The 72089-nt window shown below is 46.0% G+C and overlaps 1 protein-coding gene across 1 annotated transcript; it reads right to left on the minus strand.

Annotated features, from left to right (window-relative positions):
* Positions 1-2745: 2745 nt before the first annotated feature.
* TNRC6B (trinucleotide repeat containing adaptor 6B) lies at positions 2746-54759 on the minus strand. Its single transcript, XM_024200399.2, has 18 exons — positions 54476-54759; positions 46063-48375; positions 44601-44759; positions 41348-41526; positions 40271-40345; positions 38919-38964; positions 32445-32593; positions 23324-23449; positions 12505-12624; positions 11822-11932; positions 11436-11607; positions 9885-10022; positions 9317-9493; positions 8108-8254; positions 7770-7865; positions 5200-5424; positions 4600-4670; positions 2746-2889 (listed from the first exon to the last, which is right to left on the minus strand). The coding sequence occupies exons 1-18, from the start codon at positions 54675-54677 to the stop codon at positions 2746-2748; spliced, it is 4650 nt and encodes a 1549-aa protein (XP_024056167.2). The 5' UTR covers positions 54678-54759.
* Positions 54760-72089: the final 17330 nt, after the last annotated feature.

Here is a 72089-nt window from a genome sequence, read left to right on the forward strand (position 1 = left end):
GTCGGAGGGTCTCTTGACACAAGGCTGAGGATCGAGCTCTCCCTTGCTTGTTGACGTAAAACATTGAGGCCGTGTTGTCCGTCAAGACCTGCATGACCTGGTCTGAGAGCTGGGGAACAAACACCTGGCAAGCCAAGAATATTGCCCTGAGTTCCTTGACATTTATATGTAGAGAGAGTTCTGCAGAGACCCTGGGTCCTGAGTCTGCAGAGGTGGGCTCCCCACCCCAGGTCTGACACATCCAAAACCAATGTTATTGTTGGATATGGGGCAGCGAAAGGCACCCCCTTCATCACAGAACGAGGGTCTCTCCACCAAGTCAGAGAAGCTAAGATGGGCGACAGAATCGTGAGAACCAAGTCCAAGTGGTGTCTGCCCGGGGACTAGACTAATGCCAGGCTCATCTGTAGGGATCTGAGGCATAGCTGCACGTATTGCACCATGTAGGTACATGCTGCCATGTGACCAACAGCTGGAGTCACACCCGGGCAGTTGAAAGCAGGTGAGCTGTGACCCGGGCGATTAGATCTGACATAGTTCGGAACCTAGCCTCTGATGGGTAGGCCTTGGCCTGGATGGAGTCAAGCACTACCCCAATAAACTCTATTCTCTGCACTGGAACCAATGTTGATTTCTGTTCATTTATTAACAGACCCAGTGCCCAAAATGTGCACTGGCTCTACTATGCCAATGCTGTGCTGAATCTGAGTCCACGAGTGGCCTTTGATCAGCCAATCATCGAAGTAGGGGTAGACTTGTACACTTTGACATCTGACATAGTCTGCAACCATGCCATACACTTTGTAAAAACTCATGGGGCTGCTGACAGACTGATGGGAAGCGCGATGAATTGGTAGCAGCATTGGCTCACCACAAACCTGAGGAATCTCGTGTCCACGGAAGATGGAGATGTAGAAATAAGTTTCCTGTAAATCGAGGGTGGAATACCAGTCTCCTGGATCCAGGGAGGGAATGATAGAGCCAGGGAGACTATGTGAAACCTCGCAGAGATGAAGGAGTCTGCCATAGTGCCCTGACTGGTCCCAACACAACCTCATTGACTGGCTCTGGCCACTCTGGAGGGAGCTGCTGCTCCTTGGCTTCCAGCCCCAAGTTTGTAGCGACCCATTTCAGGAGCTCTTGATGGGCCCTGAAGTCATCTGGTTGAAGAGGGTTACTAGAACTTGTGACCCCCTAAATCCATAGGAGGGTTTGGTCCTTCCTCCTCCATCTGTACCACCTCCACTGGGGCCACTTCAGTGACCTCGGGGTGGGTACCAGAGTTGGGGTCCAGTGTTGGTCGGGAAGAAAGAGTGGCTCGTTCCGCAGACACCAGAGTATGACCACTGGTACTTTTTCGGTGTGGCAAAGGATTTCCCCCCAGACTCTGAAGAGGACTCTTCCCCTAGAGACCATGGCAGAGCCGTACCCATTCTGCCTCTAGGCAGTGCTAGGGAATTGGTGACTGATGCTGGGTCGGGGACCGCTCCGGTGGGGCCATGGAGGGCTTTCCTCTTGGAGGTGACACGACGGTCAGTGCCGCGACGGAGCTCACTGCCCCTTGAACCGTTCCATCCCTGGTTGGTAAGGGACATTTGGGGGTGGGAAGTATCAGGAGGGACATGAAATCCTTTGTAACCTGGAAAACCTCCGGAGTCGAGAGGGCCCGACTCTGGGGAGGACAAGTGGCCCAGCATGGGTCTCATTTTATCAGCTGCTCCCTGCTTGTCCCTCTTTAGCACCGGAGAACGCCCTCTCTCGGCACGCTGTTTCTTATGCTTCTTCCTGGGCCCTGGAATGGAGAATGGTCTCCATGGGAAGTGCTCCACCACCACTGCTCTTCCTGGCTCCAAAGTGCTTGGCGTCGATTCGGAGCGGCTGAGGACAGTTTGAGGGCTGCCTCCATGAGCAAAGCCTTCAGATGAATGTCCTTGTCTTTCTGAGTGCATGGACTGAAGCCCCTGCAGATCTTGCATTTCTCCTTAACGTGAGCTTCCCCAAGGCACTTTAGCCAACTCAATTGCGGGCTGCTCACTGCCACGGGCTTGCCGCAGGAGGTACACGGCTTGAAGCCTAGGGACCGGGGCATGACCAGTCCCTGGAATGATGTCCCATGACAACTAGGACTGCTATTTATACTATATACACTAATATTAATGGATAACTAAGTACGTTAACTATAAAAACTATATACACCTCTACCCTGATATAACGCTGTCCGCGGGAGCCAAAAAATCTTAACGCGGTTTCACCTATAACGCGGTATATTGAACTTGCTTTGATCCGCTGGAGTGTGCAGCCCTGCCCCCCCGGAGCACTGCTTTACCGCGTTATATCCGAATTCATGTTATATCGGGTCGCGTTATATCGGGGTAGAGGTGTACGATAGACTACAGAGTCTAAACCACTTGGAAAGCCTTGCAAGAGCAAGGTGGTCATTCCAAGCAACGGTGACAGGCGGTAAGGAACTGAGAGGGCGTGGAGCCTTCAATGCCCCTTATACTGGCGCATGTGCACGGGGCTCCAGGGGGCACGAAGGCCAGGTCCTATGAATACCACTAAGGAAAAAAAAATGTGCAGCAACTGTGCACGTGGCGCACACACACCTAGCATGGAATGGACATGAGCAAGCACTCAAAGAACAAGTTTTACTGAATCACCTCCTGCATGCAGGACTTTTATCAATAGACAAAATCAGCTCTGTGTGACAGAGGAAACGGGGTATATGCATATTGCTGGGGTAACTCACATGTGCAGTGCAGTCTGGGCCTTGGCCGCCTCCTGTTTGGTGTTGTATCGGATTAGGGCGGTGCCCTGGGTCAGGTTCAGATGGAATGTCAGCAGTGGGCCATGCTGCATGCAGATCGTCCTCAAGGTTGACCCATCGATCTGAGGAAGATAGTCAGGAAAAATAACAGTTTACTGAAAGAAAGGGGCACTGAACTTTTTGTTTATGATGTGAATACATCTGAAGAACTTGAGGTATGTTTAATAAATAAAGTAATTAAAAATTACATTTTAAAAAATCAGTTAGTATTGTGCTGCATGTCACAGGGGAAAGAGTGGGACCTTGAGAAGGTCAGTGAGAGGGATGGGATGTTATTTTCAAATAGGTTCTTTTCATTAGGTTTTTGTGCATCTTACAGTGACTTCACTTTGTAGTACAGTGATTAGATACTAAGCTTAGCTTGTTTTAATTTTAGCTCATTCTAGGCCCCCGTCTAATTTTCTCTCCCTTCATCTTGTTGAGATGACTCAATTGTGAATATCTCTGTGTTTCCCAGATTTCCAGTGGAGTACAAACTGTATTTCTAACCCTATTAGGGCAAGAAATATTGCACCAAAAAAACATGTCATTTTGATCACCTGATTTGCTTCCCCCCATCCCCAATGATTCAATTTCAAAAGAATTTTAAAACCAGCCAGTAATTTGAAAATGCTAGAGATTACTACTTTATACCATCTGAAAAACTGGGGATCTCAGTTTTTGAATGGTGCAAAGGATCTGCTTTTAACTTTGATGGTTTATGAGATAAATAACAATTAATACTGTTGCTAGTCTGCCAGACTAACAGAGCTCAGTCTCTCATCTTGGACACTTTCAGCAGCAGCTGCCTCTGTTCTTTCTATATCAGCAAGCATCACTTTGCCATTTCCCCTTCCTGATCACAATCAGTTCCATTTATATCCTTTTTCAGTAATTTAAACTTCTCCCAAATCTCTTCTTCTGCCATTCAGTGACTGCTAGAACAGCATGAAACATTCCTTGCATTAAGAGAAACATAGAAATGTGCTTTTTCATTGCAACTAGACAAACCTTTTTCCTATTGCTGCTCTTGCCCTCTATATCAAGGGAAAGGTTCTTTATAATGTGAGTGATGCAGTTTGGCATTTTGGATGACCTGAGAAGATCCCAGCCCTCCTTTCCGTGGTCTTAGTTCTTACGCTGTGCTGTGATATAAATTATCCTACTGGATAATGGGTGGTTGTCTAGTTTCCAAAGTGCTGCTGATAATCATATAGGCATTTCGTAGACTCCAATGCAGGCTAATTGGACTTACTGAAACCAGGACCTCTGTAGAATTTATTTTGAATGGAAACAAGCTCTGAGAATGACGAGTGCTGGAGTGTCCTAACTAGGCTGTGCTGTTGGCAACAGTGTTGGAAACATTCTGAGGTTTTGCTATGGAAACCCCAGAGTAAAACCTGGCAGTTCTCCCTAGCTCTTTTATTGACAATGTCCCAAAGAAACTGGAGCCTTGAGCTATTACGCACAACACAATCTATCCACATTTCTGAATGAAACAAACTTGAGAGTAATTCCTCCACAAAATACCCTGGGTAATGGTCGGGACAGTTACAATGGTCTTATGGCAAATATCAAACATCCTACCAAAGCAACTGAGATCTCTACACATTTAGCTGATGTGATTACTGTAGTCAAGCAGGCTACTCTGACTACGGGTATTTCATCAGAATCACCAAGCCAATTCAGCATCGTTAAACTTCATTAAAATGGGACTAGAAAAGCAGCCCACCAATCCTGCTCTCTGTAGTTTAGCACTCCCGCCTCCCAAAAGAGGAGTAAAAGAGAAATACCTGTGGAGTGAGATTGTGAAGAACCAGCCAGTAGCTAGGACGAACTGAGCCACCATCACTCCAAGTAGAGGCTGAAAACATTTAAACAGAGGGAGAAATACAAAAGTCAGAAGATATTGAGAGTACATTTTGACAAACAAATGCCTCCTCTGCACTATGCTCAGGTCTTTCCGTCTCTCAGACAATTTCATCTATATCAGACATACTAACAGAGTGGATTCTATGCTTTACAGTACTGTACACAAAACAATTCTCACATTTAACATTAGGATTAATTTTTGCCAGTTTGTGTCTTCTAGGGATTTCCCCAACCACATAATTCACTTCTCCAACACCACCCATTACTCTTCAAAAGCCCTATGCTGCAGAAATCCTCTCCTGGTAGCTCCCAGCCCTCTCCTTACTCCTCCCCAGGCAGCTCCCGGGACCTTTCCCTCACATTGACAGTAAGTTTCCATTTTAAAAAGGGATATTTTTTTCCTTTACCGGGCAACCGCAACTTCCTCTCTTGTGAAGGCCGCATCATATCCACACCATTAGCGCTGTATAACACACACCCCTCACGGCCGAGCAATGATGCTATCAGGAGATCCTTCTCACCAGAGGCAAGCCTTGAGTCCTGTGCCCCCCACCCCCTGACCGATCGGGGTGCTGTGCTGCTCCAGGGAGATGATGGTTTGGGGTTGGTCAGGCCAGGTGGTGGGCGGGGCAGCCCTGTAGTGTTCCTTGAGGAAATATGGTTTTTCCACATCTTGTTGGAGAGATGAGTGGGATTGTGTCCTATGGGATCTGGGGACCATGTTGATTTGTAATCACTGAATTTTGCTGTAAATAGATAAATAAAAGGCATGGATTAATGGGATTTAAGCCCCACAACGCAGTCTATGTAACTATGCAGCTATTGTAGCAGGCTAAAACCACTTGTATCAGATGCAGGCACACAATGTTCAAATCCATGCAGCTGTTAGCATGTACCAAACTAAAACACAAGCAAAGTCAGACCTGGTTAATCCCTGCTTTCTAGATATATTCTGACAGAGTAACTCATTCATTCATATAGTGACCTCTTATACACATTAATATAATCGGAGATCTAATTGAGAGATATAATTCAGATCTGAGGATCTCAAAGCTCTTTACAATGGTGGGCAAGTATTATCCTTATTTAACAAATTGAAAATTGAGGCTCAGAAAATAAGACACTTGCAGAGTGGGAACTCAAACCCAAGTCTCATCACTCCTTGTTCCCTCCTCTACATATTAGGCTTATGTTGCTTCCTAAAGATGTGTTATTTTTGTAGGATGACTTCCATTTTATGAGACAAGAGTTTCATTATGAGGTGCAAAGCAAGAAACTGAGCTATTGTGTAATATGGATTTATGAGATCCCTGATGACAGGAATTCAGTTTATCTGAGGTTGATCCCAAACATGGCTTTCCCCTAGTGAAGTTCAAAGACCTCCAATAGGAAGCCCTGTATGCTAACAAAAATGGGAAACTTCATACTTGCAATTCTGGATATGGGGGAGGTTCCCTCTTCTCCCTTTCTTAAGAAAGAAGACAGTAATACATTCTTCAGTTTCTCTTGAAGTTACTGGACACACTGCTCACCCAGTATAAGATTGCTAGGCAGAGTGCAGATTACTCCAGTAACTGGCATTTTACTTATTCTGACTGGACATAGCAAATGAACAATAAAGCATAAGATCCAAAAATCCTGAAGCAGCACTTGCTCTTCAAGGCAGGGCTGTCTGGGAAAAATCCACTTGTCTAGTCAATCTGGCTCACATCTGGTATGTGCATTTAAGTCCTAGCTATTGTCAAGTTAGTGTAGATTTGAAATGGAGAAAAACAATCAATCAGGGTTCCCTGTTCCCCAAGGTAGCACAATAAGTGCAAATCTGAGAATTAAGAATGCAGATTTGTTAGCAAAAAGGTAATGATTTATAATGCAACATATTTGGATCGCTACCTTCCATAGTGCTTGGAGTCCAGGGGTCTGTAAGTACCAATGTCTTGCATTAATTTTACACATGTAAATCTGAAGTGTACAAAAAAATCTAAACACCAACAGAGCTGGAAATTTTATTTAGGGATCAGTGAATTCTAACCTGCCTATTTTAGAGGACCCACTTCAAGGAGTCATTTTCCTGCACTAGGGAAATGCTCTGAAGCTGAGGAACATGTGTTAATCCTATTTATTTCTACTTCTTTAAATCATTCCCATCTTTTCTATATGCTAGATATAGTTAAAAGGAGGTAAAGCTGGGTTTGGTGTCCCTCTTCCCAGACTCAGATTAACCAGCAGTTGACTTTGAAACAGAAACTTTACATGTCCTTGTAGAACAAAGCTACATATTCAGACACTACTTCAATCAAAGCCATCCTATAGAGTCACACCTATTCAATTATAAGAACTAGCCAAGAACAATGCCAGCTCAAGGGAAAACTTTGGGATTTATAAAAAATTGGAAATCTAACTGGATTTCCTGGGTTGGATATTCAAATGGTTACTCAGTGGTGAGTATAGAGCCCATTGATTAATAGGAATGCTTGGTGTCTTTATAACCAAGAAAAGATGTAGGGCAAAAGTCTAGGCTTTGGTCTACATGTTAAACTGCTAGAATCACTATAACTTCCCTCTCAAGTCCTGAAGGGGGATGAAGGGTGCAATAGAATATTTTCACTTCCACTGGTTAACAGTGCTTTTCCTTTTTAGAAAGTTGCAAGGTGATTGCATATAGTGTTTCCCTCCCTTAACATCTCAGAGTTCTTGGCTTAGTAGCAGGTACACATAAAAACAAATTAAAGAAATGAAACCCTCACTATTTATCCTAGTAGATTTTGTATGAGAAATGCTTGTACATTTTGTGGATGTTCCCTATATCCTCTCTTCTTTGCCTTCTACTCCATCCCCTGACCCATATGCTGGACCTTTGTATTTTGGATCTTAAAGGGAATTCATTAAAAATAGAGGGTTGTTTTAAAGCAATTGTAATGGAACATTTTATCAGGAGGAAAACTAGCATACCAGCCAATCAAATCTCTCAATTCCCTAGCTTTCAGGAAGCATTAAAAGACTACACCCAAAGTAGAGAGACAAGGTGAGTGGGTACAGACAGAATACTGATTGGCTGGTGACTGTTTTTCAAGATCTGGAACCCACTTACCTGAAGTGCTATGAACATTGGTGAAGGAATTGTCAGAGGCACTGTAGGGCCAGGCACCAGGTGAAGGCAGCGAGGTGTTGAGGGAAGAATTAGACCCTATCAAAGGGGGAAGAAAGGAAGAAAATATTGCAGATAAATAGAAGAGTTTCTGTAATACCAACACTCCCCATTGGTTCCATTTCCACTAAATGTCAGTGACTCACAACATGTCAATGCAGCCTTGGCTTTTTTGTGTTCTCACCCTTTTTGGGGGGGTGGGGAGGAGAATTAGATTTTTTTTTAATTACTTCTGTAAAAGGTTGAGATATTGGAATGAATGCAGGTGTCTGCTGTTTTACCTGTGGTGTTGTCCCGCAGAAGTTGGTGGTCAGTATCTACAATGGGAGAGGTGGCTGTACCCCCCAGCACACTTCCAGGGGTCACATAGGGGTCAGATTCAGGGTCAATGTTTTGAATACCTTTCCATGGCACTCCCGGCTGGAACTCTGGGATGGGAAGGAATAAAAATAAGAAATGGCATTTACAAGAAATTAACAATTTGAGGATGTTTTGAAAGGGCTCATGACTATCTTTTATAGGGCTCCTCAATGGATCATCAGGAGAAGACTTTCCTATATAGAATATGCCTTGTACTACTCCTCTCCTCTCACTATATTGCTCTCCACAGTTCATGTCCATGGGAGTTTACCCCAAAACTGGCTTGAATACATGGGGCGCCCTCTGGACTATCTTCCACCTTTCTCATTTCAGACTGTGCTAGACTTCAATGACTTCAGCCTTGCTGACTACACTATACCCTTTTTCAATTATATTTTTGGCACACAGGAGCCTTTCCCAAAGAAGTTCATGCTACATCATGGGTCACCAATGCAATAAGCACCAGGCAGAAAAATCCTGCCCTTCCTCATCCCAAAATCACCTGGAAAGCCAAACATCCACACCTTTCACTGACAGATGTGCTTTCAGTGGGATTTTTTTTTAGCCTCCATGCAAGCATAACACAGAATGAAACAGCAAGCAGTACAGAAGAGGGAAACTGATTTGTGTGCATTCTGTGGTTAGGTGTTTCTGAGCAGATTTAATCAACTACATTCAAATCACACCTGTATGCCCATCACAAACACAAAAGGTCAGAGTTCACTTGTCAGAAATCAAGGATCATTTAGGCACTCTATAGTTATTCTGTTCTTAATTCATTATTAAATTTATACTGTCAGTTTAACACAGGGGTCGGCAACCTTTGGCACGCAGCACGCCAGGATAAGCACCCTGGCGGGCCGGGCCGGTTTGTTTACCCTGCCGCGTCTGCGGGTTCGACCGATCGCGGCTCCCACTGACCACGGTTCGCCGTTCCAGGCCAATGGGGGCGGCGGGAAGCAGTGCAGGCTGAGGGATGTGCTATTTAATATTCAAAGACAACAGATCTAATTGACTGGGTAGAGAGGCCCAAAAAATAACTCTCTTGAGATAGTTAAAAAAGCAGACCGAAGAGAAATGCTCGTCAAGTTTACTGTAAAAGTTGAGTGACATCCTTCCCTGTGCAATACCTGGAGGCCAGCTGGCATTGCTGGATTTGCTTCCGATCTTGTTCGTTGGTGGAGATTTGGCAGGTAACCAACTATCGCCAGCAGGGCCTGCATGGCCACCCAGCGGGTCGCCTGGGATTATGTCAAATTGGTTGTAGGGCGATCCTCCACGGGCTTTTCCAGGGGGCACTATTGCGCCTGAGAAGTGGGAGAAAGATATATTTACATGGAGGAAATATAGGAGTTTGTGAAGGGGCAAGAAAACTGGAACCAAGAGAATTTAAAACCACCACAGAAGGAATAAGATATTAGTTAAGTTAAAGCACATCACACCAGTTTCACTGTAGTTTCAGAACTACTGATGTGTGGGGAGTAAATGTTACCTATCAGCAGCTGATAAAGTTGATGGGTTAAAAAAAAAAAAAAAAAAAAAAAAAAAACCACTAGCAGAGGAAAATGTGTTCAAAAACCTGTCAAAGAGAGTTCAACTGGAATGAAGATTTCTCTATTAATATCTTTCATCTGGGGTGAAAAGTGATGGTATAAAAATGTTCTTATTTCAGGCAGTATAACCTCAAATCTCTCTCACCATTTTTGTGCATATTGGCATCTTGTGAAGCTACGGAGGGCAGCCCTTCCATCATAGAAGTCCACTGTTTAAAGCGAGATTCTGATCCAGTTTCTTTCCCTCCCACCATGCCATAATCCATGCCACTTGAACCAAAGCCTGTGAAACAGAAAACAATACCATTTTCTCTCTTTTTGTTTGAAATCGCCTTCCAAATGGATACTTGTGATCATAAAGATAAATAAAATGCAATGGTAGTAACTGAAATCCCTTTGCACAGCTACACTTCAGGTGGTATGAAAGCAATTCATCTGACTCCCAACCCCACATCTGTGCAGGACACATCATTGTGTCATTCCCACTAAACTTACCAGCTGCCAAGCAGATTCTCCGGTGTTACCATGCTATCAGCTCTGATATTCAGAAAAGCCATGTTCTACACGGATGCAAGTATATTCACTGTATCTTAGCACAAGTCTGTGGCTAGACTGAATTAAACTAGAATGACTCAAGAAGGCTGCGAAGGTAGTGAAACATGGTGATGAATGAACTAACAGACTAATTACCTCTAGGTGCTGCTGATAAACTAAAACAGACTAGTTCAGCTATATTTTTAAGATGCAAAAAAAATAATAATAATAATGCTACATTGTTTTCAAAAAGGCAGATTGACCATTGTACCACATACAATGGTCCAATCTTTTGTCTGTCCTCCTTTTCCTATCACCACTTGCTAAAGATATTACTATATTCTGTTGCTACAAGCAGGGATTTGGAGCAATCAAATTTTTCAATTACTCCGCTCCATCTCCGGGCACAAACCTATTGCTCTGCGCTCCAGCTCCGGGCTCCACTCCAAAGCCTTGGCTACAAGTGTCCAGCTTTCAGCAACTTGAGTCCAATTCACTTTTCCAATAGGTCCCAACTTTTCCTGACTTTTTTTTTTTTTTAAATCAAGTGATAAATGTCTTTGCATCTTCACAGCTTCAGTCCCTATTTTAACACAGAATGTGTGTATGTAGAGAGTGGAGGTGGTGGGGAGGAGAAGGGGTAACATCTATGTGCACTGAAGGGGAAGTCTATAAAAAAAAGTAATTGAGAGGCAATGTGATCTAGTGGATAAGCTACTGTACTAAGAATCAATAAACTAGGGTTTTATTCCCAACTCTACCACCAATCTGCTCTGTGACCTTTCATAAATCACTGCACTTCTCTGTGCCTCTGTTTCCTCTCCCAATCTTTGTCTGCCTTATCTATTTAGACTAAGTTCTTTGGGGGGCAGTGCCTATCTTTTACGTAATGCTGCTCTACCAGCCAGCCTTAAAATAAGCTTGGTAAGTCAGGATGCCATTGGGCTGCACTCTGTATGGAAAAAAGCCAAACCTAGAAGACTTGCAAGACAATGCAGTTTTAGCAATGGAGCTGACATTGTGACACAAACCCTAAATCCAATGCCTATACAGAAATTATAGTACCAGAGAATTAGTGCACTCCTGGTGGATCACAGGTCAAACTAATAGAGTAATACTACTGGCAACACAACGAATAACCCCAGCTCATAGCAGTACTCACCAGAACCATATCCGGGTATTTGCCCTTTGGTCTGTATATCTGAGAGACCCACATTCAGAGCATTGGGTACCATGCTGTCTAAATGTGACTTAGGCCCAACTGGATGGGATGGAGAATGCTTCATGCCAGGCTGCCTTTGCTGCTGCTGGAGGGCACTCACCATACGAGCAAGCTGCAAACAAAGGAAACGAACGAGTGAATTTACTCTCAACTAAAACTGGCTCCTTGGGTAATCATGCAGTAGTGGTTAGTTCTGAGAGAGTGAAAGGAAGCTTAACCGATACCTAGTGATGAAAGGAGTATGGCATGGTCTTTGTTGTAGACAGACAAGTTTCCTCAAACACCCTGCACCCCACATGCCTTTGATAGAACTAAGAGTGCCATACCTGTTGCTCTTGCTGCTGTCGCACAGCTTGAGAAATCTTTCTCTGGTTCTGTAACAGCTGTTGTTGCTGCTGCTGTTGCTGCTGCTGCTGCTGAAGAAGAAGCTGACATGCCTACAACACAAGTGGAGAAGAAAAAGATATGGGCTCATTTGGGGAAAAATTCTTGGTGGAACTGATCACTGGAAAATGCTTTATTAATAGCTTTTGGTAAGGACAAACAGTTCCTCGCTTTTCACAAGAAAATAAAATCACCATGAAAGAATTAGAAGAATATGATCTGGCTTTCCTGTTACACCTAATGAAATTAGAAACAGTATTCCCAGTAGCTGCTTTATTCAAGTCATTAAAAATACAAGCCCGAATAACAAAATCACTGAAATATCAGCCCACAATTGCTTCCCACCACAAAGTTGTTGCTAAGATTAATTACCGACTGACTATAACAAAAAATAGAGATCCAATTTCTAACTACACAGATAAGTTTAGATTGTGTTGACCCCTAACAACCATGTGTTTTCCTGTACAAAAGAGCAGGGGTGCTTGTACACAAATAATGCAAAAATCAGCAGAACATGTCTTGTTTTCTCTTTAGGTTTGTTCCACTTCTGTCTTAGCAGAGTTTGTAGACAGGAACAGGATTGTAGGAAACCCAATCTATCAGTGCAAGAGGACCAGCTACTTACTAGTTGAAACTGAGGAATATTTGGAAGCTGACTCAGCATAGCAATCTGTTGAGGAGATATATTGAAAAGACCTGGGTTCAAGCCACCGTTGGGAAACTGCTTGAGCACGGAGGCAGAAACCTGTGCAGAAATCAATTCAAACAGCTAAGATTCAACATATACAAAATGACAACAAAAAACGCATTGTTATGATAAAGAAAGTTGGGGAGGAGGTATTTGTGAAAAGGGTCAAGTATGGCATATACTCAAGTTTGCATAATATTTTAGGAAAGCCACTAGATTTCATTTTAACTGGCACCTTACACATCCATAAATGAAGAGGTTACTGCAGTTCTTTGAGATGTGTGTCCAGATGGTTGCTCTACTTCAGGTACGCATGTGCCTCTCGAGCCCTTGATCAGAGATTTTCAGTTAACAGTGTCCTTTGGGCCTGCGCATGCGCCCTATGCCTGTGCATGCTGGATACCAAGGCTACATCGGCATTTGCAGGCAAACCGCCCTCAGTTCCTTCTTCAAGCAAATGTCTCCTAAAGAACAGTCTGAAGCAGGGGGAAGGCGGCCAGTAGTGGAGCACCCATAGAGACAAACATCTTGAAGAACCACAGTTACTGCACAAAGTGAGTAACCTCTTCTTTTAGTATATATGCACTGAAACCATAGATTCATAGATTCTAGGACTGGAAGGGACCTCGAGAGGTCATCGAGTCCAGTCCCCTGCCCGCATGGCAGGACCAAATACTGTCTAGCCATCCCTGATAGACATTTATCTAACCTACTCTTAAATATGTAGCAGCCCTGCATATTTCAGATACTGATACATTCTTCAGTAATGCCACAGATGTTGCCTCTAATCTGGTTGAATGTGCTATCTCCCTTTGGGGGGGGGGGGGGGAGAGAATGAACGCCCACAGCATCATAACGTGATAATACATCCAGATATCCATCTCAGTAGCTCTGAGTAGAGATCTAGGACCCCTTGGATCTATCTGTGAAGGAAATGAAGAGCCTAAGTAACTTCCTAAATTGCTGGGTCCTACCTAACATCCAGCATATATAAATAGGATTCCAGGAGAGAACTATGAGGCTTTGGGAAAAACACTGGTAGATGAATGGATTGATTAACATGGAACTCTGACAGATCCTTAGCTAAGAATTTAGGGTGTGGATGTAAAGAAACCTTGTCCTTAAAGAATATTGTAAAGGTGTGGAGGGGAGGGGGAGAGGAGAATTTGCCATCAAGGCTCCAATCTTTCCAACCCTATGGGTTGACGTGATGGCTACTAAAAAGGCTGTCTTCATAAATAAATGCAACAGAGAACAGGGTGCCATTGGTTTGAATGGAGGTCTCATAAGGTAACTGAGTAGCAGGTTGAGGTACCAGGTTGGGGTAGGGTTCCTAACTGGGAACAGATATTCCTCAAACCCTTAATAAACGTAGACAATACCAGATGAGCAAATATGGGGAATCCTACCAGAGGATGAAAGCCTGATAGTGCGGCCAAATGGATCTTAATTGAACTAACTGATAACCCCGATTTTTTTTAGATCCAACAGGGAATCCAGGATGATTGAAAGTGGCACCGAATCAGGCAAGAGACAGCAATGACAATACCAATGGAAGAATCTCTTCCATTTCTGCAGGTTAAGAAATGTGGGTTGATCTTTTTCTGCTATTCAGTAACACCTGTGGTACTTCCACAGAGCAGGAGGAACCTAGTCCCATGAATCACTGAGGAGCCATGTCCTGAGGCGCAGAACCGCTAGGATGGGATGAAGCACAAAACACTCATCCTGTGACAGGAGATGAGGAATGGTCAGGAGCTCGAATGACGTCTGGACACAGGTGAAGCAAGTAATGGTACCAAGCTTGTCTTGGCCAGTTTGGCACTATAAGGATAACTCTGGCTCTGTCCTGTCACCTTGTTCATCATCATCACCCTCTGTATCAGCACCATTAGAGGAAACGCATAGTACGAAACCCTTTTCCAAGATAGAAGACAGACATCTCCCAAGGAGTGGTGGCCCAGACTGCCTCTTGAGCTAAAAAGAGGGCACTTCCTGTTCCTGGAGATGGCAAAGAGATATACCTTTGGCAGTTGCCCTTTTCAGGAATATGCTGTGGAGAATCTGAGTGTCTAGCTCCCATTTGCAATCCTGTGAGAAGTGTCTACTGAGGACATCAGGTGCGGTGTTCTGAATACCTGGGAGGAAGAGCACTGAAATTTGGATCTTACAAGCTATGCACTAATTCCATGGTTTCATGGCTTCAGCGCACAGGGAGGGGAATCTTGCTCCTCCCTGCTTGTTGATATAGAACATGCAGGATACATTGTCCATCATGACCCTGATTGATTTGTCCCTGATGAGAGGTAAGAAACGAAGGCAAGCGTTTCTGACAGCACAGGCTGATGTGGAGACTTGTTTCTTGGGTTGTTCATCTGCCCTGAGTCATGAGGGTACTGAGGTGGTTTCCCCATTCCAACAGTGATTGCACCTGTTGTTAAAGCCACTGGTGGGATTAGTCGACAGAAAGGAATGCCTTCTCAGACACTGAGCTGATCCTTCCACCAGTCTAAGGAGTACCTCGCTTGTAGAACTGTCACCTGTCTGTCCAAATTGTTCTGACTGAAGAATAGGTCATTCTGAGCCAACCCTGAAAGCAGCAGAGATGTAGCCTTGTGTGATTGGTCACAATGGTGGAAGCTGCCATATGTTCCTGGAGCTGAAGACAGTTCTTTATTTTGGTTCCCCTGAACTGCCTGTACCAGACCTGACAAGGTTCAGGGAAGGTAGGCTCACAGCAAGTCCAAATATGCCTCTATAAACTGTATCTTCTGTACAGGAGCTAATGTGAACCTTTTTACATTCTGCTGCAGACCCAACTCCTGGAAGAGAGCAAGGGCCATTTAAGAGGAAGATAGCACTGTTTTGTAGGAATGGCCCTTGAGTAGCTAGATATTGAGGTACAGGAAGACTAGGATCGCTTCTTGTCAGAGGTAAGCAGCCACTACTGCCAGGACTTTTGAGAACACTGCTGGGGCCAAGGAAAGATAGAAGGGAAGAATCAGTATTGGAAATGATCGTGGCCTATAGTGAAGTGTAGGTATTTCCGGTATGATAGAAGTAGTTCTATGGAAATAGGCATCTTGTAGGTTGAGGGCTGAAAGCCAATCCCCTTTCTCTAGTCACCACCCTGAACTTTTGAGACTTTATGAACTTGTTTAGAAGTCTTGGATCTAAGATCAGTCTCCACCCTCCGTCTTTCTTTGGGACAAGGAAATCCTTCAGGTAAAATCCCTTGCCCTTGTGAGGAGGAGGAGGAACCAGGTCTATTGCTCCTAATTGAAGGACAGAGTTCACTTTTTGTCTCAATGAAAGCTCTTGAGAGGAGTCCCTGAAGAGGCATGGGGAAGAGGCCTGGAAAAGAGAGAGTGATGTACGATGGATGGTATAACCCAATGTTATGACCTACTTGTCTGTACCGATCTGCCTCCAAGCATGTTGGCAACAGGCAAGGAGGTCTCCAATGGGGAGTGGGGGTGGAAGAGATGGGCTAATGGGCACAGGTGTAAATCCAGAGGTGAGGGAAGATTCGAACCCTTGACCAACCCATCAAAACTGTTGCCTTGAAGATAGCTGGGTGGTCATGGAGAGTAGGTGGGCAGCCCTCTTTCTGTGAAATCTCGCTCTCTTTCTGGGGGGCACGGTGGATTTATGGAACTTGGAATACTGAGTAAGATGTGATCTCTGGGCAGTCTTTGACCTACTAAACCTTTTCTTATTCAAATGTCTATATATGCTCAGAGATTGTATAACAGCCCTAAGAGGTCTTTTAGAGTGTGCAAGGACTCCTGTGGTTTCCGAGAACAGTTTACCACCATCGAAGGGGAGGTCATCCACAGTGTTCTGTACTTCTCTTGGAAACACTGGGAGATGGAGCATGATTCCCTGAGCATGACAACCGCCATGGAGATGAACCTGGCACCAGTGTCACCGCAGCATGTAAGGCCACGGATGGTGGTAGAGGCATAACCGCCTCGTCCGGAGAGGAGGATGAAATATGTGTATGGGGGTGGGCCTCCTTATCCGCCCTAGCTTCCTGCTCCTCCAATGTCTCCTCCTGTGGGAGGGCCGATTGGGGAGGAGAGGACTGTACAACTCTGGCCTACGAATGAGACAGTACCAGTGGTCTGGCAAATTGCTATCAATAGGTAGACCAGGAGTCCCAGTGTGGCCATTAAGGGGGCCCATACAGAAGTGGAGGTAGCATGCAGGGTTGGTTCCACCACCCTTGATAATGAACCTGATGTTCCCTATGACTTTCAGAGAATGGGTTCCTTAAGAGAACCCCAAACAGAAACAGAGGAGACCAACTGGAACTCTCTTTAATTCTCCTCCATCTCATCCAAAGGAGGAGCACCCGCAGAAAAAAGTGGACAGTCCTGCAGTACTAGAAGATTGTAGTCCAGAGATCAGAGTCTTGGTACCAAGAGATGTTCAGTACCCGTGAAGGGCGGGGACTCTAGTTCATCTGTTATCAAGAGGTCTTCAGTACATCTGAACTCCTGTGACACCAAAGACAGGATCGGTACCAATGTGTTAGCCGAGGCCAAAGTCGCCAAAGCAGACAGTACTGCTGACGGGGGGCATACTGAAGTAGAGGCCAATGTATCTGAGGACCACTGCTTGCTTGGTGCCGAGGGTGCTGCATGCCTGGGTACCAATGGCTGGGCTGACCTCAACAATACTAGTCGCAAATATCTATGCTTGTCCTCCAAGCTGGTAGAAAGTACCATGGCCCTATCGGAGCTGTCTCTCTCCTTCGTGCTCCAGGACTTTATGGCTCCACCAGTATCATAGAATCATAGAATATCAGGGTTGGAAGGGACCTCAGGAGGTCATCTAGTCCAACCCCCTGCTCAAAGCAGGACCAATTCCCAACTAAATCATCCCAGCCAGGGCTTTGTCAAGCCGGGCCTTAAAAACCTCCAAGGAAGGAGACTCCACCACCTCCCTAGGTAACGCGTTCCAGTGCTTCACCACCCTCCTAGTGAAATAGTGTTTCCTAATATCCTACCTAGACCTCCCCCACTGCAACTTGAGACCATTGCTCCTTGTTCTGTCATCTGCCACCATTGAGAACAGCCGAGTTCCATCCTCTTTGGAACCCCCTTTCAGGTAGTTGTAGGCTGCTATCAAATCCCCCCTCATTCTTCTTTTCTGGAGACTAAACAATCCCAGTTCCCTCAGCCTCTCCTCATAAGTCATGCGCTCCAGACCCCTAATCATTTTTGTTGCCCTCCGCTGGACTCTTTCCAATTTTTCCACATCCTTCTTGTAGTGTGGGGCCCAAAACTGGACACAGTACTCCAGACGAGGCCTCACCAATGTCGAATAAAGGGGAATGATCACGCCCCTCGATCTGCTGGCAATGCCCCTACTTATACAGCCCAAAATGCTATTAGCCTTCTTGGCAACAAGAGCACACTGTTGACTCATATCCAGCTTCTCGTCCACTGTGACCCCTAGGTCCTTTTCTGCAGAACTGCTACCTAGCCATTCGGTCCCTAGTCTGTAGCTGTGCATGGGATTCTTCCGTCCTAAGTGCAGGACTCTGCACTTGTCCTTGTTGAACCTCATCAGGTTTCTTTTGGCCCAATCCTCTAATTTGTCTAGGTCCCTCTGTATCCGATCCCTACCCTCTAGTATATCTACCACGCCTCCTAGTTTAGTGTCATCAGCAAACTTGCTGAGAGTGCAATCCACTCCATCCTCCAGATCATTAATAAAAATATTAAACAAAACCGGCCCCAGGACCGACCCTTGGGGCACTCCGCTTGAAACCGGTTGCCAACTAGACATGGAGCCATTGATCACTACCCGTTGAGCCCGACGATCTAGCCAGCTTTCTATCCATTTTACAGTCCATTCATCCAGCCCATACTTCTTTAACTTGGCAGCAAGAATACTGAGGGAGACCGTATCAAAAGCTTTGCTAAAGTCAAGGAATAACACATCCACTGCTTTCCCCTCATCCACAGAGCCAGTTATCTCATCATAGAAGGCAATTAGGTTAGTCAGGCACGACTTCCCCTTGGTGAATCCATGCTGACTGTTCCTGATCACTTTCCTCTCCTCTAAGTGTTTCATAATAGATTCCTTGAGGACCTCCTCCATGATTTTTCCAGGGACTGAGGTGAGGCTGACTGGCCTGTAGTTCCCCGGATCCTCCTTCTTCCCTTTTTTAAAGATGGGCACTACATTAGCCTTTTTCCAGTCATCCGGGACCTCCCCCGATCGCCATGAGTTTTCAAAAATAATGGCTAATGGCTCTGCAATCTCATCCACCAACTCCTTTAGCACCCTCAGATGCAGCGCATCCGGCCCCATGGACTTGTGCACGTCCAGTTTTTCTAAATAGTCCCAAACCACTTCTTTCTCCACAGAGGGCTGGTCACCTTCTCCCCATATTGTGCTGCCCAGTACAGCAGTCTGGGAGCTGACCTTGTTTGTGAAGACAGAGGCAAAAAAATCATTGAGTACATTAGCTTTTTCCACATCCTCAGTCACTAGGTTGCCTCCCTCATTCAGTAAGGGTCCCACACTTTCCTTGACTTTCTTCTTGTTGCTAACATACCTGAAGAAACCCTTCTTGTTACTCTTAACATCTCTTGCTAGCTGCAACTCCAAGTGTGATTTGGCCTTCCTGATTTCACTCCTGCATGCCTGAGCAATATTTTTATACTCCTCCCTGGTCATTTGTCCAATCTTCCACTTCTTGTAAGCTTCTTTTTTGCGTTTAAGGTCAGCAAGGATTTCACTGTTTAGCCAAGCTGGTCGCCTGCCATATTTACTATTCTTTCTACACATCGGGATGGTTTGTTCCTGCAACCGCAATAAGGATTCTTTAAAATACAGCCAGCTCTCCTGGACCCCTTTGCCCTTCATGTTATTCTCCCAGGGGATCCTGCCCATCTGTTCCCTGAGGGAGTCAAAGTCTGCTTTTCTGAAGTCCAGGGTCCGTATTCTGCTGCTCTCCTTTCTTCCTTGTGTCAGGATCCTGAACTCGACCATCTCATGGTCACTGCCTCCCAGGTTCCCATCCACTTTTGCTTCCCCTACTAATTCTTCCCTGTTTGTGAGCAGCAGGTCAAGAAAAGCTCTGCCCCTAGTTGGTTCCTCCAGCACTTGCACCAGGAAATTGTCCCCTACACTTTCCAAAAACTTCCTGGATTGTCTGTGCACCGCTGTATTGCTCTCCCAGCAGATATCAGGGTGATTAAAGTCTCCCATGAGAACCAGGGCCTGCGATCTAGCAACTGCTGTTAGTTGCCGGAAGAACGCCTCGTCCACCTCATCCCCCTGGTCTGGTGGTCTATAGCAGACTCCGACCACAACATCACCCTTGTTGCTCACACTTCTCAACTTTATCCAGAGACACTCAGGTTTTTCTGCAGTTTCATACCGGAGCTCTGAGCAGTCATACTCCTCTCTTACATACAATGCAACTCCCCCACCTTTTCTGCCCTGCCTGTCCTTCCTGAACAGTTTATATCCATCCATGATAGTACTCCAGTCATGTGAGTTATCCCACCAAGTCTCTGTTATTCCAATCGCATCATAGTTCCCTGACTGTGCCAGGACTTCCAGTTCTCCCTGCTTGTTTCCCAGGCTTCTTGCATTTGTGTATAGGCACTTAAGATAACTCATCGATCGTCCCTCTTTCTCAGTATGAGACAGGAGTCCTCCCCTCTTGCGCTCTCCTGCTTGTGCTTCCTCCCAGGATCCCATTTCCCCACTTACCTCAGGGCTTTGGTCTCCTTCCCCCGGTGAACCTAGTTTAAAGCCCTCCTCACTAGGTTAGCCAGCCTGCTGGCGAAGATGCTCTTCCCTCTCTTCGTTAGGTGGAGCCCGTCCCTGCCCAGCACTCCTTCTTGGAACACCATCCCATGGTCGAAGAATCCAAAGCCTTCTCTCCGACACCACCTGCGTAGCCATTCGTTGACTTCCACGATTCGACGGTCTCTACCCAGGCCTTTTCCTTCCACAGGGAGGATGGACGAGAACACCACTTGCGCCTCAAACTCCTTTATCCTTCTTCCCAGAGCCACGTAGTCTGCAGTGATCCGCTCAAGGTTATTCTTGGCAGTATCATTGGTGCCCACGTGGAGAAGCAGGAAGGGGTAGCGATCCGAGGGCTATTGGAGGAGGAGGCCTTCGATTCAATTGTACTGAGTGGAGAGGTCAAGACTCTGGAAACTGTAGATCTTGTCGGGTACCTGGACTTTTTCGGAGTTGGCTTGTTAAGGTGAGAGTCCTCACTTCTTTTTTCTGGAAGCCTTCCTTGAAGCCTGCAAAGTCTTCCCTTTCTTAAGGGAAGCTTGCACCAAAGTAGAAGGGGCACTGGATCTGTCCAGAGACTGATGTAATGGGGGAGCCTTCTTGACCTGACTCAGAAGCTGGCTAAAGGGAGTGTTCCATCATTAGCAGTGAATTTAATCTCCTGTTTTTTCTTGCTCTGGACTTCAGGGAAAGGCAGAATTTGCACTTCTGGGAGACGTGGGACTTCCCCAAGCAATGGACACGTTAAAATAGAGTGGCCATCACCAGGTTTTGACGTTGCCACTCCTAAAGAGTCAGACATGTCCTGGCAGGAAAAAAAAATAAGTCTCCCTGGGGAAAGAGTGGAGTAAAACAATCCTCTCACTACTTATTTAACTATAACTACACTAACACTACAAAAACTATCTTAATCGCTATAGAAATATTAGAAAAGCCGATACACGCTCAAGGCAGACATGCTAGGGTTCTGTTTCAGGCCAATGTGGTTGAGAAGGAACTGAGGGCAGTTCGTCTGTGCACCCCTATATAGCCTCAGTATCCAGTACTAGGAGTCACAGGGCACATGCGTGGGCTGAATGGATGTTGCTAACTGAAAATTTCCCACCAAGAGCTTGAGAGACGCATGAACACCTGAAGTGGAACACCAATAGGGATGTTACTCGAAGAAGTAGTAAACTTCTGGCTTGAACAGAATACATAATTCAGGTAACTGACAATATGTAACATTACACACACCCAATAGGAAGGTATGTTTTGAAGACTGCATTAAACTGGAAACCTTTGCACATGTGTAACCAACCAGGAACCATGACACTGTATCATCACATTGAACTCCAACAACTGAGTATGTCTGGGTTGGGGTTTTTGACATGTGAAAAGGAAAAGGAGTTGAGGTTGGCATGAGAGCCAATAACTTTGTGCCTGGTGCCAAGAGTTCACTTCCCTATCTATGGGAGATCTCCATCTCCTCCACAGCATTCAACGTTTCCAAAAAGCCTTAACAGAGCCCAAAGCAAAGGGAACAAAGGAGATGTGCATGTTTGGTAAGCTTGAGCCCTGAGAAATCTGGGCTATGAGTAAACTGCCCAGTTTTCTTCCTCTAGTCCAGTCCTTCACTGAACCACACACTCAGGAGGCTGGAAAGCAAGCATGGTTGAAGAAGAGAGAAATTTTTCATACTTAAGTAAAAAGGTTTGGCTGATCTTGTATCTCACATTAACTGGCCAAGCTTAAGAAGGCCCTACACTTGACTCAATGGCATTTCTCAGTGTGGATGTAGTGAGAACTTTTGAATGCCGCATCTGATCAATTCCAAAATTTCAAGAAATGTTCTAGGCATCAGTGGCCAGAACCTTATTGATTTTGGGGAAAATTGGAAAACCAAAAGGGGCAAAAAGGGGAAGGTGGTGGGAAAAAGACACAAAGCTCCTGCCAGTACTTTAATTAGTACAGCCACTGTTTCAAGCACTTCTGCAACTATTATACTTCAAACTGATTAATGGCACTCATTAATCCCTCCCAGCATTAGAATACATCTCATCTCTGCTTATCTTCCCACTAGACTGTAACATATTCATGACCTCAATGACTTGTTTATCAGTTAGGAAGATGGTGGGTGGCATAGGAGGAATGGGGGCATGCACCCAGCCCAGACATGGGGAGAGGGGAGAATGGAGGAACCTGGTATGGGGGAAGAGGGAAAGGGGGCAAACAACATCGAGTGAGGGGCGACTGGGGGGAGGCTTTAGTATAAGGGGAAGGTGGGAATGGAAGCAGACAGAGCTCCTGGCATGCACAGGAAAAGGGTAGTAAGGGTTGTACTGAACCCCTGCCATGGGGAGAGAATGGCAGAGACTGATATGGGGGAAGAGGGAAAGTGGGGCGCACACAGAGCCCCTGACATGGGGGGAAGGAGAGGATGAGGGCACCCATGGAACACCTGGTAAGAGGAAGACTGGGGAACCCTGGTATGGGGGCACATAGAACCCCCTAAGGGGGAAACTGGGAAGAGTTGTAGGGAGTCCTGAAATAGAGGAGTATGAGAAGGTGGCAAATAGGAAGCTTCTGGGAGAGAGGGGATGAGGAGGGATGCAAGGAGGCCTTGGTGCATGCAATAAGCTCAGCCTACTCAAACTATGAAGTGTGCATCCCTCTAGTAGCAATTTATTTTTTTTAATCATCTTGCAAAGAATCAGTATGGAACTTAGGACTTATGAGCTTACACTGAAGATTTAAAAAAAAGGGCAGTAAACATTCTCACACTGAGCTCCCATTGGAATGTAAGAAAGAAGGATTCCAGTCTGCAAAGCATTGAAATCCCAAATCACAATGGAAAATTTCAAACAAAATCTAAGGGTTCCACTAGTAAAATATGTCAGGTCCACACCAAGTATGCATGTGAAAAGCCTTAAAACATGTACTGTAAATCCTGTAAGCCTTATACCTTGTAAGAAACCAGAAATGTTAAACTACTTACCTGGGGGGAAAGAAACTGGGGAGGCACTTGTGCCCGGATATTGGGGGAAGGGTTTAGTGGCTGCACTGGTGTGTGCATGCCCCTCGATTGTGCTGTGCTGTTTCCAAATAAACCATGATTGCCAGCCTATAAAATTAAAATAATGGTGAGTCAGTAAAAATTCTAATCCCTTAGGCTAATGGATTTCTGTGTGCTGTTGGCTGTTTACTAAGAGTATCGCAAGAATATTTCACTACAGAGAATACCCTCACGCCTGAATTATTCAGACGATACCAACCTCAATCCGCTTTATCCCCCCTAAGTCTCTTTATAAACTGAAGTTTTTGAAATATAGCCTCTTCCTCCACATGTACATTGTACTTTTCATCCAAGGATCTCAATACACCAGTGGTCTCCAACCTTTTTATGCACAAGATCACTTTTTGAATTTAAGATCAACCCAGAATCTACCCGGCCCCATTCACTCCATTCCCCCCTTCCTCCGTCGCTCGCTCTCCCCCACCCTCATTCACTGGCCTGGGGAAGAGGGTTGAGGTGTGGGAGGGGGTGCAGGCTCTGGGCTGGGGTCGAGGGGTTCAGGGTACGGGAGGGGGCTCAGGCCTGAGCCTGGGGCAGGAGGTTGGGGTGCAGGAGGTGGTATGGGGCATGGGCTCTGGGAGGGAGAGTTTGGGTGTAGGAGGGGGCTCTGGGCTGGGGCAGAGTGTTGGGGTGTGGGAGGGTGTGAGGGGTACAAGCTCTGGGAAGAAGTTTGGGTGTGGGCTCAGGGCTGGGTCGGGGGGGGGGGGGGGGGGGGGGGGGGGGGGGGCGGGATCTGGGAGGGAGTTTGGGTGCAGGATCCAGCCAGGAGGTGGTTACCACAGGCAGCTCCCAGTCAGCGGCGTAACGGGGCTAAGGCAGGCTCCCTGCCTGCCCTGGTCCCACACCACTTCCAGAAGCGGCTGGCATGTCTCTGCGGCCCCTGCCTTAGCTCCACTGTGCCACCAGACTTTTAGCAGCCAGAGATCACAAGCAACTGGCACAGGGTCCAGGATTGACCAGTCGATCACGATCAATCGGTTAGTGACCACTGCTTTACACAGTTGGTTAAAGTTAAGTAGCCCATTTTACAAATATGGAAAGTGAGGCTCAGAGAAAACAAATAGTACGTCCTAGAACATTCTCCTACTTAAAAGTTGATAAGCAGTATTTTGTCACTTAGTCGTCTTGGCTATTGCATTATGAAAGATCTGAGACAGAGTTGGTTGAAGATTCAGGAACCAGTCGTCACTAAAACAAGTATGTCTATTGCTTATATAACCTACAGGCCTTTAGCTGTCCACCATTGCCTTAAAATAATTAAAGCTGGTCAAATTTTTCATCTGAAAAGTTACTTTGACCAAAAAATGGCCTTTTTTCCCCTACATGAAAATTGTCATGGAAAATTAGTTTCTTTTGAATTTTTCTGTGATGTGTTTGTGCTTTTGGTTTTAATGAAAAAACAAACAAACAAACAAACCTTTTAAATTAAAAAAAAATTATAACCATTGGTTCACAGATGCATAGTTGCTCCCCTCATGTGCCAAACTGAGGGCATAAATGAGGCACAGACCAAAGCCTCTCCAGTTCCTTCCCTTACCACAAATCATATAGGATCCAAAGCAGACGGAAAGGATGGTGGGTAGCGGAATACAGTTAGGGACCATACAACTAGAAGAACCACCAGTTACAGGTAAGTAACTTCCATTTCTTCTTCGAGTGCTGGTCCCTATCCGTATTTTATATGTGGGTGATTAGTAAGCAGCAGTCAAAGAAGAGGAGGGTGTAAGGATGCAGCTGATATAGATCAGGGGTTGGCAACCTTTCAGAAGTGGTGTGCCGAGTCTTCATTTATTCACTCTGATTTAAGGTTTCGCATGCAAGTCATACATTTTAAAGTTTTTGGAAGGTCTCTTTCTATAAGTCTATAATACATAAATAAACTGTTGTTGTATGTAAAGTAAATAAGGTTTTTAAAATGTTTAAGAAGCTTCATTTAAAATTAAATTAAAATGCAGAGCCCCCTGGACCGGTGGCCAGGACCCGGGCAATGTGAGTGCCACTGAAAATCAGCTCGCATGCTGCCTTCGGCACGCGTGCCATAGGTTGCCTACCCCTGGTATAGATGACTGTAACACTGCTGTCCCCACAGCTCCATCTGCTGAGGAAGCCTGAACCAGGGTGTAATGCTTTGTAAAGGTGTGGATGGAGATCCAGGTACCTGCCTTACAAATGTCCAGTACTGGTAAGAAATGCCATTGAGGTTGCCTGTGCTCCCATAGAGCAGGCCCTCACCAAGTCCTGGGGAGGAATATGTGTTAGCTGATAACACAGAATGATGCTTCCAGAGATCCACTCAGTGAGTCTCTGGGCTGATAATGCTTGTCCTCATGATCGTTCTGCTACAGAAACAAATAGTCTCTGTGTTTTCCTAATTGGTTTTGTTCTTTGCAGATAAAAGGCCATGATCTGTCTGACACTGAGAGACTGCGGCCTCTCTTCCTCATTGGAAACATGAGGCTTAGGGAAGAACACTGGTAAGTGAATAGGTTGGGTCATATGGAACTCTGAAATTACCTTGGGGATGAATATCTGGTGGAGATGAAAGAGGGCCTTTTCTCTATAAAATATGATGTACGGCGGTTCTGTCACAAGTGTTCCAAGTGTGATGGCAACTACGATTAGGTAATATTCATGGAGAGGTGTGACATGGAACATGTGGCCATTGGTTTGAAACGCGGTCTGATAAGAGATCATAGTACCAAGTTGAGATCTCATTGTGGTGCGCGTTTCATCACTGGCAGGAAGGTCCCAATGAGGCCTTTCAAGAATCAAATTATGGTAGGGTGAGTAAAGATAGAGCAGCCTTCCACCAGAGGATGAAAGGCATTGATTGCTGACTTTTAATGTGCCGGTAGGGACAGGAGATAGTCTAAAATGACACGGACACCTACTGATTCTGGTGATAACTGATTCTGTTGTGAGCAGGTAGAGAAATGCCTCCATTTAGCTAAATAGCATTTTCTAGTGGAGGTTTTTCCATTGTGACAGATGATAGTTCAGATGGCCTCTGAACATGAACGTTCTAGGTCTCATGCCCATCCAAATGCTAGGCTGTGAGTGAAGAGGCTCTGGGTTGGGATGTCTGATCCTGCCCTGGTCCTAGTTAACAGATCCAGAAAGGGTCAAATAGAGATGGGAGAACAGGGGATGACATTGTAGTAGGTCTGGAAACCAAAACTGCCTATATCATTTGTTGTCAAGTATCAGAGGTGTAGCTGTGTTAGTCTGGATCTGTAAAAAGCGACAAAGAGTCCTGTGGCACCTTAAAGAACAACAGACATATTGGAGCATAAGCTTTCATGGGTGAATACCCACTTCGTCAGACGCAGCTTATGCTCCAATACATGTGTTAGTCTATAAGGTGCCACAGGACTCTTTATCGCTATATCATTTGGGTGTGATAAGGGATAACCCTGACCTGTCAAGGTGAATTTTGCAGAGAACCTAAGGTAGCTGAGCATTGGGAGGGAAGATGTACCTCAGATGGTCCACCCAGAACAACAGAAAGGCATCATGCCTGAAGTCTCGGCCTAATGCTGCTCTTGAGCAGTAGAGATTGAATTTCTTGTTTGTTTGGGAGGTGAACAAGCCACAAGATAACATTGCTCAGTGGGTGAAGATTTTGGTTATGACACAATTGCATATTTCCCATTCACGGTCTATGGCAAAGTGCTTGCTCAGAATGTCTGGCAGAGTATTCTGCACACCTGATGTGTAGGTTGCTAAGAGTATGATGTGGTTCTTGATGCACCAGTTCCATAATTCATTGTCTCTATTCACCCTGTTTATATAAGACAGTTGTCATGTGGTCACGCATTATCTGGATGTGGCAGGATCATGTGAGGGAGAAGTATTTGTTGCAGGTTAGGTGAACTGCTCTAATCTCCAGCAGAATGATATGCATTCTGGCCTCCCGTGGGCACCACGTGCCTTTTGCAGTGTGACTGTCCGTATGTGCTCCCCATCCTATGAGGGACGCATCAAGGATGGGTGGAAGAAAGGGGACTCCTGCTCACACCTGGTCCAGTTTCGTCCACCACTGAGAGAGGATCTGACTTTCAGTGGGATTGTTACCTGATATTCATGTTGTCCTTGTCTGGTGAGCAGACAGACTGAAGACAGGCCTGCAAATAACAAATGTGGAGTCTGGCAAATGGCACTATGTACGTGTATGCAGCCATGTGGCTTAGAAGGGAAAGGCAGACGGTGATTGTGGTGCAAGGTCTGAGGGTTACTTGGTTTATCAAGTTATTCATAACCTGAAATTTGTCTATAGGGTGGTTGGCTTTTTCTGAGGATATATCCAGGGTTGCTCCTATGAAATCTATAGTCCTTGTGGGAGTCAAAGTGCTTGTTTACACAGACCTCCAGAAATGTCAGAAAGTGGAGTAAGAATAAGACTATTGATTGGACCTTCTGGCTTGATCTGCTCATTAGCAGCCAGTCGTGCAGATACAGGAAGATAATGTAGCCATCATGTCTCATTTGGGCCGCCACCACACAGAAGATTTTTGTGAAGGCCTGAGTGCCATCACCAGCCTGAATGGAAGTACTCTGAATTGGTATTTCTCTTGTCCTCACAATGAACTGAAGAAATCTTCTGTGGGACTGATGAATATCTACCTAAAAGCAAGCATCTTTCATATCAAGGACCACAAACCATCTCTTATCCTACAGGGAGGAAATTATTTTTGATTGTGCATAAAGGCATATAGTTGGCATACATCAAGAATTGGTCCCTATCCTCAATTTTTCTTGGAAATTATGAAATATAGGAACTAGAATCCCCCCTCAATGCTGAGGTGGCATCTGCTCTATAACCCCTTTTTGGAGGAGAGAGTTCACATCCTGATGAAGGATCTCCTCGTGAGAGTGGCCCCTGAGAAGGGGGTTTTTGTGGTGGGAAGTGAGATCAACTCAACTGGGTAGTTGGAGTGAATGATCTCTAGTATCCACTTGTCTGTTATTGCCTTCCAGTTGTGTGTGACGTTGGTAAGGCAGCCACCAAAGATTTGGGGGGGGGGGGGGGGCGCAATGTGGCATGGCATCAGTATCAATATGCAGTCCTTGAGAATCAGATCACAAGAAACCCTTGGATGATGGGCAGGACTGGGCAGCAGTCAGAGGTGGAGGAAGCGGTGCATCTGAGTCTTTGAACCCTCTGTTGTTTTGCATGGTGGTTCATACGGGTGCTGGTGATAAAATGCTGGGGGGATGGGAAGATATTTGGGTCTATTGGTTTGCTTGTGGTGTTTCCTCTTCAGAGCTGGGGTGTAAATGCCCAGGAGTGGAGAGTTGTCCTGGAGTCCTTAAGAGAGTGTAGTGACTTGTCAGTATTCTCACTGAAGAGATTAGACTCACCAAAGGGAAAATTCTCAAAGGTATTCTGAACCTCCCTGGGGAACCCCGAAGAGTGCAGCCACGATTCATGCCTCATGACTACAGCTGTGGTAACGGTTTTAGACCGAGTGTCAGCTGAGTCCACTGCTGCTTGAAGTGAAGTCTTAGCCACCAGCCTGCCTTCATCAATGAGATCTTGGATCGGAGTCCTGTCTTTCTCAGGATGTTTGTATCTAAATTACAGAATTTTGGAATAATTTAGGAAATCATACTCTCCTAACAATGCCTGGTAACTAGCAACTTTGAATTAGAGACTAGCTCGTGAAAATACTTTCCTCCTCAAGAGGTCAATGCATTTAGCGCCCTTGTCAGTTAGAGTAGACTTGGGGTGCTGTGACCTGGACCTCTCTATAGCTGCCTGTATCACTAAGGAGTTGGGCTGTGGATGGATAAATAAAAAACTGCCCATTTAGTTGGCACAGAATATTGTTTTTCAGCCCTCAAGGATAGGGGCACAGGTGGCAGGGACATGCCACACAGATCTGGAGGGTTCCAAAATGGCCTTGTTGACTGGGAGGGCCACCTTATTAGGGTCAGAAGGTTGAAGGATGTCTGATTGGACCACGCTCTGTGTCCTGGACCTCCTCAAGAGGTATCTTGAGCTTGGTTGCTACCCTCTGTAACAGCTCCTGGTACTGCCTGTGGTCATCAGGCAGGGAAGGGAAGAGGCCTCATCAGGTGAGGAGGATGACACATCCATTGGGACCAGCAGATCCAGCTTGACTTCTTACTTCACAAACTCCAAAGGAGCTGGTTGGTATCAGCTGGGAGAAAAGGGTCAGTGGGATCCTTGCACAAATCTAGGATATTTGTTATATGGGGCACAATATGGCCAGTAGAAAGGGTCAACTGGTTGAGGGGATGGGAGCAAGAAATAGGGTATCAATAGTCCCCTGGGTAGCCATATCCAAGTCAGCTCCAAGGCCTCCGTCTGGGCATGTTTCCCTTGTGGAGGAGGGTATAGGGAGGCTCATATGGGAGCATCAGGCTCATATGGCACATTCACTCTGAAAAGGTAGGGTCCTGCTCTACTGGAAGCACTAGTGGGGAGGATATTCCAACTTGTGGACGCAGCATGGGAGGATCCTCTTCCCCTCAAGGTGGGTTCTTCGGGTATAGAAATGTCTGTAAGAAGGACTTGGCCCAATAGAAGAGGAGATTGTGAACAGGGCGGAATGAAAATATCCTCCAGTGACATAAAGATGGCCATCCTTCTTGGAGTTTGAGGAGATCCTGACGTGGGAACTGATAGATCTGCAGTGTCCAACAGTCTGCTACTCAGAGGATCCCATATGGGGCGACAGGTGCCAATCTTTTGGTCTGTGGGATGGAGCCAGAATCATAGCCGCGGACACAGAGAATTCCAACTCAGATGATCTGACAGTAAGAATGAATGGAACTGCAAAGGCGTTGGGCCACACCACCCGTTATGCCCTCAGTTTGGAGAATGAGGAAAACAACTGCACACTGTGGACCAACGGACAATACTTGCTACAAATCTCTGGAGTACATGTGCACCCATGTGTAGAATACACACAGAGACCAGCACTCAAAGAACAAAAATTCAGTGTTTTTTTTTTTAAAGAATATTTTTCATTTTTCAAAAATGTTCATGGAAAATACTTACCATTTTCTGACCAGCTTCACTAATAATTAATACACCTCTACCCCGATATAATGCGACCCGATATAACACGGTACAGCAGTGCTCTGGGGGGGCGGGGCTGCGCACTCCAGCGGATCAAAGCAAGTTCGATATAACGCGGTTTCACCTATAACGCAGTAAGATTTTTTGGCTCCCGAGGACAGCGTTATATCGGGGTAGAGGTGTAGTTACTAACTAGGAATCAGTCTCCTTCTAGCCTTTTATTCTTGCAGAGTCTTTTTAAAAAAATAAGTTTAACTCCTTTAAACATATTTCCACATATAAGTCACTGTATAAAACCTGGGTAAAAAAAGTCCAAGACAAATTTGAAGCAAACCACTCTTAAAATGAAAGTCTAGAAGATCATCCTGTGTTGCAGGCAATAAGAGGCCAACAAAACGAACAAAATATATACTGGACAATAGGAAGGAAGGTGGATTTTTGAAGGCTAGCATATCTGAAACCTATGTTAATATACATTATACTGTGTAGTCAGTGATCAATAAATCTTGTAAGAAAACCAGCTGACCAGAATTAAGCCTACGTTGCAGCCACGTAGTAATAAATCTGAGAAGGTGGCCTCCTTACTTGTCTAGCAGCGAAGTTTTGGGGGTTGAGCCCTGAGCCGATTGCCCCAAGGCTGACGTTGGGTAGTGTGGAACCAGAGGGAGACAGCTTGTAGCTGGGAGAAGGGGAGAAGGGAGAGCAGGGAGCCTCATCCCCAAGGCACCCGTCTTGATTGGAGAAAGGCAAAGTCAGCTGAAGCAGTAGTTAGCCAATCAGCAGGAGTTGGTTAGTGAAGCAACAGAATGCAAAAGGAGAGAAAGAAGGACTGTGAGTGATCAGGAATAAGCAAAGGTAGTTTGTAATAGCAATTACATGGGCAAACTTCTGACTCAGTTTAACTGCTGGCATTTGGAGATTTTTGGTTAAGGAGCCATGTCAACAACTTCTGTAGAGGTGAAGGTATTTTTAAAAAACCTCTTAGATGCATAGAAAAATTCTTTCTTTACTAATTTTGTCCTTCTCTGATAGTGATTATTTCCACTAAAGCAGTAGATACAGCTAGAATGAGTTCCTATTATTTACTTCTGTTTGCACACACCAATTTGTGTCCACAGTATGCACCTCTGCAAATGGTGTTCGTTAATTAGACCAGCAGAGGGAGTTCATAAAGCTGGTGTTTGGCCTGTTACCCCAAAATGGAATAGTTTAAAAATATGCACTTTTAAAAAAATGTTTATTGGACAGAGAACGCCCACAACATTTATATAACAATATTTTACCTGTTTCACATTTTATTGAATCAAATGAACTGCATTTAAAATAAACATTTTGAATCCAGGGGACCCTCTCCAAATCATAATTTAAAGCAATTAATATTTGAAATCTAAAAAGGTTGACAGTGCCCATTTAAAACAGGTAAAGATATGAAAGAGATGCTACTGCAACATACAACAGATGTAGGGAAGCCAACAGTAAATGGACAAACACAGCACATGGGATAGTCTAATCTAGAAAGAATGCTTCAGATAACTTGCAGAAATGAAAGCAGAAAGAAAAAGTCTTGGAAAATTGTGATTTTGTCTGTATATTTAGATTTAAATTTAGTTTTAGAGTGTAGGAGTATAGTCAGTAGCCAAACAGAAACAAGAACCATTATGATGCCCTCTTCGCTAAACTTTGCTGGCACCTGTTCAAAATGGACTTCTCCCTCCTCAGCTAAAGACTGAAGTAGTATTCAGAAATAATGTTTCTTCAGAGCTGTACCTATTACTCTCAGGATTTCTCTAATATATTCATACATATCTTTAACCCATCTCAATTTTTCATCTTCGTTCACTCTACATACACATGTCTATCTTATCTTATTTCATGTATTATTAGATTCTCTTCCATGATTTTGAATTTTTATTACCCCCCAAAGGAGTAGATATAAATTGGGACCTTATGTGAATGCAGTGGGGGATTTTGTTCAACCATACAGATTTATCTCACCTTCTCAAAATAAGGCCCACTATCTGTGGTTCCCATGTCTTTGGAATTAGGTGGACGGAACCCAGATCGATCCTTTCTCATTATATCATTAAAATCCCCGAGGTTCATGGCTCGTTTGTCCACCTCAAATTTCTTATCTGGGAGACCACCTATAAGAGGGAAGGAAGAGGGTGAAATATCAGTGCCAACAACCACAATCATACCTTTTCTTTCCAATAGATTCACAGCTAAAAATGGATTGAAAATACCTCTGAAGGCTGAAAAATAGTACAGCCAAGGATTTATTTTATAATGTAGCATTACGCTCCTGGTAAAAGAGTCAGGGATTAAGTTTTATCGTAAGATTAAACAAGCCAATTTGCTTTAAAAACATGTATCTGTCCACACACACTACGAATAAAACTAACTACTACCTCTACAGATTCTGACTGAACTAACTGCGCAATGGAAGAAAAGAGGATGGTTCTGAAACTATTTGCACCAGTCAGAGCTGTTCAGGGAGGAAAAGGGTATACAATGCCAGATTTGCAATCAACATGCACATGCCCCATAACAGTTAAACTACTTTAGAATGATTTTGGAAGCATGAGGCCTTAAAGTGGGGATTTATAAAAGCAATTTCATGAAGGTGAATCTATAAAGTGAAACTTTACACTGCACTGATAAGACTATTTGGAATACTGCACAGAGTTCTGGAACCCACTTTAAAAAAAAAACCAGTAAATAGAAAATATTTAAACATAAGGAGACAAAATGACACATGAACTTGAGTATATGACTTATGAAGACAGGTTGAATTAAATTTCTTTATTTAGCTTAAAGAAGCTACGTTTAAAGAACAAATCCCTCTTGCTCTTTCCCATCTCTATCTCAGACAACTACTCCCCCATTATTCCCTGGTCTCCCAGGGTACATCTTCACTATGTAATCGATCTATCGGGGATCGATTTATTGCGTGACGCGATAAATCAATCCCCAAACGCGCTCCCCGTCGACTCTGGAACTCCACCAGAGCAACAGGCGGAAGCGGAGTCGACGGGGGAGCCACGGCCATTGATCCTGCGCCATGAGGACGCGAGGTAAGTCGATCTAAGATACGTCGACTTCAGCTACGCTATTCTCATAGCTGAAGTTGCGTATCTTAGATCGATCCCCACCCCTCCAGTGTAGACCAGTCCCCAGACTTGCACTCTCTGAAGTATCACTCTACCATCCTCACACCATATTCAGACCTTGTTCAAATCCTCTCATTTTTTCTTCTCTATTCCTACCACTAGAACTCTTATCCACATCATAATTGTATCTCCCAACTATTGCAATCTCTGGCCTCTCTGGATCAGACTTCATTCCCCTCCCTTCCAAATACTGCTTCTGAAACTTCCTACTAATGACCATGTCATTCCCTATTTGAATCCCTTCACTACCTTACACTCTTCTTCTACTTCAGGCATCTCATCCTCAAGATCCCCTGCACAAATCCCCTTCTCAAATCCTTCAATTCACCCCTTTCATTTATCTTAAGACTCCTGCATAACACCTCTTTGTAACCTTCCTCAGATTTCCTCTTTGGGCCTTCTTTCATGCTGTCTGTTCTCCAACGTCTCCTCAAAACACTTTTCTTGTTCCACAGTACGTTTGAGAAATTGCCCTATAAAACTCTTAATGCCACCTGATATTCATATGATTACCCAATATAAACACTCTTGTTTTTTAATATATACATAAAAACAAAAATAAACAAAAAAATACACACACACACACAGATGCCTGAGTGGTTTAATCTGTGTCTGTACTAGACTGTAAACTCCTTGTGGCAGGGGCTGCGTTTCCTTTCAGGTTCTTAGAGTATCAAGCACATTGTTGATGTTCAATAAATAATTAACAAGATGATACTTCAATACAGAAAGGACAAATGTAAAGGGATGCAAAAACCCAACAGTGAATCTAGAAATAAGAGAGGATGAAGGTTACTTACCAGAAATTTGGCTGCTGTGCAATAAGCCTCTGAATATTCACACTTGAGAGATCACAGCACCTGTGCTGTGAGCTTCTAGAATCTTCTAGTCACCCATGTCCATTGGGGCTTGTTACCATGCCCTTCATGGAGGGTTTTGATGATATAAAAATGGGAGTGGCCTCAACCACATTCATAGTTTCTTCTACTAATTTGGGAAGTCCTAAATTTATGACTCCAAAAGAAATGTGGAAGGTGGAGTCAGGGATGGGGAATACGCAAACACTTATATCAAATAATTCCAATTCTTAAACTGGCCACTGCATATTCCTGCTTCCAAGAGTTTAGCAAGCACTAGAACCTTGAGGAAGATGGGCTAAAAAAAAAAAACACTATGTAAACACAGTAAATAGCAGCCATACAACATTCTATAAAGATTACAGCATGAAGGCACGCTATGGAAGCTACCTTATGCCTGAGTACACTGACATCTCCAGATGGTCAAACAACTGCAAAGTCATAAGTCGTTAAACCGTCATTTTGACAGCTTTAGGGGAGTGCTGGCCAGTCCCTTGGTCTCACCCCAATATGCCCCACAGGTCTGGGAACTTGTGGACAGGTCTGGTCCCATATAAACTTACTTCCCTCTGGACATCTAAAGTATGGGGCCTGAATTCTTGGATATGAATGGTACACAGAGAAATTCAGACAGGCTAGTGGCCTGAAAGAGATGGAAATCAGAGGACCTCTGATTTGGAAAGGATGCAGATAAGAGCACATGTACAAAATATGGTTTAGGGAGCCATTAGGCCTGTATCTCACTAACCCTCTGGCCTAAAGTTATGATTATAATAAACAGCACTTTCACAGATATATGGAACAAAGAGAAGTCTGCCCAGTTTTTGAACAGAGGCCCCATGAAGTTTGTGGGAACAAGAGTATAATCTCATTGCAAAACAGGTCCATGCACCAAAGGGAATACTCTCTAAGGCGGGACAAATGAATCTCTCTCATCACAGTAGCAACCTATCTATTGCACTGGAGTATCCAGTTTCGTATCCTTTGACTACTGCAGCAAAACAGCTCTCTCAACCAGCCTTAGTCATAACATGGATCAAACCTTTCAGTTTCTGCAGGGTGAGAGAAGACTGTCAATCCAGGCATCAGAGGGGAAAAAAGCTGTGATGGCAGCCAAATGCACCCTGACAGAACACAAAACTTTTCTAAGTGAAACATAGGACCCCTCTCAGGTCCATTGCCTTTTCAATTGCTCAGATGAGAAATCTCTTCCAATTCACTGGAGTAAGTTGTGTGGCCAGTCTCCTGTTTTTCAATATGATCTTTTGAACCTCAACACAACACTTTACATCGAATGTGTCCCAACTTCCCAGAAGTCAAGGTTGCAATCTGAGAAACTTTTGACCTGTGTGGAGACTCATCTCAACCCTGAGACAGGAAATGCAGCAGTTTGAAAAGCAGGACTTGCAGAAGTCAACAAGAGACCCAGGATGTCAGACAAAATCGCCAAGCCCTAGCCAGGGCTATTGATAGAAACTTGGGTCCTTCCTGACTGCCTTCCAGGAAGACTTGTTGAATCAACAGATTCAGAGAGAACTCAGAGGAACTCCTGACCCAGTTCAAGAAAAAGAAAGGAGTGTGTCAGTGAAGTTGAGTCTTGCTCATCCTTGAAGTAGAGCTTGAGAAAATCAATACTTTCTGGTGAAAAGAGACTGAGCTGGGGTCTGGACTTGAGAAAAATTTGTAGGCCAGACAAATAGCTCTCCACTCCAATACATTATAGTGGAGCTCATTCACTGCAGAGATTGGATATCAAGGTGAGTACCCCAGTTAACCATCTGGGACTTCTTCTGATGGGTATGTTCTTCCTTTGCCTTTCACAGTAAAGCATATCTTGAATGTCCTGAGCCACAACAGCTCAGGTGTGGATTCATGCACCATTGTTGGATCCAGGGACCTCAGTGCCACTCATGCTGGGCACAGAACCGCTTTGGTAAATGATTCTTCAGTTGATGGTGTCAAGTCCTCAGCATTGGAATCTGCTGACCTGGATGGATCCAGTGACCAGAACTACTTTGGCACATGGTTCTCTAGAGCAGTGGTCTCCAAAGTAGGGTGTGTGCAAGAGGATCCTTGGGGGTGCGCAGCAGGAGGAGCGCTTTTTTTTTTTTTCTTTGTTAGGGCGTAGTTCGGGGGGGGGGGTTTTTTTTTTTTGTTGTTTCGGTAGTTCGGGTGGGGGTCGGTGCGGCGCTTTTTTTTTTCTGCGTGGCAGGGGGTGCGTGCTCAAAATTTTTTATTGATAAGGGTGCGCGATCAAACAAGTTTGGAGACCACTGCTCTAGAGCCAAGGGGTGTTGGTTCTCTGGTACAGGACTTGGTTGAGCAGGACGGATGCAAGGAGCTTGGTGCCATTTTTGATAGGCATAGAGCCACTATGGTGAGCTGATCTCCAGTATCAATACTGGACATGTACAATGCCAGCCTTAGTCAATTGACTCTGAAGAGCTTCCTTTGTCAGCAGGGGTATGAGGTGGGCCACCTGCTTTTGTGGGTTCACATGATGCTCATGCTATCTACGTCTCCTCCTCCTCTCCCCCCCTTTTAAGAAAAGCTGACTAACATACTGACAATCTAACTGGAAACAAAAACAGACTCCAAAGTGTCAACAAAAAACAACAACAACAAAAAACTATGAAGGGAAGTGCTGAGGACACATGTGCGATCCAAGCTTGCTGTAAGTTAGGTGGTTAGGAGGAACCGAATGGGCCACTCCCTCTTATATACCTTTGGAACCTTTGAGAATGGGAACGAGAGGATGTGAGTCGTTTCAATGGACACTAGTCACCAGAAGATTCCAGAAGCTTGTGGTGCACGCACTTCAATCCCACAAGTGTGAATACGCAGAGGCCACTTGGAGAAGAACAATGCATTTAAGTGCCATATACACTCGTTCATAAGCCGAATTTTTTTAGTAAAAAAGGAAGCACCAGAGAAGGGGGTCGGCTTATGAATGGGTACAGAGAAGGAGAGTGGGACACAGCCCCTCCCCACAACAGAGACAGCACAGCCAGAAGGGAAGAGGCGGGGCCAGAATCTCTCCGCTTCTGGCCACGCTGCTCTCCCCCCAGCCTCCCAAGCAGCTGCAGCTCCGGGGCTGGCAGGCTGCAGCCGTGCCACTTGGCCCCGCCCCCCCAGAGCAGGCTGAGGCCGCGCTGCCCAGCCCGCCGGAGCACGCTACGGCCGTGCCGCCCGGCCCAGCCCGCTAGAACATGCTGCGGCCGCGCCGCCCGGTCTGGCCTGCAGGAGCAGGCTGCGGCCACGCTGTCCAGCCTGCTGGAGCAGCTCCAGCCAGGTCAGAGACATCCTCCCCTGGCCCTCCCCAGATAAGGTGGGAAGGGATGGGAAGGGGAGAGTGTGGGGGTCCCAGGCTAGAGGTGGGGTCATGTGGGGGGTGGTCACAGGGGTTACTCCCCTGACTCCCAGCTTCTCCCCCCGAAAAAGTTTCCCCACCAGTTGCTGTCCTGGCCCACCAGGGTAAGCAGCTGGCAAGCCGGGACACTTTGTTTACTTAGGTTTGTGCCTGAGGACACTCGAGGTAAACAAACCATCTCGGCCCATCAGCAGCTTATCCTGATAGCCCGGGAACCAAAGTTTGCTGACCCTGAATTATAGGGTCGGTTTATGAACGGGTTATAAATTTTTTCCATTTTTACTTATCCATCTTGGGAGGGGGGGGGGGGGTTTGGGCTTATAAACGAACCAGCTTATGATCGAGTATATACGGTAAATATTCAACTTGGAAATTAGGAAAGCATTTCTGATGACAAAGTCAATCATCTAGTCTAGTGAAATAGTCTGCTTGACAAGGAAGTTATGGCAAATTAGGACGCAATCAACTGAGATTAGATAAAATTGATACAGAAACTTAGACCAGATAATCCAAGAGATCACTTCTGACTATCATTTATGATGACACCCCTCACATAGTATGACCCATTTAAGATCCCTGATGTTTGTGGTCAGGCCATCATGGGTGATAAATCTATTCCTACTCAGCAGCAGCTCAACTGCCTGAGGCAAGCAGTTAAAAGAAGTACAATAAAGAGACTTTCTTTTCCCGCATATCAGTCCTAAGGAGCTGGTAATTGGGATGTCCTAATGCCAACAGCTAGTAGACTTCCCTTTTCCACCTAGTAATGTCATGTGATAAGGGATGTTCCACCTTCTTGAAGCAACAAAACTGAGTACTACATCAATTTTTTTTTAAGCACCCCTCCATTCTATGCAGATATTTCTTTCTTTTCCCCCAGCCCAGTGTCTCTCAGCAGCAGCTGCATTATCTGTATAAATCCTGCAGCCAACAGGCTGGATGCTGCTGCTCTATCCTGCTATTAAAGAACAGAGCTCAAAAATAATGAAAAGTGCCCCTTCCTAAAGATAAGCATATCACACGCATAATATCAGCCATCAGGCCAAATGCATTTTAATGAAGTTATACGCACCTACAGACATGTCCATCTTACTGCCTTGAGTGTCCTCAGTTTGACTCTGAAAGAAGAGCAAAAAAAGACACTGGTCTGACTCCTGAGCAAAGTTCGAGAACACTGCAGAAAACAGCCTTTGTTAAAGATGTGTATTGGAAATGTGGAAGGGTGTACCAGTGTGAATGAAAGTAATGTCCTAAACTATATCAAAGAAAAACAATCCTGATGTAACCTTGAACACACCTCATCCCAGCTGTATTTGGGGTTAAATTTCCTAAAATGCCACTAGGCACATGAACTCATCATGCCACAGACAGAGAGAGATGTCCGAACAGCTGCTCTGAGAAATGAACCTCTGTCCTCATGTCAAGAGATCAAATTATAAAAGGGTAGCAGCCAGAATGATAGCTCTTCTCGTGACTTGTCAAGTCATCAAATCTTAAAATGTGCTGCCAAATTATTCTTCTCTTGGCAGTCTGGGACAGGGTGTTCCCATAACTTTGAGAGGCAGCATGATCTAGTGGACTGAATTTGAGACTGGGTGCCAAGAGCTCCTAGACTCTAATCCCAGCTCTGCCAACGACATTCTGCTTGGCCTCAGACATGTCACAGCACCTTTGCACCACAATTTCCCCAATTCTATAATGAGGATAAATAGCTAATTCACAGGATACATTAGTTAATGGTGTACAGCGTTTTGAAAAATGCAAAGCTCTCCATTAAGTGGCGTGTCTGGGATTCTTGCACATTTTCATAGGTGAACCATATTTTCACTGAAAAGAAGGCATTGCAGATCTCTGCACCTTCCCACTGACAATGATGTAGCATGTGTCTTACATCTCCACCTAGAGGCCCCGTTACTGGGACTATATCTATGCTAGGTGCTGTACTACACATAAAAGTCCCTGTTCCAAAGAGCTTACAATTTAAGTAGACAAGACAAAGGGTGGGATAAAGAAAATATCCCCTTTTTACAACAGGGAACTGAGGTACAGTGATATTGTCTTGCCCAAATTCACACAAGTCTGTGGCACAGCCAGGAATTAAGCCCACATGTCCAGAGTTCTAGTCCAGCACCTTAAGTAAAAGACCATCCATTGTTTGCAAATGAATTGCAACCCCACAACAGTGGCAGCCATGAAATCCACTCGGATTTTAAAAGTATTTTAGTTTCCAGAAAGAAATATTCTGACTAGTAAGTGGAGTTTGAAATAGCCACCAACTATCAGTATTGGAATAAGAGAATGGGAATGATAAATGCAATTAGTTAATAAACACTTGCTGGTGAATATCTGAAATTAGAATTTTGCTTACTACACAAATGTTAGTGCTTCTCAATTAGATTATGACATTTTTAAAAAGCCACTTACTAGCAATCCCATGTTTGAAAACTGTTTGGATAAAGGGTTCATCCACGAATCACTATTTCCTCCTTTTAATGAGCACTAAAAAAACAAGAGCAGACATGTAATTAAACAGTTTCCTTATCTTTCCTCCATTTTCACACTTCCTTTTATGTAGAGGTCTCTGCTGTGCTTTGCTTCCTTTCAGCAACTTCCTCTCAATCAGCACTGTGCTGAATTCAATTGGCTTTTGATTTGGTCCTGTTGTGATTTGTGAATGACCAAAAACAAAACTGAAACAGAAATCAGCAGTATAATGCTAAAAAAAAAAAAAAAAAAAGGCTGAAAAGGAAAGTTTACAGACAATTGCTTTTGTGGTTAGGATAAAAAATGAAGGAATAAAAAAGATTGATTGAAATGAAAGGGAAATCCATTTGTCCAAAGCAGGAACTGACAAACCCATACAACACCACAATACAACTGTTTTGTTTTGCACCTTATCTTAGCCCAGGAGATGCCAAAGCACAGCCCCAGCTATAGGTAGTCTTCTTAATCTGAACGCAGTACTCCAAACTACAACAGAAAGTCTCACATGCTCTAGCCGCTGAAGAGCAGTTAATACACAGTTTTGCAGCCAAGTGCAGAGTCATTTACTTCTGTTTGCTGCCACAAGTTAATAAGAACAAAGGCGGGAGCCCAAAATCAAGCAGAAATAACAGTGTGTTACTACCAGAAGTGAGAATGGGATCAGAACTTCAACAGGCTGTGTAAGGAGAGGCAGCAGCAGTCTAATGCAGAGTGATGTGTCACCCAAAGAGAGCGATAACCCTTGGACACTTGTTGCTCAGTCTCATTCTGTAATGGCTCTGCAGCCCACATGCCAAAAGATTTCTGGCAATCTCTGTTGGAGTTACAAGTCATAATATCTATATTTCATAAAAACAAGAGTGTCATTTCACCCACCACTGCAATGCAGCCACCTCTACAGATGAATTCTCCACTACAATAGTTCTTGTTTATAAAAGGGAAGTGCATAACACATTAGTTATATCTGCTTTCAGAGTATATGGCAGTTACAAATCATTCAAGCATGAGGTTTCTTACCTTAATTTGTGGTTTCTTTCCTCCTTGCCCCCAGCTTGTTGAGTTGTGGGAGGAACTGCTTCCTTGAGAGCCTGCTGTGTTCCAGACTCCTCCTTCCTCCTCCTCTTCCCAGCTTGAATGACGTGTTCCTGCTACTGGCCCATCATTCTCCGCCCAGCCATCTTGCATAGATTTGGAACCTTCAAGGGGGAAAAAAAAAAAAAAAAAAAAAAAAATTCAAAAAGTGAGCCAATACAACTCCTAACAGACAGATTTTATGACATTCTATGGCAAGATCAGTGGGATGCTTAGTACACAACTGCTGTTATCAATCTAAAAAAACCCAAAACTTTTCTTCATTTTATTCTAATGCAGAAAATTGCACAAAGCACAACACCTAAAAAATTTATTAGTGCTGAGTAGTGTGCTATATTTTTCAAGTGTTCTGTATTTTAAAATCACTTTAGTGTCAAACATGTCAAATGCCTTTGACTTTACATTTACAGAGGAAACTTCCCTTCTCGCAGTAAAGAAACTGACCTCCTAAAAGGAGCTCATAATTTCCAGTGTAGAGGAAAGGATTCCAGAGGCTCTCTTAAATTAATGCAATTGAGGAATTTAGTCCATCTGGTTAACCTATATCAAAATCTGTTTTTCAGTGCAAATTTTTTTCCTTCAAAATCCTCAACACTCTATTAGAAAAAAACACCAATAATACTTCACCACATTTCTCTATCACACTGCTAGTATGTTGACCTTTAAGTATGGTTGACAATAAAACTCTGCTCTGAAAAACTCAGATTTAATTCTCAGACACTGGTCAGAAATCTGAGATGTGGAAAACTTGCCACAGAAATACAACATGCATCTTCACACTGTATTTTTACTAGGATCTGATATAAAACTACGGAACTTTGGGAGGTGGCGCCTGAGGCGCAGCTTGTCCCACCACACTTGTGGATGCCGCCGGCCTTTTAGGGTCCTGGTGGGGTGATCGGCCCCTCACCAGCCTCTTCTTTTTCGCGGGCACCAGAGACGGTGAACGGTGCCGCATGGAGGCCGATTTCCTATATCCCGATTCTCTCCGGTGCCGGGACTTAGAGTTCTTAGATTGGGCCTCCTCTCTAGCTAACGGTGCCGGAGCGCTGCACACCGAGGATGAGGCGCTGGGCGCCGGGCGCCAGGCCAGCAAACTCGGGGTCCAAGTGTGGCCATAAGGTCGCCTCCATCAGGAGCACTCTAAGTCTTTGCTCTCTGTCCTTGCGAGTCCTGGGATGGAACCCCTTGCAGATGCGGCACCCGTCTCTGGTGGCTCTCTCTGAGGTACCTCAAGCAGGAAGAGTGCGGGTCACTCTTCGGCATAAACTTCCCGCAGTCTGCACAGAGTTTAAACACTGGGGACCGGGGCATGCCCCAGGAAGGAGCAAGAATTACATTGGGGGGAAAACCCTCCAACTACTACTAACTTACAAATAATGCTAACTCAAACTATGAGAAAAAAAGAGAACTATATACACGAACAGAGACACTGCTAGGCTTGCTGCGAGAGCGAGCAAAGTTCCAGCTAGCCGCCACTGGCGGTAAGAAGGAACTGAGGGTGTGGAGGGTCGGCGGGCCCCTATATAGGGTGACGCCACTCCAGGGGGCGCCCGAGCCGACCCTACGGACGCTGCTAAGGGAAAATCTTCCGGCTGGCGTGCACACACCTGCTTGGAATGGACATGAACAACCACTCGAAGAAGAACAATGTGTTAACCCTTGAGGGTTCAACCGAGTGCTAGTTCATCATTTAGCAGCAAGGCATTCCCTGGGAAATATCCCACCCTCTTCCTCCACCACCTCAATCAAGCTTCACAATCATCATTGCTGTGTACAGTATTGTTTGTTTAAAACGTATAGTGTGTGTGCGCGCGTGTGTGTATGTGTACATCTATAAGTGTGTGTGTATGTATGTATGTACATATATAAAATACAGTCTTTTGTCTGGCAAAAAAAATGTCCCTGGAACCTACCTCTCCTCCCCCCATTTACAAATGCAAAATGATGTTAAGCCAATCCAATTTCCCCCCAATTCTTATGGGGAAATTGGATTGGCTTAACATCATTTTGCTTAAAGTAGCATTTTTCAGGAACATAACTACAACGTTAAGCAAGGAGTTACTGTATATACAGCTTGTTATACAAGCATGAAAAAAGTGTGTACACAAACACACCCCTTACTCGCCCATCAAATAAGTGTTACTCGCTTTGAGAAAAATTTTGCAATGCAGTATTCACTTTTTTGCTTTTAACACCTCCCCCCCCCCACACACACACTTACTTTTCCCCCTTAAAAATACACTACCTGCGCTGGCAGAAAGGATTTCCACAAAATCCTATATATGTGCAATCATATAACAGTCATTCTAATTTCAAAATTACCAAAATCGTGTTTTTCAGAAGTTCAGCAGTACCTCATTGACTGGTGAATACTGGACGTATTTCTAAGTAAACAGCTGAAAAGTCTAGTCATTTGGATTGAGCAAAAAAAAGCTTTGAACAATTATTTTAAAAGATGAAAAAACTTTTTTCATGCTTGTATAACAAAATCTGTACCTATTTTGCTCTAGTTTTCAATAAATAAATAAATAAATAATCAATCAATCTTTGGGTTAAGACCAGGCATGTGAAGACTGAGCCCCAAAAATAATTCCCAGAAAGTTACAAGCAAGTGAAAACAGGGAATTAAAATAAAGCAGCCTTCTCAACCTTAAAATATAGCTTTTATTAGCCATAAAACTAGAATGACAAAAGACTTGTTGCTGCAGTGTACAGACTTCTGCATATATAGCCATAATCTACAATGTAGAGTTTTTGGCTAAGGATAAACTGCAAGTTCATAATTCTGGTATTACAGGAGAAGAGGATTTATCTTGGAAACTAGTTCCCTACTACGAAGTATTTGGGTGTGTGGCATGGGGAAGAGGGTCCTGTTGAGAAAGAAAAAGCAACTAATTCACCTTGTTGAGAAGCCCAAATGTCATATCAATAATAAGATCAAAGCTGTTCATATACCTATACTGTAAACTAAGATTCCGTCTTGCTTTCGGTAGTTTTTAGTCATTTGTAAGCACTTTTACTCAACCACCATCAGCACCTTAGAAACCATTTAGTGTCCCTTCTGGTCCTCACTGGGAGGGGATGCACTACATATGCAGGTGAACCACATACAAAAGTCAGATACTAAAATCTATAGCATCATTATAAAAATGGCTGATTACTGGCCTATACTCACTAGGTTTCATGGTATTTGGGGCGTTGGAGGGTGCATTCCCCCAGCCTGTTGTCGATGCTCCTGTATCATCTACTTCACCCCACCCGGGACTGGTTTCATTTGGCTCACCCCAGGCAGACGTACCATTATCTGGAGCAGGTGGTGTGCTTTTGCTCCAGACTGCACAAAGAAGAGAGTTTTCATTATGGACAGTTTACAAACTGTTCACTGACATTCAGCACAGCATCACCAAAAAACCTACCGCTTCCTCTTTTCTGGTGTACCTCATGCTATTAGAAAGCGTAAATTGGGATTACTCAGTTGCAAACACTACACCCAGGGCAGGGACCTGACTTCCTTTTCATTCCTAGAACTGAGAGAGGACCTTCACTTTAGAAATGCTATGAAAAACAGTATTACTATGGTATCAAGTTAGATATGAAGCCTATCCCTGATGATTACTCAGATAACTTTTCCCATGATCAGTTATTAGTATCAGGCTGTACGGAAGTTTAATATATTGAAGAACAAGGATACATTTAAGTGCACATCAAAAAATAAATAATATCATTTAAAATATGACATGGTCAGAAAAGTGACTATGTAAAAATGGCACCTTATCATTCTACTCCTGTGTATTCTAACTCTTAGCTGCTTACTTTACAAGCAAAAAAAAAAAAAAAAAATTTACTATTTTTTATTCTTGATGACACAGGACAGCTATGGGAGAGTAGAACAGGTTATAATCTGGCTCATAAATGATTTCAATTGTTAACTAAATTCTAAATGCAGAGCACAATCCTGTTTTAAGTTCAATATGTGCAATTTCTCTGAAGACAACGGGGTTTTACAGAGATAAAGAGGGCAGAATTTGGCCTGGAAAATCTTTTACTGGTAATGATACAGAAACTAATAAGAACATATCTTGCCTTTCAGAGCTTAGGTGGAGTCTGCAGGCTAGGCACCTAAAGAAAACATCCTTTTACTTGTAAAGCCGAGCAATGTTCAGATGGAAGTCATTAAAGGACAATAATGGTGACACTCAGTGGTTCCATTTTTACAGTCACTTTTCTGAACAGAACTGTTGATAAGTTATCAACACATGCAAAAGCCAAATACTCAAATGAGAGTTTAATTTTGCTAACGGGGTAAAAGTATCTATAGATTTGGAGGTTACACACTCAACATTTGTTTAGACCAATGGTTTTCAAACTTTTGTATTGGTGACCCCTTTCACACAGCAAGCCTCTGAGTGTGTTCTCCCCCCCCCCCCCCCTTATAAATTAAAAACACATTTTTACATTTAACACTATTATAAATGCTGGACATGAAGTGGGGTTTGGGGACAGAGGCTGACAGCTCTCAACCCCCTACATAATAATCTCATGATCCCCCTGAGGGGTCACAGCCTCCAGTTTGAGAACCCTTGGTTTAGACATTTAGTTTCATATACTCTACTGAAGAGAAGGAAGCAAAATGGTACCTGATGCTGTGGATTTGCTAGTCATTGGAGTAGGCAGGCTTTGTTCTCGTGGAGCCTGTCCCCCTTGCGAGTTCTTGTCCCACAGGTTCACATTCTTGTAGTTATAACTGCTAGGGTCTCCCCATGCTGAAGTGCCATCATCAATATCCATTTTCCGACTGATGGATTGTGGAGAAGGTTCTTCCCAGCCACTGGGTTCCTCATCCTTGGGGGCAGCTGGCTGTGGCCCACTGTTCCAGTTTGGATTTGGAGGTCGCCCATTACCTGGAGGTGGTGGACCCCAGGAGCCAGAAGCCTCCTGCTGCTGCTGGTGCTGCTTATTCCAGGAATTGGGCTGTCGACCAGTCTCATTCCATGCTGGCGTTCTTTTACAATCATCCCATCCGCCCTTTGAAGCGGTATTTGCATTTGCACCATTACCCCAAGTCCCAATCTCATTTTGCCCACCTTCACCCCAACCCGACACTGGTTTGTTTCCTGCACCTTCCCAATTACTGTTTTTTGTTTGGTCAACTTCCTCTCCCCAACCGTTCTTTCCTGAAGACCATCCTTGATTAGGTTGCCGTCCACCCCACCCTTGATCCTTGTTGGAATTGTCATTCCAAGAGGAAGAGGTCTTTTCTTCTGGTCTTACTCCTCCCCAGCTAGAAGAATTGTTGTTCTTATAGTCATTCCACCCTCCTGTGTTTTTGGGGTCCTTCCACTCTGTGGGGGTTGAGAGCTCACCCCATCCAGACTTGTTTTGATTGCTTTGGCTGGGTGCATCTCCCCAGCCCCCTGAGTTCTTTGTCTGTGTGGCAGAGCTCTCCCACCCCTCAGTTCCTTTATCAGATTTCCCCTCGGGCCTTGGCATCTCTTCAATATCCCAAACTGTATCTTGCTTAATTTGAGTTTGGCCCCAGCCAGTGTTTGAAAGCACACGGGGGTCCAAATCAGTCCTGCTCAGCAAAGTCTGCAAGACTGCCTGGCAATCAGGATGCGTAGGCCTGTATGATCGGCGTCCAGAATTGTGACTGTCACTACTTCCTGCTTTGTGGTTGCTTCCAGTGCTTTGACCTCCAACCTCACTTCCTGTAGAGCTGGAAGATCTTCCCCAACAGGGAGCCTGGGAATTGCCTTGGTTTTCAGGAAGGGGGTGGCCCTTTTGATTGTCCCATGCTCCAGTGCTAGAATTTGGTTGGTTTGGACCACTCCATTCTCCAATCTTCAGTTCATCAGACCCAGACGGCTGTTTCCATTCTCCCTGAGAGACCCCAGATGTCAATTTGTTCCCTTCACCCCATTTGTTTTCATTTGAGTGCTGAGGGCCAAAGTTCCAAGACCCACCACCCATAGACCTGTTGTTGTTATCCCAAGAATCATTTCTTGACCCATTAGGTTTTTGAACAGAAACTCCTTTCCAGGAGTCCTCTCTCTCCTTTCCATTGTTCCCATGGTTTCCAGAATTGCTTTGTCCAGCGGCTGTGTCAGTTCCAGAAGGCCCCCTAGATGTACCCCAAGATCCAACACTCCCAGTCTTTCTTTCTCCAGTGCTTTGTGAAGGGGTGTCAGTGCTTCTGGAGGGGTTCCCCAAGCCCATTTCAAAGGGCATTCCCTTATTCTCCATAGGGTTTGGCGAACTTAAGTTCAAGGAGTTAGTGTTTCCATTTTTTGGTCCATCAGTGTTATGTATTTGAGCCTGTTCTCTGCCAGAGACAACAAAGTTAACACCCGCGTTTTCCATCTTTGACTGCTGTTCCCTAGAGGTCTGACCTACTGTGCTAATCTGTGCATTGGCGTTACCATTATCAGACTCTAAAATCCCTTTCCTAGAATTGCCCTCTTGAACCAGTGCTGGCCAGGCAGATGGGTTGCTTTTTGGGTTAAAGTTGCTGAAGCCAGAACCAGGGCCTATTCTGTCCTGCCCACTCAAATTCCTCCAATTTCCTAGTCCATTGTTACTCTCTGCAGCAGGGTTGGAAGATTGAACAGATTTAGCTTTGGGGTCAGATTTCCAGGCCCCAAGATTACATTCGTTCCCAGCACTTCCAGACTGACACTGGCTTCCTTTTCCTTTGTTACTAGTGGTGCTTCCTGGCAGAGTGCTCTTCTCTGAGCCAGGGTTCGAGGCACTGTTGTTATCGGTGGTGTTTTCGGAAGAAGACTCAGCGTCTTTGCTGGCAATACAAGGCCACTCTTCCATGTCAGACCCGTCTACAATCACCTTGTCCCAGACGTGAGTTGGGTTGGCGTTGGTGCCGTTGTTGGAGGCGGCTCCAGAACCCCAAGTGGAATTTGCATAATTTGAAGCAGCAGCACCTCCAATTGTTGAATCTAAAAAGATGAAGGTCATTACTATTGGTTACTATTTATAAGTCGTTTAAAGATTGCATTTCCAGACAACACCAATTATTGTTTTCATTTATAAACTTTGTTTTTCAAAGACTTACAAACTCAGCCGATTATAGCAGAATATTACACTGGAAAATGGCATATGAGCTATTCTTATTAAAACATTCAATGTTCCAGAAAAAAAAATCCTCACACTCAATTCAATTTTGTAGGCACTTAAAACCTCACTGAGGACTGGTTTCTTTTGCTAACAGCCCTGTTATTCAACTTCAAGCAGTAATTTTTTTAATAATACAAAGGCCACTGCTGATGCAAATTCAGATTTATTTATTTTTAAGGCTAGCTCTAAAATTATGGTGTACTGGACAAAATTCACCACTGGCAAAATAATATTGCAAATACGAGTGCATGTTGTAAAGTAATGCAAATTATACTGGCTTGGCATTCAGTGGCTTTGCCAACCAAGTATAACTTACACACAGAAGGGAAGAAAGGAAAGTGTTTCGGAAAAAGCACCTAACAGAAGGATATAATATTTAACAAGTCCTCCCTCCATTCCCTCACTTTATCAAACAGTTTAAGTTGATTTTCTTGCTACATACTCCTTTCTTCCCCTCAGTGCGCATATTACACTAATTTTGCAAAGACACTGAATGCCAAACCAGTGCAAAGATATACTACATTGACACACACACTTGCATTGAATATAGCCCAGAGACAACCATGGAATTTGCACGGGTTTACATCAGCTATAAATCCAATCTACTATAATATTAGACAGTCAATTCTGCCTTCATGATTATCACATGTACACAGATGTGTTACTGCTAGTACCATAGTAGTCTGGCAGCACTCCTCTGCCATCCTCCTTGCACTGCCTTATTGATATTATCAGACTAATCTTTAAGGAGAACAAGTATGGTCCCCAATTTAATGCCATGTTCTCTCTGTTTGGAGGTGCTTGCCATTTTTCTGTCCAATTCTAACTGCAGAGCCTTCAAGATGCCCTGCTAAAAATGTTCCCAAGATGACTGTATTCTCCATCTCCCTATGTCCATTTCTTCTCTAGTGAGCCCTGGTACCACTGTGGCATTTGGTAATCTTACTTCTCCAGTAGAGCTAATATGGTGGGGAAAGAAGTTCACAACAATAATTGTGTCAGTATCTTGGGCAACAGGTCTGCACATACACTGCTACCATACCATCAGCACTGGCTAGTGTCATGTGAAGTTAAGTCACACCCATCTAAAAACATCATACTTCTAATACTAATACACACACACACACACAGGATCTTTGTTTTAACTGTATATTCAAAAGTGACAAAATTAGAACATTCAGTTACTAATGTTTTTATTAAAAACAAACAGAATTGTTCGTACAAGTTCCATGCTTTTTCAGTTCACTAGCTGAACTGATGGTCTCTCTCTCTCAGCTGACCTCCAGAACCTCAGTGAAGAAGAGTTGCTCATCTGTAAATGAAACTCTTTGACTGTCAGTACAAGAACCACACTCCACACCAAGCATGGAACCCTCTGGTTAACTTGGACCATTGGGGGCCAGAGTAGACTTCATCTTCACTTGTGAAATGTTCGAGGCAAGAGTATATAAGGAAACGTGGCTCCAGTGCACCTTCATTTTCTTTCTATTTTCTTAGACCCCAACCACAGACTCTGCCATAGGAGGAGTGTGGAACTTCACTGACAATCTTATACAAGAATTCCAGTTGCAGATGACCAACTGTTCTTTCTTCTTCAGGTAATACCAGCAGAGATCCTCATGCTTGGAAGACTGATCAGTGAGAACTCTCAGGGGGAGGGGGGAGCATTTGAGGAGTAGACTAGTTAAAGCTTGCAGGGCTGCTCTCCCAAACTGCACCTCAGACCTTGACACCAACTCAAGAGAATAATGCTGCGTGCAAAGGTATGGTTTCTACTCCCAGGAACAGCTCTACAACAGGAATAATTTGCCTTGGATCTACCTGAATGTATTCTAACATCATCCAGGACTGGAGTGCCTGCTAATCCACAGAATGTGTTTTGCTGCATTTTGACAAATGTTGAAAGGAAACTGCCTCTCCCCATACATGCCAATCCCTACAAATAGTCTTGGGGATTTACAGAAGGGTTTTGTCCTACTAAGACTATAGCTGAAGGCCTGCTTCAAAGCTGACCCTCCCTGGTAACAAGTATTATGTGAAGAAGATAAGCAAGTTTCTCATCTGAGATGAAAATCAATTACTATTTTATAGATGAATTTGAAATGAAGATGTAAAGCTGTACTGCTTTTATCATTACATAATAGCGCATAAAGAGCATCAGTAATTAATGCTTGGAGCTCAAAAACTCTCCTGGCTGATGATGTTGCTTCAAGATACAGTCTTCAAGGAGTGACAACAGAATACTATCCCAGAGGCTTAAATCAAGAAACCATCAGCTTGGGTAGTACTACACTGTATTCCCAAAAAGGTGGGACACCATTAAAACATCCCTTCAAAAGCATCTTTTTTGTAAAAACACAGGACGTCCCTTGTACTGGAACTGAGATGCATACTCTAAAGCTCTGCCTATACTACTAATTTTATTGACCAAAAACTTCCACTGTTGCGGCCATTGTTTTAGCTACCCTGGTGTGACAACATTGGCGCCTCAGTATATGGACTGCTTACTGACTCCAGCAGCTGTTTTCTGCACTGTATTAACTGAATTTGCTCAGTGCAAAGCTAGTCAACTGATTAGATTGTGGTATTAAAAACAGCTGCCAGAGCTAGAGAATAGTCTACACTAGGGTTCTCATCTTTGCTAACACCAGAGCAGATGATTTGGTGTTAATAATGGTGGTTATTTTTTCTAAACAAAATACACAGTAGTCCTGATTTCTTGAGACATTGAGGGCTAAAATGTCTAACAGGTATTGCTACAGGTGTATTTCTTTATGCTGCCCATTTACAGTCTCTGCCATGCTGCAGCATAGGATTTGCTGTTGAAGGTTTCTGACTTTTGAGTAATATCTCCAGCAATTTCTGTAAGAAGACTTGATCTAGGATAACAGATGTATGATCCACCTTACTAATTGCAGGGAAACTGGTGAAATATTTAACATTTCCTTTCTGAATCTTCACTTATCACCAACATAAGGCAAAAAGGTGGCTTCACTTCTACATCTAGGAGCTCCATGTGACAAAAATATCTGGCCCAGTTCAGGGTTATCAGCAAAAAATTCAAGCTTTGTCCTGTGTGATTTTCTTGCTTATCATGGGGATCACTGGTACTGTACAAATGTTTGCTTGCAGGACAATGTTGTTAAATAAGAAGGTATCTGTCAACAAAAGATCATTGCCCTCCTCTGGTGGAAAAATGCAGATTTTGAGTGGTGGAAACAGATCTATTCGCAGAAGAGGGCTTAACAATGAACTCTTAACGCCCATTCTTGTTGAAGGTTGCTTTTTCTACTTATTTCATCCACAAATGTATTATCCTTGCACGGAAGATGGATTGCCACACACGTGATGAGTTGGTGGATGCACCCATTTCCAAAGATGGACCACTTCTCAGCACTGAAGATTTCACCAAACCCTTCCTTGGCAATTTGCTGAGCATAACATAGGTGTTCATCTTCACCACCATCACATTACCTTCCTTTGAATATAGGGGAGAAATTTTGAATGAAGGCTGAATTACTCTCAGCAATCAGTGCATGTGTGTGTAACTTGGTCTCAAAAAGTTTCAGATTGTCAATTGGTTCAGATTTCGGTCTCTCCCTGCCTTGGAAATATCCCTCAGTAAGGCCTTTGGTGATTTGAAAGGGATACCTTTTGCAAATACTGTGCGAGTTAGTCCACCATACAAAAAGAGACAGACATCCTGAGGGATAATTAACAGTGTTAAAATTGCAAATGGACTTATGAGGATAGATGAAACCATCATCCCCAAGTAGCTTCAGGAAAATAAATACTGGGTTTTGAGGCTGAGATTATACTGATTGTACAAAATCCAAAGACAACCCACAGTACTTCAAATAGTTCTTCTCATAGTAATAGCTGTATAGCCAATGAATAGGAATCTATGCCTGAAGCATCACAGGCAGCTTCTAGAGAATGCTTTGCTACTATAAGCCCCCTCTATGACTACTTCTTTCATCTCCTTCTTCAGATCCTCAGGAAGATGTTCCAACAATGGAACAAGCATATACCACATTATAAAGTCATACTAGCCCAAAAAGCTTTGTAGTTTGCCAGTCTGATCTGTAAGGTCACTTCTGATTGAGATTATCCATCTTCCTGGCACCTTTAAGCTTATGATATTTTCTTGGCCCTACTTTTTCTTTTTACATAAAGCATCAAAAATAACGAGATTGGGTATTGGAAAAAAAGAATCAAATCCTTGAACAGGGACCTGGTATAACTAGTCCGCCTGCAAAGACAATAGTGGGATAGAAACTTGTATTATCCTCCTCATCTTCAGAGAATCCATAAGGGCCCCTTCTTTGAAAGGCATGACCACCACTCTGACAGGTTAGGTTGGTTCTGGGATACCAAATAACTTGTCACCCATTTCTTGAACTATGGAGACCTCAGGCTATAATGCTTCCACAATCCTGGTGAACAGATCTGGATGGATTTAAGAGTGGTACACTTTGGAGAAGAGATGATGCTGTCTTTTCTTCTTCCCTTGACCTGACAATATTAAGGAAGGTGCACTTGTTGCTTCAGCTGAAGCTGTTATTTGCTTCTTGGACTCACCCAAGAAGGGAGAGCTCTCAAACAGAGTTTGATTTTTCCCAAGAACATGACCTTAAAAAAGGAAATACTTAAGTCAGCTTGACTCTTCATATGGCCTGGAAGCTTATAAAAGAGCTTCTTCCATCATCAACTGTAGTCAAGACACTTGGTCCTGAGACCAAAAAAAATGAAGTCAGAGACAGTAGGGGCATATATCCCTCACTTCAGCATTTAATATACGGGGTACAGCAATCTGTCACAGTCCTCTTGTCCCAAAAGAAGGGCAAGTCCTAAAAACCAACCTTTTATTCTGGAATCTAATATCACAATAGAAAAACAAATAAAGATATCACCATTAGGAAGACCAGTTCCTACAAATTACTTAAACCCTGCAAATCAAATTTATTTTACAGAAAACAACTAAAAAGCTTCCTAACACACAATTTGTAAGAAACTAAGTCCCACCTTGGGAGGAACAATCAAGACGAATGGTCACCAGACAGTCAGGGACCAGAAGGAGTTCTAACTTACTACTTCACCGAGACTAGAAATGGACCACACTTGAGCTAATATCTATAGAACGGATATATTTGGTCTTTAGTTTTATGCTGACTAGAACTAAAGCACTGCTGTTGTAACTATCCTTAGCTGAGCCAGAAAAGAGAGGCAAAAAACTGCCCGCAGCAGGAAGAGAGGTGGATTGCACCAAAGATCCTAACGAGCCTACTGGAGACTGCTGCACCAACAGCTAGCCAAGGAACAACTGTTATTCCAAGTTGGTGATCCACAACACCGTATTCCCCTTACCCCGTAGTGCTCTTATTACGTGCTAAACACATGTAATATCACAATACCTAAGGACAAAAACCTGGATGAAGGAGGATTTCTTTATGTATTACAAACTACACAAAATAGAAAGACTACAATTCCTAGGATAAATACCTTATATTTCAGCTCATAAGTGTGTGGGGGGGTGGGAGTCGGAGGGAGATTTCTATTTGATCCTAGCTTACACAGTACCACCCAATTAGAAAGGTGCATTATTGTGTGTTGAAAAGAGGGGCGACATACCCTTCCATTCAAGGATCTGGTACTGGCCGGTGTCAGAAGCAGGGGGAGACTATTGGACTAGATGGACCATTGCTCTGTTCCAGTGTGGCAATTCTGATGACAATGTTTTGGGTGTTTTTTGGTTTGTTTGTTTTTTAAAACAATCAGTACTCTAAAAATGTTAAAAATCAGCAGTGCCGAGGAGCATAAAAGTAAAGTAAAATAACTTCTAAAAGTTAGAAGTTTTAATACGTATCAGAACACATTTGTGAACGATTTTACCTGATCTTTCTTCAGCTAAGCCTTCCTTACCTGTTGCAGTCCCACTGTCGCTCTGCAGCAGTGCTCCTGTCACTGGTTGTGCGTTGTTTGGGTTTGCTCCAGGTGCTGAAGAGGGAGGAAGCCCTGCCCCACCCCCAAGTAGCATACAGGATGGCGGAGGGGGCTGCCCACGTTTCAGTAACACTTTGTGGTCCTGCTGGCAACGGAATCGCGGCGGCACCTCCCGAGGCATGTAGCGGGCGGCGCTTGGCGGTTGTCCGTTCGGCACTGCCACCCTTTTGGCATTGTTGCCACCATTGACTGGTGGCGATGGAGAGCTGCCAATTGGGCTGGCGGCCACTGGCTGGCTTGAACTTGGTTTCGTCACTTCGGGCACTGGAACACAAGAGGAAGGAAATTTATAACTTTATAAGATACAAAACCTAACAAATGGATATAAGAACACACTGAAACTGAACTCCTCTCAGAATACTGTGCAAATTCAACCCCATCAAGGAACTAGTCAAGTTAAGCAGAAGCTGCATATTTGTTTGTCATCACCAGTGATTTAGACATCATGGGTGAAATCTCAGATTGAAGTTTTAAATTTAAACATTCAATGATTAATACAAATTTTGTAATTTTTTCCTATTTCTTAATCTTTGGTTCACTTAGGGGCACTGTTGTGTGCTGCCATATGGAAAATCTGAATTTAGTTCCTAAGCTTTTACCTTGCTCATTAAGGCTATGTTGTCACTACAAAATTTGTTTTGTTTTGTACAGCGAGGAGACAACTCATCCCCGTTAGCTATCTTGCTATAAAATCCTAGTGGAGACCAGAATGTGTAATTTTTACTGCCCTGTAGGCAGGTGAGGTCAATCCCTGGTGGGGGCCATAGCACTGACCTCACCTAGTTACACCAAAGTAAAGACTACCTGGTACTTTATCTCCATGAGGATTTTACAGCGAGAGAGCGAACCCACATTTGTTTTAACACTGAGATAGCTAAACAAACAAAAACATCATTTTGGGCAGTGACAATATAGCCTAAGCCAGGTAGTATGCACAGCTGCTAGAGGAAGGAAATGCCTTCTTTCATTTTGGAACAACCCTCTCTGCCTGACCCAGGAACGCTGTTTACAAACTCTATAATGAGATCTAGCCAAAATGGGCTTGTATTTAAGGGCCTCTCTGAGGACCTTTGAGTAGATGTGAAGCAATAAGAGGGGGGAAATGAGGGAATCCTAGGGAAGCTTGTGCCTTAACAAAACTATCTTCTTCTACTTGGGAGATTCCAGAAACAGTACATCTACACTCCTCTATTCTCCACGTTTCTAGAAATAAAGCAAAGTAAACTCACACATTAAACAGTTCGGAAACAAGGGTAGAATTTGTTACATCCTAACCAGGTTGCTAGAAGTCAAAACATTTCACAAAGACATGCTCAGATTCCAAAACCAAGGACACATTTTAGAGCTGTAACTACTCCAGTCTCTCTTGTGGACTGAAGTAACAGCAGCATTAGAAGGGGCTATTCTCCCAAACATCACATTACTGATGTTATTCACCTTTTAAATATAAGCAGAGACATTTTTTAGGAAAGCAGTAGAATATCATAAGAATAGGAATTCCTCTAGAACAACAGAATGTGTTATATCCCATTTTTATCTTTGTAAACAGCTGGTGATGGGTTTTCTGACTTTCCTATGCAAGTTTCATTGTCCAAAAATTATTAGGATTTTTTTTTAAATTTAAGCCAAATTACTATTTGTCCTTTGCTGCCTCTTTTTAGTCGCTGTTTTCTCCACTACTTTCACAATGCTCGGATGCAAATTAGGTTCAAATATATTTTAAATCAGGTGAGCAAGTTATGATGCTTATTTACCATCTTTCTGTCTCCATTTGACATTCAAGTCTCGAAGCTTTAACATCTCTTAATTCAATCAGGCAGAGTAGAATGTTTTCCACTCATTTTGGTGTTCCCTCATTAAGAGCTACTCTCTCTCTCTCGCTCCCATTCTATGCATCTAGTCTGTGTCAGTTGGTGGCTGCACTTCTGAAAAGCTGCACTTTTTTAGGGATTTCAACGTTAGCCTAATTCATGAGAGATCATCACAGCTAAGATATTATTTTATTCAAAAAGGCCTTCTTTTCTTCTTCAAACATTTTGAAGGCTGACTGAAAATGTTCCTATATATTCTCTTTTTGACCATTACAGCAGTTGTTTCTGCTTACTACTCATGCAGAAATGCCTCGTCATGCGACATGAGTCTCTCACTCCCTTATCCAAGAATTTTAGTCAAGGACAAAGGCCTGTTCTGAGCCTACACAAATCTATGCTCTATAGATTTAAACAAATTAAATCTCTTACCTTTGGTTTTTTGATCTGTGACCTGCAAATTAAAAACAAGGAAGTTAATAAAAGCAAGAAAAAACAGCTGCTCTACAATGCAGCCTTCATTTATTACTACAAGACCAGCCTCTCTCAGTTTAAAAATCAGCTGAAAATCAAAAGCTGAAGTATCCTGCTCAAAAATATGTAAAGATAAAGTTTTCAAGAGGACCAAGGGCTATTTATCATCACTTCTGTGACATATTTGGTCCAAATAAACATAAATAAGAGGAAGAAGTTACTTCATTTATGATAATTTGTAAGATATGTTTCCACTGTAACATTTTAAAGCACAAATATGTAGTCACTCAAAATATGGCTTTTTAATATCATTAGAGGAAACCCTTACCTTAAACTCTAAAGCATAATGAAAAGAAACCTAAAGAATGTCACAGACAGCCCCATAAGTGAGCACTGTTACAATGACATCTCATGCTGCCTACAGGGACAACTTTAGTGAAGAGCACCAACCCATCTCTTTGCCGTCTTTCCCATCACCTTCCTCCCCTGCCATTTTCTTTTCCCAGGAGAAGACAACTTCAATCTTATTATCACGATCACAAATGGGAATCTAAAATACCTCCAGCACCATCAGATTTCAAAATCCCGTGAATGCAACAGGCTCTCTATAATGGACCTACTGAATTGAACCATCATACCAGTCAACCCCTTCCCACCCCCCATTTTTGCATTTGCTGTACTTTTACATTCTTTTAGCAGTATAGATTTCCAGCTATAGTAGAACCAAATATGCCACTGGTATGTTCTCTGGAATTCTTTGTATTGTGGCATGTTTTGAACTTGTTGGTCATGAGCTCCTCTACACAATAAGGGAAAACCCCAAGATCATCATGTGTCAGGCTTTGTGTTACCTCTTCTTAAAAGAAATTGCTGAACCAGTCCCTAATTCTGGATGGTACAGTCACAATATAGAATAATAGAAGTACTACAAGTAAAAGGCAATTTATTGTCTACACCAACCTAGCCAGATTTTGTACAGTAAAGAATAATAAAAAGAAACACAAACCACTCAATTGCTGCTGGCATAATTCCACTTTGGAAAGATGCTCTTTGGGGTACGTGAAACAGAACATACCCCAAAATATAAAATGCCATCCCTCCCCCCCAGGCTCCATAAACTTCACTCACAATTATATAAGACCAAAGTCTTACTACATGACAGGCAGCAAAAATATACCGCTTTTCATAACAAACCAGATTTTCGTTTTACTGTTTCGTTTTTTAGGGATTTCAACGTTAGCCTAATTCACGAGAGATGACAGTAAAATATTACACACACGTGTGAAAGTTTCTGTTTCAAAAATACAGCTAAAATTCCCCATCCCCGCATTTCTCCATGCCCCAAACTCCCTTCCCGCACCCCTTTTTAAAACGGGGAAATAATTATGACATTTTTACACAAGGAAAGCCAAAAGAAAAACACAACTCATGAATGCCATATTGTAGTGCTGCTAGGTTTACTATATTTAACCTGGGAGACAGTAAGTCTCCCTGTAAGAAACTTACCGTATATACTCGTTCATAAGCCGAATTTTTTTTAGTAAAAAAGGGAAGTACGAGAGAAGGGGGTCGGCTTATGAACGGGTATAGAGAGGGAGAGGTGGGACACAGCCCCTCCCCCCAAGAGAGGGAGCAAGGAGAAGCAGCACAGCCAGCAGAGACAGAAGGGACGAGGCGGGGCCAGTCTCTCTCCGCTTCTGGCCATGCTGCTCTCCCCCCAGCCTCTGAAGCTGCTGCAGCTCCAGGGCTGGCAGGCTGCAGCAGTGACACTCGGCCCCGCCCCCCAGAGCAGGCTGAGGCCGCCAGAGCACGCTGCAGCCGTGCTGCCTGGCCCAGCCCGCTGGAACATGCTGCGGCCGTGCCGCCCGGTCTGGCCTGCCGGAGCAGGCTGCGGCCACACTGTCCAGCCTGCCAAAAAAGCTCCAGCACGGTCAGATACATCCTCCCCTCGCCCTCCCCAGATAAGGTGGGAAGGGATGGGATAGGGAGAGTGTGGGGGTCCCAGGCTAGGGGTGGGGTCATGTGGGGGGTGGTCACAGGGGTTACTCCTCTGACTCCCGGTTTCTCCCGCCCCAAAAATTTCCCCACCAGTTGTTGTCCTGGCCTGTCAGGGTAAGCAGCTGGCGCGCCGAGACACTGTGTTTACTTAGGTTTACCTCCGTGCCTGCGGACACTCGAGGTAAACAAACCATCTCGGCCCACCAGCGGCTTATCCTGATGACCCGTGAGCCAAAGTTTGCTGACCCCTGAATTATAGGGTTGGCTTATGAACACGTTATAAAAATTTTCCATTTTCTCTTATCCATCTTGGGGGGGTCGGCTTATAAACGAACTGGCTTATGATCGAGTATATACGGTAATCTAGCAAAGAGACAGTTATTCATAGAATCATAGAAATGTAGGGCTGGAAGGGACCTCGAAAGGGTCATCAGCTCCTGACTGCTGTGCTGAGGCAGGACCAAGTATACCTAGACCACCCTTGTCCAACCTGTTTTTAAAAACCTCCAATGATTTCCACACTCTCCCTTGGAAGCCTATTCCAGAACTTGGTCGGAAGATTTTTTCCTTAGCAGCATCTGTCGGGTCGGCCTGGGCACCCTCTGGAGTTGCGCTTTCATAGTGCCTAATATATAGCCCTGTCGACCCGCCACCCCTTCAGTTCCTTCTTGCTGGCTACTCCGACAGAGGGGTAGGAGGGTCGGTATTGGAATGGACATGAACAACACATCTCAAAGAACAAGAGTTACAAGAAGATGGGTAACCGTTTTTTCTTCTTCGAGTGCTTGTTCATGTCGATTCCGATCAGGTGACTCCTAAGCAAAATTAGAAGGTGGGGTCGGAGCTGTCCACTGACTGGAGTACTGCTCTACCAAAGGCAGCAGCATCTCTGGCCTGCCGAGTAATTGCATAGTGTGTGATGAAAGTGTGTATTGATGACCACGTCGCCGCCCTGCAGATTTCCTGGGTGGGGACTTGAGCCAGGAAAGCTGTTGATGAAGCTTGCGCCCTTGTAGAGTGCGCTGTTATCGGGGACGCTGGGATTCCTGCTAGATTGTAGTACTCGGTAATGCATGCCACAATCCATGATGAAATGCGCTGTGTCGAAACAGGCTGGCCCTTCATCCTGTCCGCTACTGCGACAAAGAGCTGTACCGACTTCCTGAACGGTTTCGTCCTCTCGATGTAAAAGGCCAGCGCTCTGCGGACATCGAGAGTGTGTAGCCTCTGCTCCCTGCTACTCGCATGAGGCTTAGGGTAGAAAACCGGGAGGAAAATGTCCTGGTTGATGTGGAACTGCAATACCACCTTCGGGAGGAAGGCCGGATGGGGCCGGAGCTGAACCTTGTCCTTAAAAAACCACAGTGTAGGGTGGCTTAGACGTCAGAGCCCTAAGCTCAGACTCCCTCCGGGCTGAAGTTACTGCCACCAGGAACGCAACCTTGTAGAAAAGGTAGAGCAGGGAGCATGTCGCTAGAGGTGCCCCATGAGCCTAGAGAGGACCAAGTTAAGGTCCCAAGCAGGAACCGGTTGGCAGACGTGCGGGTACAACCTGTCGAGAGCCTTCCAGAAGCGACCGACCAGGGGGTTAGCGAAAACCGATCGGCCCTGTACCCCGGATGGAAAGCCGAGATGGCAGCCAGGTGTACTCTTCTAGAAGACAAGGAGAGACCTTCCTGATTTAGGTAGAAAAGGTAATCCAAGATCAGGGTCATTGAGGCTAGCGCCGGGGGAAAGTCGCACTTAGCTGACCAAATTGAAAATCTCTTCAACTTGGCCAGATACGTGCTGGTATACCAATGCTGGTGGGGCCAGGCTGGTGCTATGAGAATGACCTGAGCCCGGTCTCTGCGGATCTTGAGTAGGACCTTGTGGATGAGCGGTATGGGTGGGAAGGCGTACAGAAGCGGTCCCCCACAATGGAGGAGGAACAGATCCGCTGCGGAGCCCAGGCTGTGATTCTGGAAGGAGCAGAACTGCTGACACTTCCTGTTGCATCGCATGGCGAAGAGGTCGATCAGGGGACAACCCCACGTCCGGAAGAGCGAAGATGTGACGTCCGGGCGAAGGGACCACTCGTGGCTGTGAAAAGTCCTGCTGAGGCGGTCCGCCAGCTCGTTCTGGACCCCTGGAAGGTACAACACCTGCAGATCGACTGAGTGTTCTATACAAAAGTCCCATAACTTGAGGGCTTCCTGGCACAGGGGAGAGGCGCGTGCATCCCCCTCTTTGTGGATAAAGAACATCGCGGTCGTATTGTCAGTCATGACCGATACGCATTGACCTGCTAGATATGGGTGGAATGACTGACACACTAGGCATACCGCCCTGAGCTCCCTGACACTGATATGAAGACGGAGATCTGTCTGTGACCAGAGGCCCTGAGTCCTGTGGTCCACCAGATGGGCTCCCCACCCCAAATCTGACTTGTCCGTCACTAGCGTTAGGGATGGTTGTGGGGCAGTGAAGGGGACTCCTGAGCATACCTGCTGAACGTCCGTCCACCCCAGGAGCGAATCAAGGATAGGGCAAGGCAGAGTCACGATCCTGTCCACGCTGTCCCTGGCAGGTCTGTACACTGATGCAAGCCACAACTGAAGTGGTCGAAGCCTGAGTCTGGCATTCCGAACCACATACGTGCAGGCTGCCATGTGGCCGAGAAGTTTGAAAAAATTTCTCGCGGTGGTAGTGGGGGAACTGCCTGAGTCCCTGGATCATGGCGTTGAGGGCTTGGAATCTCGCCTGCAGGAGGAATGCTCTGGCTTGGGTTGAGTCCAGAACCGCCCTCATGAACTCTATCCTCTGCGCCGGGGACAGAGTCAATTTCACCTCATTCAGTAGCAGGCCCAGATTCTCGAAGGTGGCTCTGGTGTCCAGTTTTGGGCCCCACGCTACAAGAAGGATGTGGAAAAATTGGAAAGAGTCCAGTGGAGAGCAACAAAAATGATTAGGAGGCTGGAGCACATGACTTATGAGGAGAGGCTGAGGGAACTGGGATTGTTTAGTCTGCAGAAGAGAAGAATGAGGGGGGATTTGATAGCTGCTTTCAACTACCTGAAAGGGGGTTCCAAAGAGGATGGATCTAGACTGTTCTCAGTGGTACCAGAAGACAGAACAAGGAGTAATGGTCTTAAGTTGCAGTGGGGGAGGTTTAGGTTGGATATTAGGAAAAACATTTTCACTAGGAGGGTGGTGAAGCACTGGAATGGGTTACCTAGGGAGGTGGTGGAATCTCCTTTCTTAGAGGTTTTGAAGGTCAGGCTTGACAAAGCCCTGGCTGGTATGATTTACTTGGGAATTGGTCCTGCTTTGAGCAGGGGGTTGGACTAGATGACCTCCTGAGGTCCCTTCCAACACTGATATTCTATGATTCTATGAATGCCACCTGAGCTTCCACTTGACCCCTGGATCGGCCTTTGACCAGCCAGTCATCGAGGTATGGGAACACCTGTACCTGATGTCTCCGCAGAAAGGCGGCGACAACTGCCATGCACTTGGTGAAGACTCGAGGTGCTGCTGACAGGCTGAAAGGGAGGACAGTAAATTGGTAATGGGAACCATTGACCACAAACCTGACGAATTTTCTGTGGTTGTGCGTGACTGCTATGTGAAAATACGTATCCTTCAAGTCGAGGGCAGCATACCAGTCTGCTGGATCCAGTGAAGGGATAATGGAGGTCAGGGAGACCATGCGAAACCTGAGTTTCTTCACAAACTTCTTGAGGTCATGCAGGTCCAGGATAGGCATGAGGCCGCCTTTGGCCTTCGGTATTAGGAAATAGAGGGAATAGAAACCCTCGCCCCTGTGCTCCAGTGGAACCGCCTCCACCGCCCCCAGTGCTAGGAGGAAGTGCACCTCCTAAATGAGAAGTTGCTCATGAGAAGGGTCCCTGAAGAGGGACGGGGAAGGGGGGTAGAAGGGCAGGAGGGCACAGAATTGGATGGAGTATCCCTTCTCTACCGTGCGAAGCACCCAGCTGTCCGAAGTTATACGGAACCATGCACGGTAGAAAGGGGATAGCCGGGAGGAAAAGGTAAGGCAGGGTAGATCCAGTCTTTGGTCTGGTGCGCCATCCTCGACCGCACCATCAAAAGGCTGGTTTAGGGCCAGAGGGCGGTTTGGACTGGCCTTGATTAGCGGAGGGATGTTGCTTTCTCCTACTGCTCCGGTTCCTCCTCCTGGAATTGTCCTGGCGGTTCTGCTGCTGGAACCTTTGAGGAGGTTATGGCCGGAAGTGTCTCCGCTACGTGGCAGGGATATGCAAGCCCAAGGATCTGAGGGTGGCTGGGGAATCTTTTAGGCTGTGGAGCCGTTTGTCTATCTTCTCTGAAAACAGAGTCTCACCTTCAAACGGGAGGTCCTGAATTGTTTGTTGGATTTCGTAGGGTAACTCTGGGACTTGCAACCAGGCCCCCCGCCGCATAGCCACCCCTGTCGCCATGACTCTTATGGCAGCATCTAAAGCTGCCTGCAATGAAGCGCGGGAGACTAATTTCCCTTCTTACATCAAGGCGGTGAACTCTGACCGAGAGTCCGAAGGGACGAGCTCCGTGAACTTCGCCATTGAAGCACAGATGTTATAAGAGTACCTGCTCACAATGGCCTGCTAGTTAGCAATACGGAGTTGCAAACCACCAGTGGAGTAGATTTTTCTATCCACGAGGTCCAAGTGTTTAGCATCCCTATTCTTCGGGGAAGGCCCTTGGAAACCTTGTCTCTCCCGCTGGTTAGCCGTGTCAATGACCAGCAAGTCCGGAGGTGGATGGGAGTAGAGATGCTCAAAGCCTCTGGAGGGGACGAAATACTGCCGCTCATTACGTTTGGCAGCGGGTGGCAGGGATGCCGGCGTCTGCCATAAGGTCTTGGTGGTGTCCACCACCGTCTTTATGAGGGGTAATGCGTGAAGGCCCCGAGGGTGCTAGGATGTCCACCATGGGATCCGTGTCCTCTATGACCTCCTCAGCCTTGATGCCCAGACCTTGGGCAGCCCTGCGTAGCAACTGCTGTAAAACTCTGTTATCCTCTAATGCAGGAGCTATGGTCGTCCCTGTCAATGCTTCATCTGGCGATGGACCGGGAGGAAGCATGTGCGGGTAGTGGAAGCTCCCTACCATCTGCCCTGGACGGATCACGTGACTCCTGGGGCAGCGTTGGAGGAGGTGGTGCCGATGACGGTGCTGGGACCATAGGCGTTGGCGCCAACGTCGGCATCTGTCTCCGGAGGGAGCTGCATTGGCACGCTTACAGGAGCCACCGGGGTCGGGGAGCCCGGTGCCGATATCAGCACCGGAGCCGTAGGTGCCTGTATCGAGGTCGACAATGGTGCAGGCGTGGGAGACGGGCGTGTCGACGTAGTGAAGGCTGGTGCTGAAGTCGGAGCTGAGCACAGTGCCCGAGTCGACGACGGTGCCGGAGGCAAAGGCGTCGGGACCGTAGGCGCCGGGGGCGGATGCGCAGCGGACGGCGGCACGAAAGTGGCAGAGGCCACTGAAGACGTCACTGAGCGTGGGCCCTGGGTTCCTCCCTGGCGAAAGCCCAGGGAGTCCAGAAGGGCCACTGAGGCGAGTTCTGCCACTGTGGAGGCCACACCTGCTGCTCCCTTCTGTCTCTGCCAGACCTCGCTCTACGGCTTCTGCTCCTACTCAAGCAATAGGAGTCAGGCTCCGACTCCAAGGTCTCAGACACTGAAGACCACGGAGGAGCCGATCCTCGGTGCCTTGAACTTCGAGAGCTCCGGGAGCGGGAAGGCTCTCTGCTGGAGCATGTAGGCACCGATGGACAAGGCGAAGGGGAGCGCCTCGACATCATAGCTGGCTTTCCCTTAGAATGCACCAGAGAACAGGGCTCCGCCGGCACTGAGGGTTCCTCCCTGGCAGGCAAGAACAGTGCCATCAGGTGGAGGAGATCTCTAGCAGCCTGGTATGCTTCCGGTGTGGATGGGAGCTGAAGCTGCTGTGTAGGCGCCGGTGATCGAAGTGGGGCTGGACTCGACAGCCTCACCTGGATCGGAGTCGACACGGCCCCGGAAGGAGACGCCGAGGAGTGGCCCGCCTGGGGTCGCACTTCTCAAGGCTTAGCCTGAGGAAAACGGTCGTCCGGCTTTTTCTTCTTTTGAGGCACCGGCGAGTGGGAGTGGTGCCTATTATCAGATGGGCCCCACAAAGAGCCGCGGCGGTGCCGAGCATCCCTGGAGGAATCCTTCCTTGGCGCCGAAGTCGCCAACAGCATCGGGGCGCTCCACGTCGAGGACGTTGCCATAGGGGTCTGGTCTCTCGAGCCCGGGTCAGAGTGGGGGCATAAGCCTGCCTCCATGAGGATCACCTTCAGCCGCTGTTCCCTTTCTTTAAGTGTTCTCGGGCGGAACTCGCAGCAGATCTTACAACGATCTTTCAGATGGGTCTCCCCCAGGCACCGAAGACACGACGAGTGTGGGTCACTCTTTGGCATGCGCTTGGCGCAAGCCACGCAGCTCTTAAAGCCCGGGGACCAGGGCATGCCACGGCGCTGGGGCTGGAGTGGGGGGGGGGGAACCCCCAACTACTAACTATTAACTGGAGTACTACAAACAACTAACTATATACACGGAATAGAGAAGAAAACTTGCTGAGCAAGAGCCAATGGAAGTTCCAGCCACTGTCATTGGTGGTAAGAAGGAACTGAAGGGGTGGTGGGTCAGCAGGGCTATATATTAGGCGCCAATAAGGCGCGACTCCAGGGGGCACCCAGGCCGACCTGATGGATGCTAAGGGAAAAATCTTCCGGCCATCGTGCACGTGCGTGCGCACGCACCTGATTGGAATTGACATGAACAAGCACTTGAAGAAGAAATTCTTTGACACAGAACACCAATTTTTAACAACTTCATATCTATCAGCACTCTGTTAAAACGTAACAGTAGATGTCCTAAAACCTATTTACCACCTTGTGTTCTTGAACACAATGCAAGAAGCCTCTCATCCCTCTTCAGCTGATCAAGACTTTCTTCCCCTTATCCCCAGATATTTTCCCCTAAAAACATTACTACAAGACGAGCCTCTAGAAGATAAACAGATGTCATCTTCCCCAGGATTTTGGGTGGATACCACAATGGCAAACTACTGGAGAAAGTCATGTTGTATATTCTTTGACAGGCAGTGGACAACGATCTAAAAGTGGCCAGCATTTGACTTCTACATTCAGAACTCTGAACACTTAACAAGATCCAACAGTGATGTTTCAAGATGATCAATAATCTTTTGAATGAGCTAGCTGCCTCTTCTTGCTGCTTCCTTCTCCTGTACTAACAGCAGTCTGATTTTCTGTAACAAGCTTTCCAAATTGCTCTTGTATCACTGAAATACCAGTGTGCTAGCCTCATAGGTCACCAGTGTCTTCTTAGAGGGTGCTAGTGAAGCAGCTCTTGGCTCTGCACATCATTAGTTGGAAAAAAAAAAAACAAAAATCAACGGTTACTCACCTTCTCCGTAACTGTTGTTTTTCGAGATGTGTTGTTCATGTTCATTCCAATCAGGTGTGTGCGCACTGCGTGCACAGTTGTTGGAAAGTTTTCCCTTAGCAGCTCCCGTCGGGTTGGCTGTGGAGCCCCCTGGAGTGGCGCCTTCTGGTGCTCAATATATGACCCTGCCAACCAGGCGGCTCCTCAGTTCTTCTTACCGGTTACTCCGGCAGAGGGGTAGGAGGGTGGGTATTGGAATGGACATGAACAACACATCTCAAAGCAGAGTTATGAGAAGGTGAGTAACCATTTTTTCTTCTTCGAGTGCTTGTCCATGTCAATTCCAATCAGGTGACTCCCAACCTCCACCCCGGAGGTGGGGTAGGAGTTAAGGAAACGCTGATTGGAGCACCTCTCTGCCGAATGCTGCATCATCTCTGGCGTGCTGGGTAATAGCATAATGAGAGGTCAACGTATGCACCGAGGACCACGTTGCTGCCCTGCAAATTTCTTGTATCGGGACCTGGGCCAGGAACGCCACTGACGAGGCTTGTGCCCTCCTGGAATGTGCCGTAACTGCCAGGGCTGGGACCTTGGCCAGCTCGTAGCACGTGCGGATGCAGGACATGATCCAGGAAGATATTCTTTGAGATGAGACCGGGAGTCCTTTCATCCGGTCTGCTACCTCTACAAACAGCTGGTTCGATTTCCTGAACGGCTTAGTGTGCACGATGTAGAGTGCTAGCGCTCGCCGAACATCCCATGAGTGTAGCCTCTGCTCTCGACTACTGGCATGAGGCTTAGTATAGAGGACAGATAGAAAAATGTCTTGGCTAGTATGAAAGAGTGACACTACCTTGGGAAGAAAGGCTGGGTGAAGCCTGAGTTGCATCTTATTCTTGTGGAAGACCGTGTAGGGTGGATCAGAGGTAAGGGCCTTTAGCTCTGACACCTTCCTAGCTGATGTGATGGCCACCAGGAAGGCTACCTTCTACGATAGATAGAGAAGGAAGCAAGTCACTATTGGCTCAAAAGGGGGTTCCAATAATTTGGAGAGGACAAGACTGAGATCCCACGCTGAGACAGGCTCTCTGGTCTGAGGATGTAGGCATTCCAAACCCTTGAGGAAATGGCCTACCGTGGGGTTAGCAAATACGGATCGGCCGGATGCTCCCGGGTGGAAGGCTGAGATAGCAGCGAGATGTATTTTGATGGAGGGCATGCCAGTCCCTGTTGTTTCAGGTACAGAAGGTACTCTAGAATGAGTGGTATAGACGCCTTAGTGGAGGTGTACGCTGCTGGGCACAGCAGCAAGTGAACTTTTTCCACTTAGCTAGATATGTGGCCACAGTAGATGGTTTCCTACTGCCAAGTAGGACCTCCCTTACTGTTTCGGAGCACAGAAGCTCCATGGGGTTTAACCATGAAGCTTCCAGGCCATGAGATGGAGGGACTGGAGGCCTAGGTGGTGAAGGCAACCGTGGTCCTGAGTGATCAGATCGGAATGCAGTGGTAACTCAATCGGAGTGTCCACTGACAGTTCCAGGAGCGTGGTGTACCAGTGTTGTAGGGGCCACAAGAATTACCTCTTCTCTGTCCCTGCGGACCTTGAGAAGTACCCTGTGCACGAGAGGGATCGGGGGAAAGGCGTACAACAGGCAGCCTCCCCAGGGAAGCAGAAATGCATCCGTGATGAGACAGGACTGATTCTGGAAGGAGCAGAACATTGGACACTTCCTGTTGCTCCTGGGGGCAAACAGGTCAACTTGGGGAAACCCCCACTCTTGGAAGATGAAGTGTATGACATCTGAATGGATAGACCACTCGTGATTGCGGAATGATCTGCTGAGGTGATCCGCTAGTTTGTTTTGAACTCCTGGGAGATAGGATGCCTCCAGATGAATGGAGTGAGCTATGCAGAATTCCCACAGCCAGAGGACTTCTCGACATAGGAGGAAGGAACGGGCTTCACGCTGCTTGTTGATGTAACACATGGCAGTGCTGTTGTCCGTCGTCACTGCCACGCATTGACCTCGTAGCCGGGCCTGAAAGGTTTAGCATGCTAACCATACTGCCCTGAGCTCCTTGATGTTGATATGAAGGGGAAGCTCCTCCCATGACCATAGGCCCTGTGTTTGGCGGTCTCCCAAATGCACGCCCCATCCCAGAGCTGACACGTCTGTTACAAGGGACAAGGAGGCCTGGGGCCTGTTGAATGGAACTTCCTTGCAGACTGCCTGAGGGTCGAGTCACCATTGGAGGGACTTGAGTACTTGCCCTGGCACCGTGACCACTATGTCCAGGCTGTTGCGTTCCAGGCAATAAGCCGAAGCGAGCCACACCTAGAGTGGCCTGAGCCTCAGTCTGCCATGGCGGACCATGTAAGTGCAGGCTGCCATGTGGCCCAGGAGACTCAGGCATCCTCTTGCTGTGGTGGTCGGGAATCACATGAGGCCTTGAATAATGTCCATCATGACCTGGAATCGGTTCTCCAGCAAAAACGCTCTTGCCCATACTGAATCCAGTAGCGCCCCAATGAACTCTATTCTTTGGGTGGATGACAAGGTTGACTTGTTCACATTGAGGAGGAGACCCAGTCTGTCGAAAGTAGATCTGACTAATCGGACTTGAGACTCCACCTGCTCCCTGGTGAGGCCCCTGAGCAGCCAATCGTTGAGGTATGGGTATACCTGCACTTGCCTCCTTTGGAGGAAGGCTGCTATGACAGACATGCACTTGGTGAACACTTGGGGGGCTTTTGACAGGCCAAAGGGGAGGACCGTGAACTGAATGTTTTTGGTCGACCACAAGTTGGAGAAATCGGAAATAACGGGAACAGAATCCCTTGCTCCTTAGCTCCTGAGGGACCTCCTCCACTGCCCCTGCTGCAAGAAGCACCTGCACCTCCTGGATAAGGAGTTGCTCTCGAGAAGAGTCCCTGAAGAGGGATGGGGAAGGGGAAGAACAGAATTGGAGAGACTCTCTCACTTCTACCGTGCAAAGAACCCAGCGGTCCGATGTTATTTGGGACCAAGAACGGTAGAAATGGGATAGATGATTCATAAAACATGGGGAAGGATCTGGTGTCATGGCAGGTGTGCCATCCTCGGGCATCCCTTTAAAAGGCCTTTTTAGAGCCCGATGAAGGTTTAGTTAGGCCTTGGCCCTGCCCAGAAGGGGGACTGGAAGGTTTGCGCCTGCCGTGCCTGCCCAATCACCTATAAAAATCCTGCCTCAGCCAAGGAGGATATGGGCAGTGTTGTTGCAGCTGGGGCTTGAAATGTTGTCGTTGGGTTGCTGGGGTGTGCATACCCAACAACTTCATAGTCACCCGGGAGTCTTTGAGACTGTGCAGCTTGGAGTTTGTTTGCTCCGAAAATAACCCTGCACCTTCAAATGGTAGGTCCAGCAGGGTTTGTTGCAGCTCCGGGGGCAACCCGGACGCCTGTAGCCATGAGCTCTCCTCATGGCTATTCCTGAGGAAAGGGTGCGGGCGGCCGAGTCTGCCGAGTCCAATGAAGCCTGGAGGGAGGTTCGCGCCACTGCCTTCCCTTCATCAATGATAGCCAAGAACTCGGCTGTGGAGTCAGATGGAATCAGCTCCTTCAACTTTAACATGGAGGCCCAAGAGTTGAAGTTGTACCTGCTGAGGATAGCTTGCTGGTTAGCTATCCTCAGCTGCAGGCCCTCAGTTGCGCAGATTTTCCTGGTGAACAGGCTCATCCTTTTGACTCCTTACATTTAGGGGCCAGCCCTTGCCACCCCGTCTCTCTCTCTCTCTCATTCATCACTGATACTACAAGAGAGCATGGTTGCGGGTGAGAGAACAGGTACTCGTATCCCTCGAAGGGAACAAAGTACTTGCACTCTACGCCCTTCGCGGTGGGCGGGATTGAGGCAGGGGTCTGCCACAGCGTCTTAATATTGCTCTGGATAGTATTTATTAGTGGCAGAGCTACCCTGGACGGTCCCTCTGGGGCAAGGATGTTGACCATGGGGTCTTCACGTTCGACTACCTCCTCCGCCTGTAACCCCATGTTACAGGTAATCCTTCATAGAAGGTCCTGGTGGGCCCTGTGGTCAACTGGGGAAGGGCCTGAGGTTGAAACTCCCACCACCGCTCCGTGTGGGGATGAAGATGAGGAGGCCAGAGGTGGTACGGGGTCCTCCTGACCTCCTCCTGTTCAGCATCTGGGGCCTCTGTGGCAACCATAGCCGAGATGACAGTATCCTGGCCTTGCAAATGGGTCATGCCTCGAAGGTGACCTGGGCCAGCTGTGGGGGTTGCGCCAAGTTTGCCTCAGAACCACGGGGCATAGGCCGGTCCTTGGCTGTCTGGGGTGGTCAGTGTTCCAAGGCCACTGAGCGGGAGCTCCTGGAAAAGGAGTCCTGGGCCTGGTGGTAAGCCCAGGGGGTCCAAAAAGGCCACTGCACTAGAGGTTGTCACTGGGGTTGCCATGCCATTGGTGCCCCCCTCCATCGCTTGTCGGATCTATGCCTGCTGCGATGGGAATAGTATGAGTCACCATCTGAGGCAGAAGACACGGCTCTCGACTGAGATGACCATGGTGGTGCTGCATGGTACTGCGCTGGGGACCTGTGCCGAGTTGATGACGCAGGGGACCGGTGTCAAGATGCCTGGGCTGGGGATCTGGTGCTGGTCCTCTCTCAGAGCCGGGGATGGCTGCCTCTCCCTCGTCGGTGGCAGGGAGTGTCGTGCTGCTGGTGCCAGGGAACCCCTTGCGGAGTCCGGTGCCGGAGAGTGGTGCCTTGAGGATGGCGATCTGGAGCGGTGCCGAGGCGAGCGGTGCCAGGCAGGAGAGGGTGACCACCGCATCACGGCCGGCTTGCTTCTAGACCGGGGCGGGCAAACTTTTTGGCCTGAGGGCCGCATCGGGTTTCGTAAATTATATGGAGGGCCGGTTAGGGGAGGGGGTTGTGGCCTGGCCCCCACCTCCTATCTGCCCCCTCCAGACTCCTGTCCCATCCAACCCCCACTGTTCCCTGATGGCCCCCAGCCCCATCCACATATCCCCGCTCCCTGTCCCCTGACGGCCCCCGGACCCCCGCCACCCCATCCAACCCCTCCTCTCATTCCTGATGGTTCCCCCAGGACCCCTACCCCATCCAACCACCCCTTCTCCCTGTCCCCTGACTGCCCCAGGAACCCCTGCCCCTGACTGCCCCCCCGCCACCCCATCCAACCCCTCCTCTCATTCCTGACGGTCCCCCCAGGACCCCTACCCCATCCAACCACCCTTTCTCCCTGTCCCCTGACAGCCCCCGGAACCCCTGCCCCTGACTTCCCCCCTGCCGCCCCATCCATCCCCCCCCTCCTTCCTGAATGCCCTCCAGGACCCCTGCCCCCATTCAACCCCGTTTCCCCCCCTGACCACCATCCACACCCCCGCCTCCTGACCACCACCCCAAACTCCCCTGCCCTCTATCCAACCCCCCCCCCCCCAGTCCCCTTACTGCACTGCCTGGAGCACCGGTGGCTGGCGGCGCTACAGCCGTGCTGCCCGGCTGGAGCTGGGCCACGCTGTCACCGCTGCTACCACGCAGCACAGAGCACCAAGTCAGGCCCGGCTCCGCAACTGCGCTGCCCTAGGAGCTCACCGCCCATAGCATTGCGCCGGCGGCGGAGCAAGCGAGCTGAGGGCGAGGGGGAACAGTGGGGGAGGGGCCGGGGTGAGCCTCCCGTACCAGGAGCTCGGGGGCTAGGCAGGACAGTCCCGCGGGCCGGATGTGGCCTGCGGGCTGTAGTTTGCCCACCCTTGTTCTAGACGGTGCCGGTCGCGGCAGCAGCTGGGGCTT

This window comes from Terrapene carolina, unplaced genomic scaffold, assembly GCF_002925995.2.
Source record: "Terrapene carolina triunguis isolate 2854851 unplaced genomic scaffold, T_m_triunguis-2.0 Scaffold247, whole genome shotgun sequence".
Classification (NCBI taxonomy): Eukaryota; Metazoa; Chordata; order Testudines; family Emydidae; genus Terrapene; species Terrapene triunguis.

Bases quoted from the DNA above. Each gene is read 5' to 3' on its own strand.
- TNRC6B (XM_024200399.2), bottom strand. From the start codon at position 54,677: ATGCCTCGGGAGGTGCCGCCGCGATTCCGTTGCCAGCAGGACCACAAA. The intron at 44,760-46,062 runs GTACCATTTTGC...TTCTTTGTGCAG, and splicing joins TAGCAAATCCACAGCATCAG to TCTGGAGCAAAAGCACACCA. The intron at 10,023-11,435 runs GTGAGTACTGCT...TCTGTTTCACAG, and splicing joins AATACCCGGATATGGTTCTG to GCTTTGGTTCAAGTGGCATG.